At 49.5% G+C, this 60948-nt stretch overlaps 2 protein-coding genes across 2 annotated transcripts; one reads left to right on the top strand and one right to left on the bottom strand.

The window, feature by feature from the left end:
- Positions 1–9468: 9468 nt before the first annotated feature.
- On the bottom strand, positions 9469–15180 carry LETM2 (leucine zipper and EF-hand containing transmembrane protein 2). Its single transcript, XM_074164188.1, has 9 exons — positions 14874–15180; positions 14575–14718; positions 14095–14229; positions 13490–13693; positions 12846–12965; positions 12299–12409; positions 12069–12155; positions 11285–11359; positions 9469–10786 (listed from the first exon to the last, which is right to left on the bottom strand). The coding sequence occupies exons 1-9, from the start codon at positions 14925–14927 to the stop codon at positions 10736–10738; spliced, it is 981 nt and encodes a 326-aa protein (XP_074020289.1). The 5' UTR covers positions 14928–15180; the 3' UTR covers positions 9469–10735.
- Positions 15181–20570: 5390 nt separating this feature from the next.
- On the top strand, positions 20571–58450 carry NSD3 (nuclear receptor binding SET domain protein 3). Its single transcript, XM_074164279.1, has 24 exons — positions 20571–20740; positions 29171–29898; positions 33346–33414; positions 33795–33954; positions 34391–34545; positions 35349–35852; positions 36709–36835; positions 40749–40849; positions 43240–43285; positions 43874–44004; positions 44555–44683; positions 45371–45497; positions 45906–46103; positions 46588–46758; positions 49888–50037; positions 52304–52460; positions 53031–53233; positions 53726–53838; positions 54648–54917; positions 55226–55342; positions 55691–55832; positions 55931–56037; positions 56399–56603; positions 57993–58450. The coding sequence occupies exons 2-24, from the start codon at positions 29215–29217 to the stop codon at positions 58232–58234; spliced, it is 4308 nt and encodes a 1435-aa protein (XP_074020380.1). The 5' UTR covers positions 20571–20740; positions 29171–29214; the 3' UTR covers positions 58235–58450.
- The last annotated feature ends 2498 nt before the right edge of the window (positions 58451–60948 follow it).

The raw sequence follows: 60948 nt of genomic DNA on the forward strand, positions 1-60948 counted from the left end.
GGCACTGCTCTGCCCGTCCCTGCCCGTCCCTGGCTGCCGGTCTCCGTCCCCGAGGCGGTTGCGGTGCCTGGGCTCTGCTCCCCGGAGCTGGTGCCGGGGAGGACGGACAGGGCATTTCCCCGGCCGGGGAAGGGGCCGCGTGTGCCCCCTCCCTCCCCGTCACTGGCCTTGAGACTCCCGAGCCGGGACGCTATTACTTGAAAAGTTTATTTTGCCTTTGTATGGAGAAATATTATTTGTTGTAAACTCTTCTGTAATGAATCTGGAATTCTTGTAATTATTAAAGACTTTAACCGAGACTTTGCCAGCCCTGGCCCCGTCCCTGGGGGGGCGGTGGGAGATGCTCTGGGCTGGCAGGCGATGGGGAAGGGGCTGTAAGGGGTCTGGGTGCTGAAGCTCCTCGTTTGGGGAAGCGACGTTCAGAGAACGGCGGCTGCTTTTGTGGGAACTCTTGTTTTTCATGGATTCAACATTGCCCATGAAAATATTCTCCTGTTCAACCACCAAACACCATTCACCACCTTTTCGCTACCAAAACACCGCGTGGGTGACTGTGACGGTGCCAGAAGGTGTCCCCTGGAGGGTCCCTTCCTGGGGACAACCCACCCGAGGACCCTGCAGAAGGTGCCACCATCCCCGTGGACTGGGGGTGACGCAGCCCTGGACCCCCCGAGCCCCCATTGGGGTGGGATGGTGGGGGTCCGGCCAGGCAGTCCCATCCCCCCCCCCCCGATGTAACCGCTGCGGCCCTGGTTCAATTTCCATTTTTCCTTTTTTTTTTCCCCTCCTCCCAGGACGGAGCCAGTGCCAGCCCCAGCCTGTTTATGTTCAAACCTGACCTGCTGCCTCCAGAAACCCCTGGCCCTGGGTTAAAGATGCTGCCCAGGACCCTCAAGCGGGGCATCACGGGTCTCCTGCGCCCCACAGCCCCCTTGAGCTGCTCGGGCATGGCGGGGGTCTGGGTGGGGGCTCACCCGGGGGGTGACGAGAGGCTGCAGCCCCTTTGCCAAGCACCGAAATGGTTAAGATGAAGCGGCTGCAGCATCATCGGCCTCTCTGGCCCTTTTAAAAGCGTCTGCTTGTTGCTGTTTCCCTGTGTAAATTAAATCGATCAGCTGCGCTCTGCTCCCCCTCCTTCCCCCCCCCCCCCCCCAAATTAAGTAGAGCTTTTAATCAAGTGATTTATGTTGAATTCACAGGCCGAGATTAAACTCGCAGCCCAGGCAGCCGGCAGCGGGGGGAGCGGGGCTGGGGGTCTCCATAAATCACTGCTCTCCCCGGGACGGACTTGGCTGGGCGGCGGGAGAGCTGGAGCTCGTGTTTACATCATCAGAAACTGCTGCTATCACTATCTCCTGCTCATTTCCTGGGGTTACCAGGAGGGCAATTAAATATGATAATAAGCAGAGCAGCTCCAGCAGCACTGCTAAAGCACACTGTGGGGCTGGGGAAGGGGTGGGCACACACAGCCGGGTGCCCTCTGCATCCCCAGGGGGGCCCCGGGGCATAGAGGGTCCCTCCCGCAGGACCCTTCATCCAGCCGAAGCCCCTGGGGGGTCTGCAGGGACGGTGGCCCCGGAGCAGGGAGATCTGGCTCCTCTTCCCGGTGCAGCATCCTCTTCACCTAGGCAACTCCAGGAGATGGAGACACCCAAACGCCGGTGTCAGCACCCGTCACTCGCAGAGCCAGCCACCAAGGTGGCCCCCGCACGAAGCAGGACCCCGGGGGTGGCAGCAAGCCCAGGACACGGCGGCAGCAGCTCATCCTGTGACCCCTCTGTGGGAAAACCTGGCAAGCAGGGACCGGCAGGACCAAAGCCATCTCCAGCGCTACCCAGCACTGGACCTTCCTCCAACAATTGAACTGAGGAGGTGGGTGGGATGGGATCCCTCGGGAAATGACCCCAAAACAATGGAGGATCTGGCATCAGTGCCTGCGAGAGTCCCCCGAGCAGGTGGCCGGGGGCATTGGGCGCTGGTGGCTGCCGAGCCCTGGGCCCACAATGGCATGTTTGGCTCCCACAGCATCCTTTGTCTCCTCCACTCCTCGCCTTCCTCTTCCTCTCCTTTTAAAGCCCTCCGGCTGTGCAGGACCCAGACGATCTCTTGGCGGGGGCCCAGGACCTGGCGGCTCCATGCAGGGCTGAGCTGGGCTTTGTCCGGCTGCCAGCCATGGCAGGAGACCTCTGCAATTCCACCTTGGGGGATCCCACGGCCCCGCTCCTGCAGCACAGCTCAGGAGGCACCCTGGAATCAATCCCCCCACCCGGGGCCGTGACACCCCTCCCACCCTGCGCGTCCCACCCAGCTGTGGGGTCAGCAGGACCAGGGGTCTGGCTCCAGCCCCCCCCGGCCACCCACAGCTGAGGGAAGAGGGAGCCAGATGTGCACAGCTGTGGCAGAGGCAACCTGCGATGGGGCACGGGGTTCCCCCCAAAGCCCTCACTGCGCCCCGGAGCCGTGGTGGCCAGGCAGACCCCGCTCTGCGCCATGCAGGGGGGGACAGGACGGGCAGCCCCTCCAGCAGGGTGGGCAGAGGGGTGCCAGCAGCCCCCGGCACCACACGGTCCCACAGTGATGGTGAGCGGAGCGGGAGGGAGTTGGCAGTGAAGCCAGGGCAGATTTCCAGCCGTAAATTGCCTTTTTGCAAGGAAATAAGCCTGCCCCCCTTCCCCGAGAGGTGGGGGCTGCTGAGTGAACACTGCAGGAAGCTCAGGGGGAGCAGGACCGTGGCTGCAGCCCCCGGGAGGGCTGGCAGCAGCCAACATCTGCCCGGGGCGTGGGGCGGCGCTCCCCAAAACCCTGGGGATGCCCGGGAGAGGGGGCCCCTTCACCCCCCTCTGCCAGCCCCGTCCCTGGGACCGTGGGGTGGGTGCTGGACGTGGGGAGGGCAGGATGGAAGGGCCCATTCGCACATGGGACTCCCATGCCGAGCGCTGTGGTGGCCGTCGGTGACCTGGCACGTGTCCCAGCCCCGGCCGTGCCGGCCATTCCCGAGGCGGGAGCTTGGCACGGCTCTCGGCGAGGCTCCCCCGCCGCACATCACCGCCCCGACAGCTCGCACACCAGACCCTGTCAAACGCCACGGATCGGCTCCATTTCATCCAAACAAAGCATCGGTTATGAACCGGGGCAGCCGCAGGCAGCTCCTGCTCCTCTGCAAGCCCCGAGGCTGCGCTGCAGGCTCAGGAGGGACACGGAACACTCCACACCCCTGGGATGTTCCCAAATCCTGAGCACAGCCTGCACCGGGCCGGTGGCAGCACCGCGGCTCAGCTCCAGCTGTAGGGGGAAGCCCTGCAGCATGAGACCCCCAGAATCCCCCCAGCATCTTCCCAGCATCCCTTCCAGAATCCCCCTCAGCATCCCTCCAGTATAACCCCAGCATCTCTCCAGCATCCCTCTAGCATCCCTCTAGCATCCCTCCAGCATCCCTCCAGCATCTCTCCAGCATCCCTCCAGCATCCCCCCAGCATCCCTCTAGCATCCCTCTAGCATCCCTCCAGCATCCCTCCAGCATCCCCCCAGCATCCCTCCGGCATCCCTCCAGCATCTCTCCAGCATCCCCCCAACATCCCTCCAGCATCCCTCCAGCATCCCCCCAGTATACCCCAAGCATCCTTCCAGTATCCTCCCAGCATCCCTCCAGCATCCCCCCAACATCCCTCCAGCATCTCCCCAGTATCCCCCCGGTATCCCCATGCCGTGGCCGAGGCTCCATCGGGTGCAGCCGGGGCACATGGTGGGGGGGGGGACGGGCAGGGGCGGGATGGGCCCATCCCTGGCGGACACTGTGGGTTCATCGCCAGCTGCGCCCCGTAACGCCTGGCGCAGGGTTCGGCTGTTGAGCCCTGGCTCCCCGGTACTTGACGCTGGTATAAGGCTCCGTCTCCTTTGTTACAAGTTCATAACAGAGACAGAAAGGCTGCGAGGAATGCAACGCCCCGATACAGGAGGCCATAAATCTCAGCCTTTGTTGTGCTTGGGCCTCACTAAATCAGTGCTTTTTCCCTCTGAATATTAATCTACCATAAAAGTGCTGACCGGTGCATCTTTCCCCAGCAGCTTTCTGGGGAAGAGGCTGACGCAAGGACGGGGCTGGCTGTGGCACGGGAGACGTTTCCCACCAGCATCCAGCAGAAATTCCCCCCTGTCTCCCGGGCGAGTCGTGGCCACACGGCACGGCCGGACGCGGTGCCGTAAAGCCCGGCTCGGAGCCGGGAGCGGCGATGGCGCGGGGATGCCCGGGGGAAGGATAACCCGGTGGAGGAGCGGGAGCCGAGGGGAGGGCTGGAAGGTGTTTGGCAGCGGCGTGGCTGGAAAAGCTCTCCCCGCGCCAAAGCACACACGGCCTTGGAGCTCTGACACGTTTAATTTGCCCGATCTTGCAGAACAGAATCCAGTAATTTATGGGGCTCTGCTGGGTCCGTTTCCTCCGCTCACTCGGGGGGGGGGGGACATGTAGGAAAACCGCTGACTCCCCCCTTTTTGTGCCTGGGGGGTGAGGGGGTCCCAGGAAGGTGCCGGGGCTCCCGGGACACCGGGCACAGCTGAGACTCAGGCACAAGCTGCACCCGCAGACACCCACCGAGGGGCACGGGGGGGCAGGGCTCCTCTCCGCAGCTTTGGGCACAAACCCACCCGGGAAGGACTTGCCTCTCCCAGCCCAGGGGGCTGGCTGCCTGATGGGGGGGGGGATAGAGCCAACGACCTGCGAGGGCCGGGGGAAGCGGCTGGGGGGGGTGCACGGATTTTAGGTCTGAAAATGGGTTTGTTCAGAGATGTGTAGGTGGCCCAACACTGCTCTGGGTTCACTCATCTCCTCCTGGTGCCTGTGCCCTGCTCCCCCCGGCAGAAGGGTGGGTTTGCTCACAATTTGTGCTCATTTTCAGGCTAAACACCAAAGCTGGTGACTCTGCTGCAGCTGCGGGGGGGGGGGGGGGGGGGAGTGTCACAGCGGGAAAACCAGGGAAGAACAAGCCCCGGCTTCCAGATCTTTCTAAATGAAAAACAGCAGGAAAGCAGCCATGAAGCGACCCCTTGCACACACGCCAGCGTGGTGTGGTCACGGCAGAGCACAGCCAGGAGGACGGGGCCACGGGGAGCACCTCAGCTCGCCCTTAGCTCGCCCTTAGCTCATCCTGAGCTCGCCCGTGGCCGGGCAGCCAAAGCGCAGGGTCCAGGTGATGCCGCAGGCTCCCCGCCAGCCCCTCTTCCCTCTCCATCTGCAAAACCTCTCAGCAGAAGAATGTGCAGCTCCCAGGGCGGCAGGCACAGGCCGGCTCTGCCTTCCTCCCACCCAGGACACCCCGCCAGCCTCCTCCTCCTCCTCTCCCTCCTCCTCGGGCAGGGGCTGCAGGAGCATCCCGAGGGGTCCGCCGGGAGCCAGCGTGGGGTGGGTGCTCAGGGGGGGAGAAGGCAGGCAATGGGGACAGCTTGATGGGGGCTGAGCAGAGCCCCCCGGGACTGGGTCCCACCATAGCCCTGGGCACCAACCACTGCCCTCTGTGTTAATTACTGCTAATGACCATTAAACCAGCAGAGAATCAGACTCCTTGCCTCGGCCGGATAACTCGCAGCTCCTGATTCCCTGGTGAAGCTGCCGAGGCCACGGAGCTGAGCATTTCGCCTGGATGGTGGGTTACTCAGAGGAAATATGTTGTTAAGCCCCTCATTTAAGGATGGCGGCAGTGGGTGAGTTTCAGATGGCTGCAGGGCTGGGGGGATGCCTGACCCCGGCAGACCCACACGTCCCCGGCCAGAAGGCATCTCCCGAGCCGTGTGGGATGCTCGAGGGATGCTCTGTGGGATGCTAGAGGGCTGCCGGACCCTTTGGAAAAACCTGCTGCTCCTCTCTGGGCTGGCGAAGCAGCCCCCTGGAGGAGCTATTATCTGATCATTTCACCTCAAAGCTCCCCGGGCGGCTGCTAAACGCAAAAAGGGGGAGTTCCGAAGCCGGAGCAGAGGCAGGCCTGGAACACCGGGCTGGAGAAGATGACTTCCCTCATTATCTTGCATTATGTGGTGTAAGATGTTCCCCTCAGATGTATTTAAGGACTATCAGAGTGGCAGTCTTTCAAGGGAACATTACCCATTTGCAGGAAATTAAGGGTGTTATCTCAGTGATTTTCAGCCTGCCTCTTGCACCGAGCCCGGAAAAGCCCCTGACAATTTGAAATTCAACTCCAAGTTCTCCAAACATCCTAAAAAATTTCCAGGCTGCCGGAATAACGGGGTGCTCGTCCCCCATCCAGGCCTGCCGTCGTTTCGTGCGGCACAGAGACCCCCGTGGTGGGGATGTGGAGAGGCTCGGGGACGATGGGGGCTCTGCCAGAAGCCCCTGGGGAGGCAGAGCCACCCCCAGCCCCAGGGAGACCCACACCGGGCGGGGGCGAGTGGGTCCCTTTAAAGCCAGAGCAGGAGGAGGGCTCCTGCCCCATAGCCCCCCCCCCTCAAAGCCCCCAGAGCATCCCAGCACCACTGGTAAGTGCTCCCCAGCTCTGGGGCTGTGTTCTCATTATTATTATTGTTGTTCTTCTCCGGGGAATGGTTTATTTTTTGCATAACCGAAACTGTGAAACGGGCCGAGAGGGGTTTTCTCCCTGCAGCTGCTCACTCCTGCCTCGGCAGGGTTTTCCCTGGGAATGCTGCTGTAACTCCCAGTCCTGGCTGGGGAGGAGCTCGGTGCGTGACCCTTGTCCCTCCGGGGGGCTGGGGGGATGCACCGTTAGTCCAAACCAGAGTCAGGTGTTCGGACACCCCAGATAACTCTGCGTTAGAGACTCTCCTCCCTGATGGTAGGTTAGAAAACAGATCAGTGTTGATTCTACAGCCCCAGAAGAAACCCCCCCCTCCTCCTCCTCTGTGTCCCTGACCCCCCCCAACAGCCTTTATTGGGGTGATGGTGCTGGCACTGCCTGGGCACACACACGGGGAAGCAGCAAATATTCCTCCCTGCCACCCGTGACCAGGTGGGCTCAGGCCTCCTCAGGTTTGCAGCAGAGTGTTCCTGCTGGTTCAAAATCAGCTTTTCCAAGCCTGTCCCTGTTGGATTGTTTACCCTGAGGAGCTGATGGCCTGATCCTGCTCAGCTGTTGGTGCTGCTGGAAACTGGTCCCTGTCGGGGGCAGCATTAAGGCATTAAGGCGGGGGAAGATGAGCCCGTTGGTGCGGGTACCTGCCAGGCTCCCTCGCTGCGCCTGGCGGGCTTGATTCCACGGGCTGCAGGCAGAGCAGGGATGAGCTTGGTGAGCTGTTAGGAGTGGAGGATGTATGTCTGCGTGCCGGTGATGCTTGTGTGGAGGGTCAATTGGGGGGCCTGGGGCTCTGGCTGCAGGAGCAGCAACAAGGTGGTGATGCCCACGTGTGTGCAGGAGCCTTGGGGATCCCCTCGCCGATGCCCTGCCCTTGGGGGGCTGTGGAAGGGGTGGGATGGGAGGGAAAGGCTGGGTCCCAGGCAGCATCTCCCCCCCACCTGCGTGGGGCCAGTGCTTTGCTTCGCCTCTGACGGCTGGAGCGGGTCTGGACGCAAGGCCGGGGTCTGGGCTTTGAAGCTCAGCTGCTGCGGGCGCGGGGAGAGCAGGGACCTTTGAAGTCTGGTTGGTGCTGAAAACACTTCATTACCCTGCGCTAATGAACGGCGGATTCTGGGAATTCGAAATTCCTCAGCCGTGATGGGTGCCTTCAGACGGGCTGTGTCGAGAGGGCATTTCTGGGTGACGCTCCCTCCTGTGCCTCTTAATTGCCCCTGGAAATAAAAACAACCTCTCAGCCCAGCTTTGCCTTCCCTGCCGCAGAGGCTGGCTGGTTACCGTAGGGTTGCGTGCGAGGAGCAGGCTCCCCATGTGCCGCTCTGTTGTTGCGGGGCGGCCGCCAGCTCTTTAAAGCGAGAAGGGGCTCACAGGGCGCCTCCTACGTGTGGCTTTTATCTGCCGCTCGGGGAGCGGGGGCTTTGAGCCCCCCGGGGGCTGTTGGCTGGGGGCGAGCTGGGGCAGAGCTACGTGTGCCACCGTCCCTCTCCGAGCTGGCTGGGGTGGCCCCGGGTGCTGGGGAGCGGCAGGAGGTCCCAGCGCAGTCACCGGTAGGACTGGTCGGCGCAGGATGTGAGCGGTTTTGATACCGGCGGTTGGATGCTGCTTGTACCCGGAGGCAGGATCCCGGCTTAACTCCAGCGGGTTTCCCAGCCCGTCTGAGCAGCCAGCTTTGGCGTCTCGTTTTTTAAAGGTTTTTGCAGGTTTGGGTTGGTCACGCGCTGCCCGCTGGAGAGCCGGGAGGGACGGACGGACAGGGAGGGGGGGCCCGCTCCCAGCACCGCATTTCGGAGCTTTTCGACCCAAGAACTGCCCGGTGCTGCTCTCTGCCGGTGCGCAGCGGCACCGCCGGGCTCCGGGGGGCTCCGGCAGCATCGCCCGATGTGCCGCTGGCCCAGCCCGGCCTCTGCTCGCCCCCGGCCGCGGGTCCCAGGTCGGGGAAAGCACCGGCCGAGGTTTATTTGTGCGCAGACTAATTACGTTGTACGAGAAATACACGTCCCTGGGTAATTGCAATGTAAACTATCGACTGCTGGCAAAGGGCGGGGGCCTGGGGGAAACCCATCGATAGTAATGGAATTGTGTGTGTGTACGTGCCGTGCGGGACAGCGATCGATTTCCTGGGATTGCGTTAGCATCAGCTGAGCCATCCGTCCAGCCCACCCAGGGCTCCAGAGCTCAGGTATCCATCTCCCCTTGCAGACAAATGGGGGGGTCCCCGGCCCCGGGGCGGCGGCAGAGCCCCGTCGGGTGGTGGATCCTGCTCTTCTGCTTCTCTCCAAGCTCCACACGAAGCTCCAGGAAAGCACACGCAAACTCTGCGGCTCCTGAAGGGACACGGCAGCTTCAGTCACTGGAGGGTAACTCCGAGCCCGGAACGCTGGGCTGGGGCTGTCTCACTCCCCACAGCAATGACTTGTCCCAGCCTATTCCGCTCCCGCTCCTTTCCTCCTGCACTTGGGGAAACCCCAGCCCCGGTCACACCGAGCTCTACCTTATCTCGAAGTCTGGCTTTCCTCCTGTCCGTGACATTCCCACTTTGGTCTGCTTTGAGCGATGCTGCCTCTGCCAGCCCAGTTTGTGCTTTAACAGGGAGACTCTTCCCTTGCACAGCGCTTCCCGCTCGCCTTCAATTCGGGAATTCCATCCCACTGTTGACACGCTCGAGCCATAATGTAGAAATTATCTGCATTCTTTTACCTCTGCACGCTCACCTCAGTGCTCAACGCCAGGGAGGTCTTGCACTGAACATTTGTACTCGGCTCTTTGGGGGGACAAAACGCTTTTTGAGATGAAGCTGTTCTGTCACAGTTCTCTTCAAATAACGGCAACTGTCGGTGATACCAAGGAGCCAAGAAACAGTAGCCAAAGGCTGCTCTGTCTCAGCAAAGTAACAGCCACCAGCAACGTCTCCCCCGCGCTACAGAGAGACAGGAGTGACACTTGAGCAACGGGTTATTTTATTGAAATAACACTTGTTCTCATTTACTAACCACAGTGAAATACAAGCGCTGGGCAGGAGGGAGGACGGACACCGGCCGGCGCTGCCACTGAGAGCCCGGAGTCACGTGTTTAAAGTGCTGATAACGCCCGACCTTGAGATGACTGGCTTTATTTTTTTGAGTAGGATTGTTCTAAAGGCTGTCTGACCTCTAGAAAAGACATTTCTTTCTATTTAGCACCAAGTCTAACTTTAATTTTACAGTAAGTATAAATATATTTAAAATCTGTAATATGAGTAATTTCTGAACATTTACATAGGACAAAGTAAAAAAAAACCTAACAAATGCTAAAACCAGCTTTCCAGTATCCTCCTGTAGAGTCTACCAAAAACCAGTCAACGCTGGAGTGTGCGAAGAATCCCTTTGTAAAGTACAGTAAGTCCCAGAGCACTTGCTGCTGTGCAGTTCTGAGCCCGAAGAGGTTTAGCCAAGCTGGCAATGCGTGAGGGTCCCCAGGTTGGTACCTTTTGTGAAACAAGGGGTCCTGAAAACACAGGTCTCTGCCTTCTCTAGCTGTGCCCGGCAGCGGCTGCAGCTCTCCTGAGGGATGCAGGCAGTGGCAGCCGTGCTCTTCCCTGCTCCGCTCTTGTCCAGTGGGTTCTTGCGTCTTTCTGAACCCCGCTGCTGAGGAGAGCGCTGGTGCCCCTCTGCTCTGCTGGTTCTCCTTGGGACAAGTGTGACCGTGAAATGCAATGGCCGCACGGGCCATTCTGTGCACTAGCTACTGGTTAAACCACACTAACTGGGAGCAAGAGCCTGAGCTTGTAAAGCCGCGGCGGCAGCGGGGCAGGCTGCAAGCCCTGGCTCTGTGGGTATGGCCCTGCAGAGGATTTCAGCCTGGGCTTTCCTGGGCTTCCAGCCCAGCTCAGTCTGCACCCAGGCCTTTATGCCAGTGAAAACCTGCCTTTCCTAAGGTTGAAAAGCACAAACACTGTTCAGTAACAGCACGGACAGTCTCATTATTAACATATTTACAACATAAGTTAAAATGGGTGGGGGTAGGGACCCAGTACAAATAAGAAGCTGGTACCATCCAGGTAGCCTGAGCATGGCCTAGTTGCTAATGAGCTTGGAGCAGAGGGAGAGGCTCCCAAGGGTGACTGACACCTTTCTCTGTAACACAGCCTCCTGGAAAGTGGCTCTTCCCAGGGGGTGCAGAGACAACAGCTCTTCTCTCCCGGTGCTGGAGGGTCCTGGCTCAGCCTAGAGCCCATTGGCGCCGGCCTTGCTGTTTGGAGATGCCCCCAGCTTCGTCTGGGGAGAAAGTGGCAGATTTTAGAGATTTTTAGGCAGTACCGATACAAACGCTTCTTGAAATTCAAGACCTTTTTTTTTTAGGAAGGTCTGTTCCCATTTACTATGGGAAGCTGCTCTGGAGAATAACAGCCGACTAAGAACAAAGTTCTTCGGGGTAAAGGGGCGTTCTCCTGCTGGTAAAAGTCAGTCTGGACACCCAAACCTGCCTGAAGTGGGCATCCCAGGTGTAAGCATAAGCAGCCAGACTGAAATCAAACATTCACAGAAAGAAAATGGGCAAAAGAAAAGGCAAGTCTCTGTAGGAATACTCCACCTTCCCCAGTCTGGCTGCGTTTGTATTTAACAGCCCTCAACGCAGTTTTCATCCCCAATTTCTCCAGTTGCTCCTTGAGCCCAACGTTCACAACATCTTGTAGCACAAATTTCCACAGTTTGACTGTCAGTTGAGTGACAAACAATCTCCTTTGGAAAGTCTAAGAGCTTTGAAAAGCTTACCTCTCGTGGGGGAGGCTTAACTGACACTTCTGAGACTGGCGCCTTCTCTGTTGGCTGAGATATGAACTCTTCATTCTTTAAGGCAAAAGCAGCTTTAAGCCAGAGAACCCTCTCAGAAAGCAAAGCCCCGCTCAGCCCCGTCTCTGACCAAGGCTCTTCCCTGTGATGCGCGGTTGTGAAAGCCGTGTGTCGGCATTTCCATTGCTTCCCCTGCCCAACCTCACAGAGCTATTGGGAAATATTTCTAGCAGTTGACACAATATTCTCCTTTAACTTCTGTTGTTGCTTTTAGCAGCTTGGACTAATGTAAGGAATTCACTTTAGCCTTATGCCAAGAACCATATACTCTGCCTTTCTTACTCAAGAGAGTTTGGCTCTTTCTGACCTAGGCAACTCAGCCCAAGCTCACCAGGAGAGCTGAAAACGAGTCACCTTTAACCGGCTTCTCTGGGCTAAATGTACCTGGGCTGAAGTCTCTGGATTTATGTGAACACAGCAACTCAGAAGCTTGTGATGCTCCTCTGCTGGAAGCCACCAACCAGGTGTTTCCAGCAAGAGGACAAGACGCGCCACAGCAGAGCTCTGGACCCTTTCACGTCTCTCAACTCAGAGCAGGCAACTGAGAGGCTCTCAGGCAAACCCGCGTACAAGAATACGCATCGTTCTGTGCAATGGGGTCAAACACTGGGTTTGTCTGGTTTTGGAAAGGTTTGTTCACACGCTCCTCCCAAGGATTACAGCACTAAACACCCATTTTCCTACTTGTAGAGTGCTGATATCTAACCTTTCTTCCCTGTGTAACAGGGGCAGGATCCACCAGGGTCTCTGGACCTTCGGGAACAGATGTCACCACGTTGGCAGTTTCACCTGTCTATGGAAGAACACAAAGTTCAGTACAGTCGTAACTTCAGTCCACTTGGAGCATCAAAGAACGAGATTCATGTCACAGCGCTTCATTTTTATAATGTGCAATGGTTAAACTATTAACCTGGGAGTTTTACTCAAACAACTCACCTTATTTTGTGGAACAGGAACAGGTTGTGGCTTTACATCTATTAAGTACAAGGCACGGGAAAGCAGGAGCAGAGAAGGTGGAACGTTCTCTTTTAAATGCAGATCTAGCCACTGTGAGAAGAAAACGGAAGGAAAAGGTACTTCACATCGGCTCTGTGTCACCACTTATTTATAAAGGACTCTTTGTCCCTAAAGATCTTAAAGCTTTCTCGAGTTTGGTTAATACAGTTCTAAGTTACCACAATGAGAAGAAACAGTTTTGAGGACTAGTGTTGGCTCTACTAGAAGTCTTGGCTACTTTAGAAGTTTAAAACACATTCCTCCCCCGGCTTCATCTTGCTTGTAGCTGGCCCTGATGCTACTTGGTTTTCTCTTCAGTCTAAGACATAATCTGGACACTTCATGCCTTAAAGCTCAGCCACGGAGGTGAGGATCCATCTAGAAACGCTTGTGTAATTCTTAGTAAAGCTGTGTCTGCTCTAACTGAACCCACCACTCTGTCCCAGGAGAAACCTCATCCAACAAGGCCAGAGCAGAGTGTACTCACCTGCCTGAGCTGCTCCTTCAGCTGCTCCTCCGAGAGCCCCAGTGACCGCATTCCTCTGGCTCTGCACGCGCTCTGCAGCTCAGACACGCTCAGGCCATTGACTCCTTCCTTGGCAATCATCTGAAAGGGAAAGGAATGTTCCTGCCTCGGCACAGGGGAAGCCAAAACTCTGATGCACTCGATGAGCTTGAGCCCAAAGGAATGGCTCTTTAGGTAATAAAGTCACACCAACAGAGAGATGGGACAGAACTGACCCATCCACCTTATAAACTAACGGAAATTCCTACTGAATTCAGTTGGTTAAGACCTGCTGTTTCCATACGATATTTATTCCAGAATTGGAACCCTCCTTTTTCACAAGTTGGTACGACTCCAGAATAAAAATATGAGGGTGTTCCAAAGAGTGACAGTATCTGCAGCGCCATGCTCATTAGGGTTCACCGAAGGCAGGAAGGGTGCAGGAAGATGAACTCGCATTCTGGGTTTTTCTGGGATCTCTCCTGGGGAGAATCCAACCTCCATCAATATTAAACTTCAGGTGTGAGGATGGAGTGTGTGCAGTGACCCATCAGAGGACAGACTCTGAGACTGTGAAGAGCGTGCATTCCACCAAAGCAGTTACATCTGTGCGATTTTAAACTTACCTCATCATCTGCCTTGATAGTCCTGAGTCTCAGCAGAAGCTGAAAGCGGAGCAGGTTGTTGGTGCCGATGGGCTGCAGCTCAAGCAATTTGCAAAGAGCTACCAACTGCGGCCGTTCCAGGTGCTCCAGGGTCAGCTCATCCTCAAAGAGCTTGGAGAAGCGTACTATCTCCTGGGTGCTGGGCCGATGGCCGCTGTGACGGATCTGAACAAAGCAGAGGCATCAGGGCCAGAAGCCCGACCTAAACTGAATCACCCTCTTGTTTCTCACACCATTCCTGCCACGCCATGGGAACAGAATGAGACAGTTAAAAGGCCAAAGTGAAACAGTGTTTTTGAGTGGCCACTTAAAGGCTCTCACAGGGTAAAACCTTCACTTGTTCCAGGCTGGAAATGCTCGTCTGCAGAGAGATGGAGTCAAACACTAGTGTCAGGAGGGCGTTACCTGCCAGAGGACATCCAACTAACACAACCACCCGACGGGACAGCTCTGTGCTCTCCAACCTCTCTGCAATCTTTGCAGAAATCCCACATTCTCTGCCCAAACCAGCAGCACCAAAGCAGGTACAAGTACTACTGCTGTCACCCCCAGCACAGCCCCTTTACCTGGTGCACGTAAGAGGAGAATTGCTTTCCTTGTCCTGTATCTGCTTTGTTCCTTTTGGCCATCTCCGCGATGGTCTCCTGCAGGAACTTTGCTAACTCCAGCTTTGCATTTAATTTCTTTTTCTGCTTTTCTTCCTTTATTTAGGAAAAAAAAAATATTAGAAATTCCACGTGAAAAATCAGAAGGGAGGGGATTCTGGGGAAGAGATGAAATAAGACTTTCAGTAGTCTTTTTTTGCTTTTACTGAAAGCAAATGGGCTTTGGTTACTGTAGGAAATGAAATCGCTGTGCACTCCCCTACAATCCCTGTTTACAGTCCAGTCTCCCTGTTCCGCTGTCCTGCCTGGGAATGAGCTAGGAATGTCTGACCTAGACGTGCGTGTAAAGCTGACACTCATTTACAGCAGCTCATTATGCAGTTGCCCAGATGCTCTAACGAGCTGGAGCACGCAGTCCACACCTTCAGAAAGGACACAAACCTTTTTTGACTCTGTCTCAAACGTTGAGGGCAGCATTTCAGGGAAGAGTTTCAAGAAGACCGGCAAGAGAAATTCCATGAAGGGGACAATGACAAACACCAGGAAGGGAACCAGCCGGAAGAGATCTGCGCAAGTTCTCAGCAGCTGCACAGAGAAGAGCACAGCAGAAACTACTATTCAACCAGACACACAAAAACACCTGTTCCAAAGGAGTGTGGAAACAGAGCGGTTAAACTTCTTTCACACAGGAAGCCTCTTAATGCATCATTTGAGCCAGGTGTTCGTATGCTGGCACTTACCCTTCGTCTCTCCCTCCTAGTGAGGACCTGACCATGCAACAGCCTCCACACCATCCTGGCAGCCACCTTAGTGTCAATCCAAAGCAAGTGGAATCCATTGTAATAGTGCTTCAGCTCCTCCACGATTTTTTGGCGTAAAGACTTTTTCCCTGCGGGAGCCTCTATGACTTGTTTTGCCGGAGTTTTGGCCGGTTTGGTGCCCTGGGTGACAGCATTTCCCTGGGGAGGAGGTCCATCCCGCAGCTCCTGACGCCAGCAGGCGGACGTGTGAAGGGTTCGCACCGCTTCAGCCGGTGAGCGAGGCAGGGCAGCGCCCAACCCTGCGCAGCGCAGCCATGGCGGGTTTTCCGAGTCTCTTAGGCAAGTCCGGGTTAAATGAGAATCCACTACTTGGAGAAAAGCGACTGCTGGGGAGTATGGAGGAGTGGAGTGCGCAAGGAGATGGGAGCCTCTGAAACTGGAGAGGTATTTAAGCAAGTAACAGTGCATCGTGGTGAAGGTACCCAGGCATTACACACTAATTAATGTTCTCGGCGCCAAATTAATCCTGTGAGATTGATCTTGCGGCTGCCTCCGCAAGATCCTGATCCTTCAGCAACAGATAAAATGTTGAGAATTTGTCCCATGCTAACAAATTCTCACTTGGGGGAGAATAACTCCAGACTCCAGTCTGACTCTAGGAAGCCCTGCTACTGATTGCATCGGCTAAAATTTGCCTGTTGCAAACAAAGGAAAACCAAATCCCCTTCTCCTCTCCCCAGGCCTTTAGAACAGAGCTCTCTGTGCTTCCTGCACCCTCCCTCCCCCGGCAACATCAGCCATTAAAGACAGGCTGCACGTGGTTAGACAGCACCATCTCTTTTCGTAAAAGAGTGAAGAGCTCGCAGGACGCTATGTGTTACGAGAACTGCCACAACCCCTCAGTCCTAGGGAAACCACACTTTGTACTTCCCAGGCTGCCCAGAGAAGCTGTGGCTGTCCCATCCCTGGAGGGGTTCAAGGCCAGGTTGGAGGGGGCTTGGAGCAACCTAGTCTGGTGGGAGGTGTCCCTGCCCAGGGCCGGGGGTGGCACTGGGTGGGTCTTAAGGTCCCTTCAACCCAAACTGTTCCATGAGTCTATGTTCAGCCAGGTAACCTTTTGCAGAAGTACTCTAGGTTAAAGCATTGATATTACCCTGAACACGCACACTGGAAAACATCGGAACAGCACCCGTGACAGTAAATAAATCACATGTAATCGTGCCCAGTGCCTCCGTGCTCCCTTCGGTGTTGCTACCCTCAGCCTGTCCCATCCCCGCCCCAGCGGAACCCTGCGCACTGGGCACTGACAACCGTCACCCAGCATCGCCCCACGTCTCACCTGGTCCTGGCTACGGCAAGGAGCACGTTACAGCTGGAGAGGGCCATGGTGCCACGGAGTCAGCGGCTTTGCCTGGAGGCGGGTGGCGGAGGGAGCCTCATCTCCGGGAGCGGCGGCCGGGGAGGTTCGGGGCGCGCTGGGGCCCTCCCTGCCGCGGGGCCGGGCCCTGCAGGACCCGCCGGGGCTCTGGCACATCACCGGCCGGCTGCCGCGGGGGGAAGGGGAGAGGTGAGCGGGGGACGGGGACCCGGCGGGGACAGCACCGGGGGCTCCCCACAGCTCGGCCGGGCCGGGCCGGGCCGGGCCCCCCTCCCCGCGCCGCTCCCGGTCCCCCTCCCAGTCCCCGCCGGCCCCGCTGTCCGTCCCCCGCCCGATCCCGCTCCCGGTCTCCCCCCCGGCCCCGCTCGGCCCCGCTCACCCCCGCTCCCTGCCACCGGCCCGGCGGCGGCCCCGGTCCTGCCGCTCCGTCCCATAGCGCCCTGCCCGCGGCGCTCTAGCCGGGCCAGCCGCTCTCTATGGTTCCCTTTCCGTCACGCCATCGCGTTGCGTCACGGTCCCTTCGGCGACAGCCAATCAGAAGGCAGGACTGCGGCCCTGCCCGGAGGCCGCCCAATGGGAGCAGGGCGGGGCGGGGACTGACCCGAGATGCCCTCGGGAAGGGGCACTCATTGGCTGCGAAGACGGAGGCGGTGGCGAGGGGGCGGGCCTGGAGGGGTGATGTCAGGGGCCGGTGCGTGACGCCATCGCGACGCGGCGGGACAGCGCGTGACGTCAGGGAGGGTGAGGAGGGAGCGCGCGCGGCTGGAGGAGGCGGGGGCCCCGTGAGAGCGAGTGGGGCGGCCGCGGGGCCTGGGGCCTGTGCTGAGGCCTGTGGGGAGGCTTGAGGAGAGAGAGGCCTGTGTCAGGGCCTGTGGGGAGGCCTCCTCCCCGGCCCTCAGGGGAGCTCCGCTGCTGGCGTCTCTTCACCTGCGCCTTTCCCCCATTGTTTGTGCAGCACCCAGACGGCGGGGGAGACGCCGGGAGCCATGCACGGGGACGGGCTGCCAGCTGGAGGGGGCTCGATGGTTCTGCCCCGCGCGCCTGCTGCGTCCAACGAAGCCTTGGGCCTGGCGGAAGGTAGGAGAGCTTGTGAGGCCGGTGACTCACAGGGTAACGTCGTTTCATCGGTGGCCACGGCCACATTTCCTGGTGTATTTATACCGTTTTCAAAAGGGAAAACCACCATCAGTAGTTCAGCAGCCCTCGCTATCCAGCAAAAGGTGGTTAGTAGCCCTTTATTTCTTTTGGATGCAACGAAACGTTGCTTTGACATGAGAGGTTCCCGTTTAACCGATTGCAGTTTGTATCTATATATAGAACAGAGCATATTCTGAGCAGCTGGGTGTAGGACGGGGCGTGTAAGAGTAGGGCCTCCTTTTGTGTGTTAGCACCTGAGAGCAGCTTTGCATGGAAGTAGGTGTCAGGAGGAAGTTTCAAGCCCTGACGTGTTTGAGAGCAGCACTGTGGGTCTGCGGGTCTGATGAAACATGCAGGCAGCTGGAGAAATGCTCTTGGTTCGGAGATTTGGTCTCTCGAGTCGTCCTCTGTGTTTGAGGGACTAGCGGGGAAAAAGCATTTTATTACTCACAACGACAAAGGTTTGTAACCCTTTGGCAACTTCGCTAATGGGTGCCCAAACAGATGAACAATATTAAAAAAAGTAGAAAATAAAATTGGGAGAGATGGTTAAGAAGTGGGACAGAAAGCTCCCGAGGTCTGACACCAGAGCCCTCAGCGCCTTGCTGTGTTTCCCATCGGTTGGGAAGCACGTTTCCCATAAAGGGCTGGTCTCCAAGTCCTTCAAATTCTGAAAGAAAGCCCTGCCCCACCATTAATCCAAATACTTTTTAACTGTCAAAAACATTTCTGCATTGTTAGTGCAGACCGTGTAATGGTACAATTTAGTTCCTGTGTGCTTCATTCTGCCAGAGTTGGTTCCGCTGAACCATGGCCCCCGGCATCGCAGAGGAGGGGTTTGGTTTGGTTTTTTTTTCCCCTGGGGAGAGGCTCTTGCTTGAGGAAGTGACAGGAAAGGAAATTAAAACTAGATGATTAGGCAAACACAGACTGCTGTCCTCTGAACCCTGCTAAGAAGGTGTGGGAGAGTGCCGGAGTGGGAGAGCTGTGTCTCAGGAACTTGGAAATGCGGATTTTTGTCACCTCAAAGGTGTATTTCCATGTGAATTTGTGAGATGGCTTCTACGACAATGCAAACCACAGTCTGTTGGATGTGCTTATTTACCTTCTTGTTTTCAAAACTATGATTTAAACATATTTAGATTATGCCTTTGAGAGTTGCTCCATCATGAATGAGGGCTAGACGCTCCTGTTCCAAAGGAGACTGACAGAGGGCTGCTCCCGCGCTGTGTGAAGTGCTGGGCCTTTAGGGAAGCGACTGCAGCAGTGAGGGGTCAGAGCCCCTCCTCGGCACTGCCCTGAGGAGAGCTGCAGCTCCGGTGAGCCCTTAGCGATGCCACCCCAGCTTTTTGGGAACGGCACCGGGCACAGACAGTTTGGGAGCGGGTGGTGGTTTCGAACTGTTCTGAGCCCCGCAGGCAGCACGATGCGGGGCACAGCTTCTGGAAGCGATTAGCATGCTGCGGTTAATTCTTCGGGGAGAGCGCGGCGCCTCTTTTGAGCGCTCAAGAATATTGTTTTCTCTTGGTTATTGGAAGGCGTCAGAGTGTGCGGTGTCTGAGGAATGCTGGGCTCCGTTAGTGACGGAGCTGCAGTCACTCGCTGGCTCGGACAGTGTGTGAGGATCTCCTGGAGTCTGGTGGTGAGGTCCCAAGAGGTCCCGAGTGCCAGCAGAGCGACAGCCCTGCTCCTCCGAGGGCTGGGCTCAGGTACCCCCCAGGTTCATCAGCGCAGGCTGATTGGCGGCCCTGGTGGGGTTGGCTAATTACCGTGATTGCGTGTTCTTCTGGTAGATGGTTATATCTTGTAGTCCCTCCTCAGGGCAAGCGAGAGGGCGGGTTATGTTTCCTGTATTCCACGTTCTCTGCTGGCCACGGCGCGGGTTGCCCAGCCTTCCTCAGGGACTGGGGATGTTCTGGGCTCCCCGGTTCCAGAAGGACAGGGAACTGCTGGAGAGGGTACAGCAAAGGGCTACAAAGATGATGAGGGGCCTGGAGCATCTCTCTGATGAGGAGAGTCTGAGGGACTTGGGGCTTTTGAGTCTGGAGAAGAGAAGACTGAGGGGGGATCTGATCAACACCTGTAAATACTTAAAGGGTGGGTGTCAGGAGGAGGGGGCCAGTCTTTTTCCAGTGGTGCCCAGGGATAGGACAAGAGGGAACAGGCACAAACTGGAACATAAGAACTTCCACCTTAACATGAGGAGGATCTTCTTTGCTGTGAAGGTGGCAGAGCCCTGGAAGAGGCTGCCCAGAGAGGTGGTGGAGTCTCCTTCTCTGGAGACATTCAAACCCCCCTGGACACGTTCCTGTGGGACCTGCTCTGGGTGGACCTGCTTTGGCAGGGGGTTGGACTGGGTGATCTCCAGAGGTCCCTTCCAACCCCATGTGATTGTGTGATTCCGTGAAGGAGAAGTTGCTGTCACAGCGCTGCCCTCGCCGTTAGTCATTTCCCAACCAACACGTCTTTTCCAGCAAAAAAACGAACAAACCCTCGGGATGAATTGGGGGTGGGGGGAAAGTAACGCGAGAGAAAACTGAGCAAAAGAGAAACGGAGGAAAAAAACCCCAAAAATTCCTGTCAGAAGCTGACGAAAAGGAACGGGGAAATAAAATATATTCTCATGCCCCGACTGCTGCCAAAGCATCAGGGCCCGCCCCTGTGCTGATATTAACATTAATATTAAGCATTTAGGATTTGTAGAAGAGGGAGAAAAAGCCTTTTTCTAGGTCATCTGCATTTTCGGTGCTTTATTGTATCGAAGGAGGAGGAAAATCATCGCTTTTTAAATAAACTAGGATTTTTTTTTTTTCCCCCTCAGGACCTCAGCCGGCGCCCGCCGCAAGGCACGACGGGAGATGTAGTCCCGCGGGCCCAGCCGGGCCCGCGGGACTACATCTCCCGTCGTGCCTTGCGGCGGGCGCCGCCCCCCAGCGGCCAATCAGGTGCCGAGGTGGGCGGGAACGGCGCCTGCGCGGTGCGCGGCGGCGGCGGAGGCGGAGGGCGCGGGAGCGGGGCCGGCAACCGGGCAGAGCGGCACCGAGCGCCGCCTTCCCCCCGCCGCCGCCAGCGGTCGCCCGCGCCCGCCCGCACCGCCGCCGCCGAACGCCCTCCCCACCCTTGGCCGCACCGGCGGTGGGGTGGGCGGGCGGGCCTGCCGGGGCGGAGCGGCGGGGGCGCGGAAATCGAGGCCGGGGCTCCGTCGCGGCCTAGCTGCTGCGGGAGGAGGCGGGGAGGCCTGCCGTTACCGCCGTCGCCCCCGCCGCCGGCCTTTTGTCTCCGCTGGGCTGGGTGGACGCGGCGGGGGCAGTTAGAATGGAACAGACTGAAGGTGAGGGCGGCGGGCGGCCGTGCTGGCGGGGGCGGCCCGCCCGGGCTTAAAGGGCCCGCGGACGCCATGTTTGCTACCGGCGCTGCGGCGGCGGCGCGGCCCCCGCGGAGGGAGGGAAGGGAGGGAGGACGGGAGGGGGCGGTGGGCCCCAGGCCGTCCCGTCCCGAGCCGAGCCGACCCCGCGGGCTGGGCCGGGCAGGGCGGCCCGCCGTCCCCGTGAGGCTCGGAGCCGGGCCGCAGAGGGCCGGGGCGGGCAGAGCTCCGGGACCCGCTCGGCTGCGTCTCGAGCAAGCGGCGGCCCCAACACCCCCTTGTTCCCCGCTCCGGCAGGTAACTGGGGCGAGCGGCCGGGGTTCGGGGAGAGCCGGTCTCAGCGAGACCCAGATCTGGTGGGGAGAACTTGGGGTCGGAGCCTGCACCGCGCTCTTCTGAAAGGGTGCAGAGCCCCGACCCCACCGCGCACTTGTCAGCTGCTTCTCGGGTGAAGAGGGTTTCAGTGCGTGCTCTGAACAACTGCCTATACCTGAGGGATTTGTTGTTTCCTGGATTTTTTTTTTTTTTGTGCGGTACTGTTGCATCGTACTCTGTTCTGTGTCTCACTCGGCTTTCTCTTGGCTGTCAGTAAACTCGGCAATTTTAATACGGGCTTAAGATTTTCAATTTGTTGTTAAAAAAAGAAATCTTAATGATAACATAGTTCTATATATATCAACCAGCACAAAAGACAATGTAAAGTAGGCTGTAATCAGAGTTCAAGAAAAAAATTGTAGCCTGTTTTGATGACTGTTTACGTGGCTTGTTGTAGAGATGCTCAGGGAATGTTTGGGCAGTTAGATTTTTGTTTTTAAAAATGTTTTTGTTGAACTGCTTGGAAAGATTTTGCTCCGAAAAGTGAGCATGTGCTTTATGAAGTTACAGAGTAAGAGCAGAGGGTGATGGATCAAAGACTGTGTGTTTTGTTTTAGCACAACTGTGTTCTGCATTTTTCACTTAGTTTGCCTGAGTTTGAAGTGACTCAGGTGAGAGATGCTGCAGTTATTACACTGGTTTTGGGATTTGAAAGCATGTCATGGCTGTTACGATATTTGGTATTGCCAAAGATCTGACTTCTGGTCTCACCTGAATATCAATCCCTGACTCTCCCTGAAGAACAAATGATTGTCTTCCCTGTTCCCTATTTGAATCCCGAGGCTCTAAAAACAAATGAGTACCCTGAGCTCGCTTTCAAGACAAACCCCTTTTCGCTTTTTTCCCTTTTCACTGCATAACATTTTCTTTGATTTTGTCCGAGTTGTTTCTTTCCATGTCACCGTGGGAAACTTGCTAAAAGTGGCCTTATCAAAACCTTATTACAGACATGACTATTTCTTCTGGCATTTAAAAAAAAAACAAAACCCACACCACCTTTAAAAAGGTACACAGGGAAGTAGTCAGCCTTGCCACAGGCTTTAAAGCTTGTCGGGAGGTCTCTGCTTCACTGTCAGTGTTTGCCAGAAGAGACTGCTCAGGCCAGCTGAAGTCAGGAGAAATCCACAGGCTACAGTTCTTCTGCTAATAAATCTACGTGCTGTTGAAAAGTTGGCATTGTCTTAACATACGTAAATAAAACTTTCTGTGCATGGTTTCTTAAGGACGCCCAGAACAAAAAGGGACAAAGCAGGCTGCAAATACTGAATGCGGGAATCAGTAAGAATAATTAATTTATTTCTGTTTACAGTTCAAATAATTTGAGCACCACGGGATGCTGTTAGAGTTGCTAAAGGCAGCCTCCAGGTGCTTTTTGACCTGACTGTAGGAAGAGCACGGGTATGTTCAGTTCTGGTGAGCAGCTCGGGGGCAGGGGTGGATGCTGAACTTCAGAGAAAACCAGGTTCTGCCTTTCTCCTGGTTCCAGCTGGGCAGTATTTAGGTTTTGAGAGGAGGAATGGAAACATGACAGAAGTCGATTGCATCACTTAAAAACGCTAGCCAACCTAGCCTGTTCCAGCTGCTTGTAAAACACCAATAGCAGTGAATGTCTACTGAGAGTTGGTGCTGGGTTAGACCCGTGAAGTGAGCAGTACCAGTGCGGGTTAGATACAGGCTACACTGGAATGAAGGAGCGCAGAAAAGGGCTGTAAATGTACTTGTGGTGACTCAGGTAATGAGGGGGTGGTAGGATATGAACAGGCCTTTGAATCTCTGTGATTTAGGTCTACATGGACAGGAGCTGGTTTGTTGTTTGTGCATAAGGATGGTCTAGAACTTCTGCTTTCGAGACTGTTGATAGAAAGGCCAGCTCAGGGTGACGAGGCAGTGACACTGTTCACTGAACACTTACCACTGACTCAAGTGACTGCTTTTTACTGGGTCAGTGGGCCGGTAGCACAGTTTCAGTTCTCACAGCAGATACTTTCCATCTGTGTAAAAAAACCTCACCTCTACCAGGCGCTACCCAAGGGCTCTGGGCAGGGCCACCCACATGGAGGTTGTCAACAGAAAAGGGTAAAATGAATTCAAAAAGGGTTTGTGGAAACTCGGTTTAAAATATGTGCGTGCTACACTCTTTGTCAGTAGAAGTTGGGTCAGCTCCTCGCTGTGCTGGCAGCCTCAGATTAACAGGCTGGTTAATTAACAGCGCTGGTCCCGGCTGGTGGCTGTGGGCAGAAGGTGCACAGAACCCCACGGGTTTCGGTCGTTCAGGGAAAGCACCGTTGTTTTGCCCTGGCTGCTTTCTCCGAGTCCTGCATCCAGCGGGCTTTGGAGACAGCCCTTCCTCCTCATGCTGGGGGGTTTTACTTTGGCCGCCTGCTGGGTGCTGGGCACTGGTGGGTGCTTCTGGCACTTAGGAAACTTCCCTTGCACACTGCACAGTTACCGTAGCTGTTCTCACTTCTTTTTGAGCTCTTCCTGATTGAGCAATCGTACAGTGAATAGAAACATGTTTGTGTATTTAATAGGTGAGTCCTCCCCTGCTGCTGTATTTTGTGCAAACCTGCAAAACTCTCTCTTTGGGAGGAAAAAAGCTGTCATCAATGAGAAATGGGATCAGCGCTGTTCAGAATTGTGTGATAATCTGTGAGGTCTGTTGTTACTTAGTCTACTGTGGCAGCAAAGCATAGTCCAGAACTTTGTAAATATCTTGTTTTCTGAGAGTGAAGTTGCAAAACACTCATGCTAAAAATGGCTTTAGATAAGTGTAATTGTTGAAGAAAAACATGAACTCAGAGGATTCCCAGTCTCTGAAACTTTCCCATGATGGAGCATTCACTGGTGAAGGTGTAACTGACTCGAGTTAAGCTCAGTCGAGAAGCTCCGGACGGGAAGTGAAACAAACTTGGTGTTAATGTAAGACAGAGCAGTGTAAGAGCTCTGCCAGGTTGGCCTACCTTGTCCTTGACTGCTTGTATTTTTTATTTAATTTCCTTTTGTGACTCTCCCAGGGGCAACATGAAAATACTTGCTCAAATGGTGTCCGTGTGTAGTGTGTCAGTGTCCGTGACCAGTCCCGGGCTCCTGCCCCACAGCCGTGGGAAGGGAGAGGTACAGGATGCTGGCTGCCCGGTGCTAGGGATCAAACGCTAGGAAACTCAGTTGCAGTTTTGAAGGTATTGTTGATTTCTAGTTGTTTCCCGACTGCTCTGAATTAGCCATTTCCTATAAACCTTGAAATAATAAATTGTTTCTTTATCTGTTGGTTGAGTTCCAATGGCATATCAGTGCAGTCTCTGTGATGGGTCATGCTTGGAAGCTAAATTCTACAGCTTGCAGGAGGCTGATACTGTAATTTAATAGGGTAATTGCTGTTGTGGTGAGAAGAATTTACTCTGGAATAGTTTTCTGCAAGATCAACACGCGTCACTGAAAATGGCATTCCTGTGGTTTTAGGCAGTGCTGCTCTGCTGAGGAAGGGTCGGTGTGACTCAAGCCTGTTGTCGATATTTCAGTGAGAATGGGGTACTCTTTGCATTACAGCTTGGGAGTGACTTTTACAGAGTAATTCCTCCCTGGGTTTAAACATTGACATTCCTGTATGTTCAGGATTCATCCTTGCGTTCTGTTATTTCAGTAGCTCCGAGGGCTGTCACTAATGCAGCCCCGATGCCGCTTCCCTGCCTGGCACCTGGGGAGTGAACAGACTGATGCAGACGTTTGGAAAGGAAGAAGGTTGGGAAAATCTGGGTGTATTAACTGCGGTGACAGCGAAAGGCTTGGAAGGAAGAAGCTCTTGATGATGTCAGCTCTGGGGGAGGAGATCAACTTCTTGTGTTTTCAGACTGTGTAGAGTAGCAATTGAGTGAAGCAATAATGCTGGCTTCTGCAGCCCGGACAGGAAGATGAGGCCCGTGTAGGAATTGTGCCGGCTCTGGAGTGTAAGCTCGTGTCCAGGTCCGTTTTACACAGGTGAGCTCCAGAAAGGAATTAATGAATCAAAACTATTTTCTTTTACTGGTAACTCCTAAATCCAGTGTAAGTATAGTGCTTTGAAGCTCACTAATCCACAACTTCTGTCAAGTAACAAACCAAGGTGCGGTGATGACCCTTCAGGCAGTGCCCGTGGAAGCGAGTGCGTTGCCAGCGTTAGGAGCTGTCAGCGCCGGGGACTGGCTGCTGCGCAGAGAGACAGTGAGGGCAGACTTTGACCTGGAGGGCTGTATGAGGAGGAGATAAGAGGGACCGGACACCGTCATGCAGCTTTTGAATTCTGTTGATATCGTGTCTGGATCTCATTAACACCACTCTGGTGGGATGGTTGTACCGGGGTAGCAGTAGAGAACTTGTGCTGCTCAGCACTAGCAAAACTGCGTGTTGCTGCTATACCTTATTTCAGCCCTTCAGAGGAAGATACGCTGTCCTGGTAAGAGCATTCTCTGTGTGCGGGTGAGGACTTTGCTGGCTGCGTCGATGGAGTATCGCATCTCTCTGTAGACCCAGATGGACGTGACCGTGACGAGAAGCCTGTAGTGTTGTCATGGCTTAGTGCTCCTGCCTTGTGACAGGGAGTTCTTCCTGTTGGGAACAGGGCTGAGGCTCGTAAACAGCCTTTGCTAAATCACTCGGCAGTCTGTAGATCATCAACTTCTGAACCATGTTTATGGATGGAATTAAAATGGGTGAATATGAATAGCCTCCTAATCAGCCAGATACACACATGGAGCATCCCAGAGAATAAATAAACTTTGGGATCCTAGTGAAATGCTGCACAAAATAGTTTGGTTTTTATCCCAGCTTTTCCCAAGTGTGGAAGCTCTTGAAACACTGAAAGTTGCCAGTGTAATAGAAAAAGGTCTGCTCTTATTTCCAAGGTGTGGTGTAGGGTAATGCTTTTTAGGGCAGAAACCTGTTGCTTGGGCTGTTGTACAATTTCAGTGCTTCTCAAACCGAAATGTTTGGCTGTGGGTGGTATGAACAGCTTTCTGGTGCCCTGTGTGCAGCCTCAGCCGGTGGCACGGCTTGATTGTAGAGGAGTCTGTACAGAAGATTTCAGTGAATTCAACATAGGAGCTGGGCAGCAGATCAGAGTTCTGTGACACTGTCTGCAGCGACATGCCATTAAAGTGCTGCCAGGGGAATGAACTGGGTGATCACATCCTCTAACCCACAGGTCACAGCAGTAGGAGAGAGGGTGGATTTTTTTTTTTTTTTTTTTTTTTTTTTTCCTCCCTGATGCAATAGTTGAAGAACAAGTTCTCAGTCTGTACATGGTGAGTTGGGTGACCAGGAGATGGTTACACGGAGGCACAGTTCCAAGGAAGCCTCCTGAATGTGGATAGCTGTGGGTGATACGGAAGCGAGGGTTGGAGGAGGCCCCAGATCCGGTGGTGTTGGCTGGATGAGGATCAGTCATTCTGGTGGTGACAGTGAGGTCTCTTACACCATGAGATACTTGCTCGTTAGATGAGCTGTGCTGTCTAGTGAAATGAGAAGTCTGCCTTGATATTTGACATTGTAAGTAGGGCCAGAGAACCTGCACCTGCATCTTCAAAATTAATTATTGTCTTTTCCCTCTCAAGAAAGAAATGAAAAGCATTAAAATTATTTTATCGCATCAAATGAGCACCTCCAGCAGGACCCAAAACTTACAGAGGTTCCACACTCTTAGACTTATAAGCAGGAAAACTTAAAGCGTAATTATTCAAATGCCATGTGACATTAGCAAAGTGATATTCTTAGTGAAGTACAGAATGTTGTGTAGTTTTTTGTTTTACAGAGTTTCTGAAAGTTGATTTGTTGCTTTTTATAGTTCTGATGTGGGCAGAGCAAAGTTTGGGTCCTGGCGTGATATCCTTTAACAGATCCATTATTTAACATTTGGGTGCTTAGTTCTACTGAACTAAATGGATGGTTGTCTTTCAGAGTATTTGGGTAAAAGAAAGTGATTTAATTACTATTAAAAGAAAATAGCAACAATATAAAACTGGGAAGTTGAGAGTAATTCTGAAATTTCTTAACCTGTTTCTGCTTTGACTCTGTCCATCCAGCACTGGATGTGCCAGCAGGACTGAAGCGCTGCTGCTGCAGCTTCCCAAGATAAGTTGTGTGGGGCTTTGGTTTTTTAAGTATACAGGGAAAAAAAAAAAAAAAAGTTGTATCTGGTTTTAGTAACAAATAGCAGCCCAGGGTGCAAGTTCTTACTAGTGTGAGAAATCTGTTTGCTCTTCAGTTTGGCAGATGTAAAGTAACAATTAATTGGTAAATAGTACAAACAGTCCCACTTCTTCCTAGAATGGGTGGTGGTTAGCGGTTTTGACCTCGATGGGCCGATCCTGCTGGCTCCGGGGGCTGTCCCTCGGATACGCCATCCTCTCGGTGGTCACATTTTGTGGTGGCTTTACGGTGGGTGTGCCGAGAGCTGCTGGAGAGAAGAGGTGGTTTTACAGCCATGAGCTTGAAACGTTACTGTAATCAGTGAATTTTGCTGCGTAGCATTGTGCTGTTGTTTCCCCCAAGTCGCTGAATTAGAGTGAGAAACGTGCCCCTGGTTGGTTGCACGGGCAGTAACGGTGAATACAAACACCAGTATAATCCCAGTATGAAGTCCACAAAACATAGAGCGGATCCTGGTCAAGTTCTTGTTACTGTTGTAATTTCAGTTTCTTTTTGCAGTCTCAGGGGAGGGACGCGTTCTTAGTGTTTTGAAAACTATTAGATACGGTTCTGAGATACATTGCGTCGGGAGGGTGAGAATTCAGTGTGGGCAGGATTACATGTAGATTCTGACTATGAGAGTGTCTGTGGGATGTGTTAATGTCATTTAAACCTTGACCAAAAGGGCACAGTAACCCTCCTTTACGCCTCCACAGAGAGAGAATAAATAATCCCCGGCTCCGTTTACTTTGGAAGGGCTAAATTGACCTTGCTTGGAAGCAAACTTGTATTTCTTACCTGAAGTTTAGGTCACTGTATATTTCTTCCTGTTGAACACAGAGATTATTTAGGTGAGTGCAAAAGCCTTCTCTGAGCCAGGAGCTGAGCTTTGGAAATACAACTTTGGGTTAGTCTGATTTTGGTGTTTTAATATGCAATGGAAAATGGGAAGTGTGTATGACAGCTTTCTCAGCTGTGATCTAATTCTGCAAATAACCTCAGGTTTTGGAGAACTTTTGATGCTGCGGCTGTTTTTCTCTCCCTCGGAACCATGGGGTCATTAAGCCCTAAGTGTTTAATATTAAAATAAGGGGCAGGGAGTGAGGATGATAACCCTTCTTGCTGAGCTACTGAGAGCCAGTGGGCGCAAACTACTCTGCTTTTCAGTGAGAGAAGAGGTTGGGAAACCCCGTCTGAGGCTGTGGAACCATTGGAACTGGTTTTCCCAGCAGCTGAGGTGGAATCACGGATTCCCTTCAAGTGTGAAGAGGCCGTGGCTTAGCTCTGCTGAGGCCTGAGGGCTGCTCATCTGGCTTGAATTTTGACAGGGAGGCGGGGAGGAAGAGAAAAGGTTTCTCTCCTGCTTGAGTGGTCTTTCTGTGGTTTTTCTGGCTTGTTCAGTCTGCAGAGACTGTGGTGTGGGGAAAACTTGGTGTCTCCTCTGTGTGTGAGGGGCAGAGTCTGCCCTCTTACTGCTTGGTGCTAGAGTAATGCTTCTGAGCTCCAGACCGGGAAGCTATAGAGGGTGGTGGGAATTTTAGCCCCATTGTTCTGACTTTGTAACACTTGGGCTCATAGTTTTTAAGCAGTTGAAGCTTCTTATAACATTTCTTTAAGAAAGTGGTCATGTAAAAATTATTCTGCAGAAATGTGTAGAGAGCACTTTTTAAAGATCCAGTAATACCAGTCCTCTCTAAATCCATGCGAGAGTGGCTACTGAATGGAGAGGGGGAAATTGGTCTTTTGAGCTCTTTTTTTTGTTTGTTTGGTTTTGGTTTTTTTTTTATTCCTCATCAATTTAATTTGCTTAATTATTACCTTTTGATTTACACTGACTTCTTATTTCCCTTTCCCCGCCTTTAGGCCCTATGAGAAAAAGGGAAAGCTAAGGATGCTGGAGCAGAACAATGGATTTCTCTTTCTCTTTCATGCAAGGGATCATGGGAAACACAATTCAGCAACCACCTCAGCTCATTGACTCAGCCAACATCCGCCAAGAGGATGCCTTTGATGCCAGCAGTGACATTGCTGAAGATGGGGGACAGACGCCCTACGAAGCTGCCCTGCAGCAAGGCTTTCAGTACCCCACGCCCACCACGGAGGACCTGCCCCCTATCGCTAACGGATACCCCCCCACCATCAACATGTACGAACCTCAAGCCAAATACCAGACGTACTCTCAGTACCCCAATGGCTCGGCCAACGGGTTTGGTACAGGCAGAAACTTTAGCCCCCCGGAGTATTACCAAATGGAAAACTCTAACCCAAGGCCACACGAAGTTCTGGAAAAACCTTCCCCCCCACAGCTGCCGCCTCCACCGCCCCCTTCAGTGTCACAGACGGTGATTCCAAAGAAGACTGGCTCACCAGAGATCAAACTCAAAATAACCAAAACTATCCAGAACGGCAGGGAATTGTTTGAGTCCTCTCTGTGTGGGGACCTTTTAAATGAAGTACAAGCGAGTGAGTATGCTAAGGCGAAACATGAAGGGAGGAAAGAGAAAAGGAAAAAAAGTAGCAAGCATGACTCTTCCCGATCGGAAGAGCGCAAGTCGCACAAAATTCCAAAATTAGAACCAGAGGAACAAAATGTAAGTGGAATACTGGTTTCAGCCGTCTGTATACCTGGTATTGTTGATGGAGTGTGTGTCTTCGGCAGTGTTTTTTCCTTACTTTTAGTTGAATGCATACTTAAAGTCATTTAAGGTTTTATTTTGGTGAAAAGACTGCACATAAAAAAAAGTTAGAAAAGGTTATAATATTTTCTTAATATTATTTGGTGTGTTAAGATATTCAGAGTTTGCTACGCTTTGGACAGCGTTGAAGATGTATGCTCTTGGCCAAAAGCTCCACGTTCCTAAAACTGTCTCTCAGAGTAATGCTGGGATATTCAGTGCAAAGTCGGGTTATTTGGAGTGTTCAGTGCTGCAGCTTTTAATTAACTTTTTTGAAAGATACTCTAAATGTTGTGATGATGTACGAAACCCAAGAGCTATGTAGCTTGTGTAGAAGCCAGTAGGAATTAATATTCTAAACCGGTAGGTAAATTACAAGTACCAGTTGACTCAGCAAACTTTGGGAAAATTCAATATTTATGTCTATTACCATTTCTGTCAAGATTTGTAATATGGTGTGTGTATACAGGGTGTGTGTGTATACAGTTTTTATATATATATATCTGGGGGGGGGGTTAACTTAGGTTCCAGGAAGCAGAGGCGCAAATCACTGGTCTTTGGTACTCTCAGCCATTCTTTTTTCTTCAGTTTTATAAGCCACTTAATTACTTCTGTTTCTTTTTCTCTTGCTTACTCCTGCCAACTCTGTGCTACTTGTTTCTGTACTTCCCAGTTTAGGGGAATGGGTAGCAGAGGGGGGGGCGAGGGGCAGGAACGGGGAAGTTGCCAGGACATAATGGCCCAGCTTGGGCTGGGCTGATCCGTTCTGGGGCTGAGTTTCTGGTTGGTTCCTCTGGAGCCCTTGGCGCTCATTGCTTTGGGAGAAGACCCTGCCCCATAGGGATGGAACTCTGTTCTGGTGTGGGGGTTTGTGTGCCGGATGGAGTGGTGGTGGTGATGTTATTTTTAGTGGAAGACGGGCTGATTTCACACATACACCCCTTACCAGTGATATTGATGAGTTTTTACATCTCCCTTCTGGTAAGTGGACCTATCCCGGGGGTCACGTTGGTGATGCATCAAGATTTTTGAGCTTCTACTATGTTTGATTACCGTAGTTTGATGGAGCTCAGTAAGATCTTAATCAGCATTGTAATCCAAACTTCAAATAGACTGTCCAGTTAAACTACGAGCCATCTGTGACTGCATTTGTAGGTAATTTTGTGATCTGGGAATGCAGGAGCTGCAGTGGGAACCCATTGCCCTGCTGGCATCTCCCTCACACCTGTGTTGTTCCTGCGTGTAGGGGTGGGAAGCGGGGTCTGTTTCCATGGTCAGCGCGCTGCTGGGTGCTCTACTGCTTGTATGCTGTTCATCCTCCTGTCCTTTGTTTGCTGCTGGAATCATATATTTATCCCCCAAGTTTCACTTAAATCAAATCTTGGTGAGTTTGGTTCTTTCAGAGTTCAGATAAAGACGCAGTCTTTTATCCAGGCTTTCTGGCCTCTTCTCCAGATTTCCTTCACCCCCATCAGGCTGTTGGTTTTGCATTTCCAGTTTGCCCTCCATCTTACTGGGGACTCCAGTTGAAGCTCCAGCGGTGCCTGTCCCTCTGTTTGACTGGTGTTACCTGGGTATCGCAAGAGTGTAATCTTCTGTCTTTCCCAGATTGAACTAAAACTTTGCTTCTCAAGTTCCAAGTTCTAAGTCTCATGTATCATCCTGAATTCACCAGAAATCTTGCACTTGCTTTTGTCCTTCTTGTAGCTTCCATTTCCCTTCCAAAAGGGGTTGTTGCAATAAACTCTCGGGTGTTACTCACCCCTGTTTCAGACAGCAGATCACGCTGACACCAGGATTTTGTGCTGGTGGGTTTCGTTCTGAGTTACCCAGTGCAGTCTTGGTCCCATCCTCCCACCGTTTGTGTCTCCGCTACACGATTTCATCTTCATCTGCGTTCATCATGTGCACTTCTGTCATCTTTAGTATTAATGGTGTGAGACTTGTGACTTCGGATCATCTTAATGTGACCAAACAAAACCTGTGGTACAGCTTTGGTTATTTACACTTTGATGCTCAGTGGGGCTGTTTGAGCAGAAGGTGACCTGCGGTTGTTTCCTCCTCCAGACACTACTCTGTGGAAACCCACTGACCGGGGGACGTTCATACATGAAAGGCCGATTTGAAATTAAAATGTTATGAAAACACTGATAAACTTTAAGCTCTGAATACTTGGTTTAAGAGTCAGTTACTCTGCTGGTTAGTTGTGTTCCGCGAGGAGCTGGGATCTGCGCAATCAGCCTGGCTTTCCCAGCAGAGGTGAGGTTGCCACTCGCTCACCATGGCAAGAGCAGGGCAGGAGAGGTTGCCGTGCCCTCTGTTGGGCCGGGGAGGAGCCAGTTCTGCCCAGCAAATAGTTACATGGCCTGGCTCGGGTGGTTGTGTTCTACGGACGGCTGTAGGAGATGCTGCCCTGAGTTGTTCTAGATGATGATTATATCTGTGTTTCCTCCCTTCTCTGAGCTGAAGCACCCAGACTGACGTTTCAAATGGACACGGTGTCATTTGGATTCACAGCGTTGCTAGTTTCTCACTGCGTGTGCCTGACTCCTCTTTTTGCTGCTCTTTGAGTCCTTTGACTGATGACTTCTCTGCTGTAGGGGAAGTGAATGCCTGGTCTCTGTCTCACGAGATAGCTCACGGCCACCTCTTATCTCTCTGCTGCTCTGTCACCGCACACCCTGTCGTGGCCACTCCACTGATGGTGGTGGCTTCTGGTCAGTGGTGATCCCTCCTCTGCCCACACCTTCCCTGCCCTGCTCTGCCAGAACAGGCTGTGGCTCTGCCTCGGCCTGGCCTAGGAGTGCACCATGGCCTTTGTGGTGTCCGCTTTTGATCCTCCAAACATGTTTGTCAACTATATGCAATTTAACATTGACTTTACAATTTTCATATTGTGTATTTAATATGGTTTTTGTAATGTAGCTTTTGCAAACAACTGGTATGCATTGAGGTTCATCACGCTGCTATGGACGTCCTTCTTATGTTCTTCTCTGTTTCTTTGAAGTTGTATGTTAATTTAGTGGAAAGTTATTTGGGTTTACTGTCCCTGAGTGTATGCTCTTCTGTCACCTGTTTCAGGAGAACGTTGTTGTATGTAGGTGTGATGGTAATGTAAATAGTGTAGGAGAAAAGGTATTTTTTGATTGTGATGCTACTATGTTTTGAATTAGGCATAAGGAGTCATCATAGTCATGTTTTTTGGATTCATCATATTAGTGTTTTCTGGATTCATGGTTGCCTTTCTCTCTGTGAATTATTTTTCAGCCTGGTTTCATTATTATGCTTTTTGTTGTTTTACTGCCCCCTTACCTTGTTTGTGTTTGTTTTCCTTTTTTCTCTTCATTGTTCCCCATTTCCTAGAGACCAAACGAGAGGCTCAGTGTGCCGTCAGACAGACCAAGAGACGATACGGCGTTGGAGGAAGCCCCGGTTAGTACATACACTAATTAACACTTTTTGGACTCCTAGCATGTTACTATTTTTGGACTGTTACATGGATTCTTTAATTTGTCAGGTAAATTACTTGCCATTTATTTGAAACTCTTATTAGTAATTACTCCATCTCTTGTACCTTACTGCTTTATTTTATCACCAAAGCAACATTCTTAATCAGCTTATGAAGCAGAAACTTTTTTGGGGTGGAGGTTGCTCTTGTGTCTTGGCTCGTCAGTGCCTGTCATGTGTAAATCCTGCTGTTGTAACTCCTGAGAGTTACAGGAGAAAAACAACACATCCCTATGGGCAGCGTGTGCATCTCTGAGCGCCCTGAATTATCTTCTGTGGCTTCAAGCTTGCGTTTTTCTTTGTAGGTCCAGCAGTTCTTGCCTTCTCTTCCAACGCAAGTCGCCCACGACATCAAGTTTCAGGTTGGCGATCTGGTTTGGTCCAAGGTGGGAACGTACCCGTGGTGGCCTTGCATGGTCTCATGTGATCCACAGCTTGATGTTCATACCAAAATTAATACAAGAGGTAAGGGAGGAAGATCTTTGCCAGCATATACTAAGCGTTTGTACTTGTTCCTTTATTAAAAATATCTTTGAATTCCCTTTGCAGGCTGAGTTCTGCTCATGTGTATGTTAAACAGGACTATTCTTGAAATGTATAAATCTAGTATTTATTAAATTCCATCTAGAGATGAGCGTGTGCAAACCAGGCTTGTGCACAGATGCTCCCGCTTTTCTCCAGTCAATGTATTTATGAGAAGACACTGATAGGTGTGAGAGGCTTCAGTATGCGCCAGGTGTCCTTACCTTCCCGTCTGACACGGTTCTCGATCTGGGCCCCTCGTATTTCTAACTTTTAGCTCAGTACTTCCACCTGCAGGAATTGAGTGACACGGAGGAGGGAAGTGTGAGCTAAACCAGCAAAGTGGATAAAGCTGCTGACTGGAACCTTTCGTTTCCAGGTGCCCGCGAATACCACGTCCAGTTTTTCAGCAACCAGCCGGAGAGGGCGTGGGTGCACGAGAAGCGGGTTCGGGAGTACAAGGGACACAAACAGTACGAGCAGTTACTGGCTGAGGCTGCTAAACAAGCCAGCAACCACTCTGAGAAACAGAAGGTATGACCAACGCTAACTGCCTAGAGGGTTATCTACAGTCCTGTGCGAGTGAAACTCTCGTGGGACAGTTCAGGGTAGTGCTTTACACTGTAAAAGGCAGTCTGTGTTTTGCTGGCAGAAATGTTTTTTGCAAAGATACTGTGTTTCCGTACCCCTGTGACTTTCACATGAAAAGGCTGATAGTGAACCTGCTCTGTCAGTTCCCCACGATGGCAGTCATCCTGGGCACTGGAGATGACTTTACATCTGCATTAGAATATTAAATAAAAACAGTGCTTGTGTGTTCACTATTAACCTGTTCTTTGGAAAATACAGTCTCTAAAGGACACTGTTCCAGCCCCCGATACTAGTGGGTGTGTTCTTTTGCATTGATTTGTTGGAGGGAAGTGTTAGCTACAGGAGTCATTACTGTGTAGATGCACTACTGCAGTCGGTGTTTTTGCTGATCAAAATATTGATGTGGAAGGAAAAGAGATATAGGAAGATACAGAGGATTTAAAAAGATAACTTAGGGTTAATTCTGTGTCTCATAACAGAATTACAGGCTTGAATACTGGCCGTTCTTGTCTTTGGTGAAGTTGTAACTCGGGGCAGACACTTTTAATTGCAATGGTCGTATCATCCAGCCCCAGTGGCTGCTTGTGCTCTGGGCAGGGGATCCACCATCCACCTTTCAAAAATACCCTCTAAACGACAGCTTCAGCCTGCTGTCTGAGAGATATAAAGAACATTGGGATTGCATTTGAAGTGCTAGACATGGCAAAATCTTCAGTGTAATTAGCTGCTTGTCTTTGTTCCTTAAGATTCGCAAACCAAGGCCGCAGCGAGAGCGTGCTCAGTGGGATATCGGTATTGCCCACGCTGAGAAAGCACTGAAAATGACTCGGGAGGAGAGGATAGAACAATACACCTTCATTTATATAGACAAAGAGCCAGAGGAGGTTCTGTCAAAAGCCAAAAAGACTGCTGCTTCCAAATCGGACACCAAGAAGAACCGACGACCGAAGCCAGCTCCGAACACCCAGCCAGACCATGCCCAGGCGGCAGCAGCGTCGCCTTCAAACGCTGAGCTGCGAAGGCAAAGCCAACGGAGACAGTCGAGTGTGGAAGAAGAGGAGCCGCCTCCTGTGAAAATCGCATGGAAAACAGCTGCAGCCAGAAAATCCTTGCCAGCTTCAATAACCATGCACAACTTGGATCTTCAGAAATGTAACATGTCTCCAGTTGTTAAAATTGAACAGGTTTTTGCCCTTCAGAATGCTGCTGGGGATGGAAAACTCATCGATCAGTTTGTTTATTCCACTAAGGTACGTTCTTTGTGGAGTGACTCCTCTTCTATTCATAAATTATCCCAAGTCTGTCTTACTGTGGAGCTTACACTGTGTCCACTGAGCTTTCGCAATACACGTTCCTTTCATTGGAGAGATTAAATCTAACACAAACAGAATCTTTTAGTGCCCTGAGCTCTTCATTTCAGCGCATCCCCCAGTCTCTGCAGTCCCCGTTTTGCCGGGGGGCTGAGGAGCTCCCTGTGGATGGTCGTATTTTTGCTCATGACACATTCAAAATATTAAAGCTGGTTAATTCCAGCTTCCTAGTTGAAATAATGGAGACATTGTCTGTAAATATTAAAATCAGTGGATTTGTGGGAAATAGATGAGATGACAAAACTGTTACTAATGTATTAAAAAGTAATAACTACCTTTTTGTATAACAGCCTTTTACAATGAGTTCTGCCTCCCAGCTTCCTTCAGGTGCACAGCAGCCTCTCGCAGGCAGTGTAAGGAAAAGGTTTAGGACTATTTCTCTGCCTCCTTCTTCTGCCTCTCTACCTGGAGGGTATTTATTTCATCCTAAGCATTATAGAGAAGGTAATGTTTAGAAAAGTCACTGGAAATTTTCTTCTTTTTTTCTTTTTTTTTTCTTTTTTTTTCTTTTTTTTTTTTTTTTTCCTTGTGTGTAAGGGGAGCTTGAGAGGGATGGAAGGCTGTGCAGGGCAGCAGCTCAGCAGCAGAGATCATCATGTGCATGTGCTGCTTTGAGGAGCCTTGAATGTCTCTGGGCTGAGCTTTAGGAGTAGATCAATGTGCCTGTTGGCAACAACACATATTGAATAGGTTAAGACAATCTTTTTCTTTTTCTTTTTTTTTTTTTCTTTTTAAGGGAGTTGGTAATAAAACAGAAGTAAGTGTCAAAGGACAAGAGAAACTCAATTCTTCATCAAATCAGAGAAATGAAAAAGCAGCAGTGCAAAATGCATCCTCTCCTGAAACAACTTCTGGGTCAACAGGTAGGTGAGACTGCAGAATCCTTGTGTGAACCTCAGCAACCCAGCGTTTACATTCACATACCAAACCTGGCATTTCCTCATTAGCTGAAAACCATTATTAACATCTTTCTGTTTACGTAGTAGTAGTAACAGGCACGGCCAATACAGCACGTGGTGAGCCCGGATGCCTGAGAAACACAGGATGTCTTTGTGAGGGGATTCGCTGGTTTGGCCTCTGAACTCGTAGCAGCTGCGACTTGCAGTGTCTGAGTCAACATGGGAAGGATGGATGCCGTGTGGAGAGCAGATGGCAGGTTGATTTAGAAGAGAGCACGGTGGATGTATGTTAGCAGAGAATTGCAAGGCCTTTTGGCACCAAATGGAAAGTGGGATCAAAGGAATGGGATCTGGAAGTGGCAGAGTTCAGTAGGGAACGGCTCTGACTCGGGATGGGGGCTTCCCTAGACTTTGTTGTTGAGTTCCTGTATGACCTTTGTAAAGGATAGGGATTTCTTTTTAAACTGCTTCAGCTAACTCCGTCAGCAGGATGAGATAACGCTCGCATTCTGAAGGCATTTTAGGGGCCCCATCACAAAGCATGCAGTTTTGAAGTGTTATGTCTGAGGGAGAAGAACCACTGAAGCGAATAATGGAGCTCAAGACTGAAGAGGGGAAGCCTGGAACAAGCTGTTTGAAGTTCAATTTGTAGTACAACAGTAGAGAAAAATGAGAAAGATAAACCAGATGAGTGCTTTCTAGACTTGGAACAGAAAAACATTTTTTTCCTGTTTTTGATTTTCGCAAAATAGCCAATGGGAATTCTTCTAAAGGGATTGAGCTTTTCCTCACCAGCAGAAATTTGTCTGCAGTGCGGCCTCTTGTCATCCTCAAAGAGGAGACAGATTCCCTTTGGTGAATGGTGGAGGTTCCTGAAAAGAGACAGTTTTGAGTCATCCAAAACCAAGAGCTTTTCGAGTTCTTCCAGTCCCTGTAGTGACTTCTGTTTTTCAACCACAGATTTTGTACAGGCCGTGGAAAATCCATTAACTATTGCAGGTGTGTTACTGTGCTTGTAGTTCTCTCTTTGGTATGGTCTCAAACAAACTTAGTTTTACATTGGGTATGTAAAAGTAAATTTTAGGTTGCAGCAGAAGACCTTGATCTTTTATCACAGTAGGATGTGCAGATGTCATGGGATGGAAGACTTGGTACAGTCACATGCTAAAAACCCACTTTTCTTCTTGAGAAAAAAAATCTCATAATGTTGCCAAGTGTTGCTCCTGCTTTAACTATCCGTCTGTTTTGTTATTTCTCCCTTTTCAAACATAAAATAAATGAGATTCCAGGTCAAAAACCTCAGTGGACAACACACACGGGATCACTGTCCTCTGTAAACAGGCTTCAGTTCTGTACTCGGGTAGTTTTCAGGTGGAGTTATTGTTATATACAGTGTCTTATGGTCTGTCTCCAGGGACTTTACAATCCAGGCTGAGCACTCAGAATATTCTGGTGCGAGCGGGATTTCCCTGGTGTTGTCAACAGTGGTGGTTCTTTCCAGGTGTAGCTGCTGTAGCTCCTTCCGTGTTTTCAGGGAGTCGCCCCGTTATTGCCTCGCGGCAGGAGAGGTGGTCGCTGCTTTGTTCCTCTCACTGGGAGCTAAAGGCTTCACCTTCACAGTGCTCTCCAGACATAGTGGGGAGAGAATTCTGAGCCTCTCTTTTTTAATTTTCTGAGTTTTTTTGGATACGTAAAACTCCACCTGATAACACCCCACAGAGTGCACGAGCTTTACTTCCGTATGCACTCCAAACAGTCACTTTCAAAGCCATTTCTGAAGTCCAGGCAGTTATTGGTCCCCTCTCGTGGAATATTACTGTGAAGTCCTTTTTTCAAATTTAAGGTCACTGGAACTTCAGAATACCTTTATGCTAAAGTATTTTACAGAATGACTCTGGGAGTCTTTAGTAATACCCTGCAGTTAGATATACAGATATACATAATGCCAGGAAAATAATCCTGTACCTTGAAATCTGATAATAGAGAACAGCTCTGAGAATTCATAGTGCCTCTGGTCTCCACATCCAGCTGGAACAGGACTGACCTGACCTGACCCGACCGGTAGGGAGGGGGATTGTGGGTCTGGAACCTCTCCTGAAACTGCATCAAAACGTGCACATAGACGGGACAGGAGCATTGTGGAGGTGATGCCCTGGATCCTTGGCGAGCGGGAAGAGGAACCAGTGCCCATTGCATCGATCAGTATTGCTGAAATATTGATAGATGTGCCGATTCTGGAGTTCTCTGATACAGGGCTTGCGTCTTATTTCCCGTACTACAGTGGGGCAGCACAGGGAAAAAACATGTTATTGATCAAATGAGTGTCTGGTCACACTTCCTCAGGTTTACTTTAAGCTGTTTCAGAGAGTTTGGGCTGAACGCAAAGGGGACAAGAGGTGGCCCCTGGCGCTAGTGGTGACATCCCTCATGGCTGTGTGTGTCTCCCAAAGGATGCGGCTCATTGGAACCCAAAGTTACCCTGTGCTGACATGAAGGATGTTGAGCTGAGTTATTAACTTCTGAATTATTAATAACTCATTGCTATTATTAATTAGTTAATATGCTGTAAAAGTGTTTTGCCTTGAAGAAAAGCAGTTCATTTGTTTCCCCTCAGAAATACAGTTGTTGTAAAAGTGACAGCTTTTTCAGCGAGAAAGTTTAGTTACTGAGATGTTCCTGAGGCACACAGCCCTGAGAAAAATGCTCATCCCATTAATCAAGATGAATCTTCTTTTTTTTTTTTTTTTTTTTTTTCCCCGAAATCCTTTTGAAAGGCTTTTTTCCGGTGTCTGATGAAACCCTGCCTCTCTCTAGATATTTTATCTCCTAACAAGAAGGCGCAGAATTACAGCTCTAACACTGTGTCTGTCTGGCACAGCGAGCTCATTCCTGCTCACAGACCGTGCGTTTCTGCTTGGAAGAATACGAAGTATTTTAAATTCATGTCTTCTTTAGGTGAAGCACCCCAAACTGAAAACCAGGAGTAATGCTGAACCGCAGATAACTGTCAATCTTCACATTTCCCTCTTCTGTCAGTACGGCTCCGAGTGTGGGCTTTGGGTCAGGAGGTGCCCGTGGTGCTCGGTGTTGTGTTCGTGTCTCGATGTGCCGGTTTGGGCGGTGCTGCAGCTCAGAAACCTCTGCTGATTCTGCCAACCTTAGTCATCAAAAAACCAGTACCTCCTACTTCATCTCCTGAAATATCATCATAACCTTCATTAATCTGAGTTTGTTTTCCGTGGTAATACTTTCAAAAACTAGTTTTTCACTTTCATTAATTTTAACAACCCATTGTGATCGCTGCTGCTGTTCTGCTGAGTTTTCACCTCTCAAAATCTTCAGTTGAGCGCTGAGATTTCGGATGGATGGCCCATGTTACAGCTGTAGGTTGTTGTGTTGGCCGTTTGTGAGAAGGCTGTTCCTGCAGAGCAGGGCACAGACCCGGTGTTTTGAATGAGAACTCGGAAGCTGTGTCCTGTGTCTTGAATCTCTAGCTTGTTTTAGTTCCCCGAGTCGATTGTGTATACCTTCCCATAAACACCAAAGATGGACTGTTTGGTTAAAACTGAACCAAAGCGAAGACTGTGCTCGAGAGGTGTGTTACAAAAGTCTGTTTGCCCTCAGCTGGATTCCAGCTTTTTGTTTCGCTCTGTTCCTGGTGTCTGTTTCTGAAGCCGATCTCTGTGGAATCAGAACGTGTTGTCTGCAACCACAGCACCAGCTGGCAAATAGCGTGGAACTGAATGTAAAAATAAAACATTCAAAAGAGGAAACAAGTCTTGGTTTCGTTACTTTATCTGTTGGTTTGGTGTTGAGCATCTTGCTGTGCCTCAGGAATACAAGGAATTGTATAATGGAAACCTTTCTCCTTCTTCAGGTTCTGTAGAAAAGAAGCAACAGAGAAGATCGATTCGAACCCGCTCAGAGTCTGAGAAATCCACTGAAGTTGTGCCAAAGAAGAAGATCAAAAAGGAGCAGGTTGGCTTCCTCCATGTAGAGAGTTAAAATATATTGTATTCATAAATGTTGTGGCTTATATTGGTGCCTTTTTATTTTTCTCCATTTTTCCCCATCGGGTTTCGTTTTGGACTATCCTTCATGAAATCCCCTTGTCAATACATTGCTGTGACTCTGCTACTGGCACCTTCCCAGTATCAGTCAGGCTTTGGAAGTGGGAACGCAATGATGCAAGACTCCTAACGACCCTGCCTTCTTTGCCTTGAGATTTCTGTTCTGAGCAAAGTGATTTTGTTTCAGCCATTTCTATTTGATGGAATTGCCACCAGGTTCCTTTCCTTTTGCTCTTGATTTAGCTGCTGGTTTGTATTGAGGTTTTGTTTTTCAAATGAAGTTAGACTGATTAATCTGACGGCTTTTGAAAATGGACTTTAAGAATGATTTAACGTAAAGGTGAATAGTCAGACTTTTCTGTTGGCAGCCGTCAGCAAAACAGGTCTTCTGGGATATACGTTTTTTTTTTTTTTTTTTTTTTTTCCTCCTTAAGTAGATCTAACATGTACAGGGCATTCCTTTAATCTGGATGTCAGACAGACAAATGTTGTTGCTTTAAAAAAAATTATAAAAAAATTCTGCGTGGAAATGAGTAGGGAAGTTCAGTGGATGGACGTTAATATTAAAAACTGAATACACTTTTTTAACAAGTTTGTCAAAGTTGTTGGTTCTTTTCCTGCCGTGGTTGATTTCCCCTCTTCAAGGGCCTCTCCACTCGAAACCTGAGAATTTTATATAAAATATTTCATAGTATAGCTTCTACCAGTGAGAATTTTTTAAAAGGGACAGTCAGGCTAAAGATTTATATGGGAAGGGGAAAAATTGTTTTTATCTTGTTTATTTTAATTTATTCTTTGCCCTTTACGCTTTGTTTTGCACTTCATTCACGTCAGAAATTGAAAGTGGACCCGGTTGCTTTGGTTTTTTTTTTCCGTGTTTTTCTTTTGCTGCCGTAGCATTTCCATCTGTCTTCAGCAGAAGAAGGCTCTAATCGAGAAAGTTTCTTGCTGAAACTTTAAAGCAACTTAAACGTTGGGCGTAAGACCCCTGACGCGGTCCCTCAGGCTCCTGTGGGAGGTGTTGCAGCCTCCCTCTTTTCAGATGAGTTCTTTAATGTTTGTAAATGTTTTTTAACTTAACAAAGGTATAAGAACCAACAATATGAACTTCATGGATCCCAGTTAGCTTTGCTTGCCTATATTATTCAGCTAACTAAGACTATGAACATTAAAGTGCTTTTCTCAGGAAAAGTATATGACTAAAAATTAAACCGAGATGCACTGTAATGCGCATATCCTTGAATGTATTAAGTTATATTAAAAAAGAAAAAAATCTTACTAACTTCTTACAATTATGCAACAATATTTGTTACCCAAAGTCAAGTTTTCTTGCAACTGATTCCCAAATTAGTCTGCAACGACTTGGTATAAAATTATAACTGGAACGAGTACAATTAATGGGAAAAACAAAATGTTAATGCTACTGTTACAGTGACTAGTGGAGAAATAAAAGTGATTGTTTAGATTTTATATTTGTATTACGAAATGTATCCTATACAAATCCTTCTATTGTATGTTTTTACCTATTGTACAACAAAATAAAATATTTTTTAAAAAAATTATAGAATAATCCTTAAATATTTACTAAATGTGTTTCTACATGCATATGTAACCGCATTGTAAAGAAATAACTTGTAATTCTTAACCTTAAAACCAGGATTTTAGGCAACAGCTTTCTCCTATAATTATTGTGCAGTCGCCAAATTCTCCCGTGCTCCAAGGACATTGGCAGAGCAGATTCTAGACTTGCCCTTCCCGTAGAGGATCGAGAACTCGAAGTGCTTTTGCAGGACTGTAGACTTTTCTGCTCCAGCGTGTCTTGACACTGAGTTTCCAGCTGGATGGAGCCCTGCGAGGCTGCGCGTCCCCTGGCCCCGCGTCCCCTCGCAGGGCTCCATCCAGAGCCAGGCTCTTCCCGTGGCTCCAGCGCCCGCGAGGGGGAAGCGCCTTCGGTGGCAGCGACGCCTTTGGTGTCACTAAGCCAAGTGTCAGGGGAGGCTGTGCTCACACAGGTGTGGGGTTGTACCGCTGGACACCGAGCGAGCTGTCCCGTCCTGTCGCCTCCGTGCCCCAGGGAGAGGGGGGGAAGGACCCCGGTAGTGACTGTGGGGCTGCCTTTCTCCTGGCGCCCAGCGTAGGCAGTGGGACTGACCCTGGGACCAGAGGCTCACGCTGGGACGGGGAGCACAGACCCCACCCGAGCTCTGAGATGCTAATGGCTAAACTGACCTGTTTGCTTTTTGGGACTAGGGAGAAAAATTCCTCCAGTTTTAACTTTGGATTTTCCTATTCAAACAGGTTGAAATGGTTCCACTGACAGCAGTGAAGACAGGATTGCAGAAAGGTGAGTTACATACAAAAGTAAACGATTTAAAGTTCCTGGCTCATCACACTGCGGCACTGGGGTTCGTTCTGTGTAATCTCCCGAGGTCGTAATGTGTTCTGGGGATGAACATGAGAGATGCTTGTCTTAATTTCTCTTGGGAGGATTTTTTGGGTTTGTCTGTTGTTGTTGTTTGTCTGTGCATTGGTAGTTGGAAAGAGAGTGTTTGTTCATGTCCTCTAAGCACGTGATAGAAGTCCTTCTTCTGGACATTTCTTAATTAAAAAATAAAAAGTCTTTGCTTAGCCATATTTTAAAGACGAAGGACAACAGAGGTGGTCTCCTAAGGGTTTATCCTTCACTACAGACAGTTTAGTAGCTCCCTCCACTGTGTCAGCACATTCAGAAGTTTCCCAAAAGGTCTTCCTAAAGTAATTTTCAGTTCCATTAGTTTTTCAGACAGAATTAAACCAGTATCAAAGCTGGAAACTTAAGGCTAGCAAATAAAGTACAGTTTCAGGCTGTCTCTCATCTTTCTTTTTCCTTTATTAATTTTAAGCAAAAAGTTGAGAACATACATTAAAACTAATTTTAGTATGTTGTGTTAAGGTGCCAGCGAGATTTCAGATTCTTGTAAACCTTTAAAGAAGAGGAGCCGTGCCTCGACCGATGTCGAGCTGACGAGCTCAGCGTACAGAGACACGTCCGACTCCGATTCCAGGGGACTTAATGATTTACAGGTAAAGGCTTATTGTTTCTCGCAGGGGCTTGTGCATTTATTCTGTGGGTATAAAAGGCTTTTCAGCTGCATATTGCTGAATACGTGAACACTCTGTTTTCTACAAATTTCATGTCTTCTATTGTCTAAAAAATAAAGCCTAGTTTTTTTTTCTCTAATCCCCTCCATTTTATTGATATAAAAACTGATATTTCTTTACAAATTTTCCTCCTTTGTCTGGCAAAACATCAGTTGAGATCACTGGCTCGGTTCAGTTTGGGGAAGGTTGTTAGATTCTTTGGGAATTGGGAGATGCTGCAAAATTGAGAGGTGTCTGGAAAAAGTAAAATCGGTATCTCGACAGCTTTTTGCTCGTACAGGTAACAGGTACGTCGAGAAGGCAGCAGTCCTTGTCTCATTGTCATGAAGGTCAGCAGCTTTCAAGGACCCTCTCGACATTCTGGATGAGCTTTAATCCGTGATGACTAGTGATCTGACCTGACTCTGGTTTTCAGAGTGTGGTTGCCTTTTGCATGTGTTGTGTTTGATGCCTTGGATTTCTCTCTTTGTAGGGTAGTTTTGGGAAACGCTCGGACAGCCCAACAGCTGCGGCCGATGCCGATGCCTCTGACGTGCAGTCGGTAGATTCCAGTTTATCCAGGAGAGGAACTGGGACGAATAAAAAAGACACCGTTTGTCAGGTAACTGATAGTGCTGTAAAGAGGTGACTGCTGAGGATGTAGTGTCTGTTTCTGTTAGTTTGAGCTGCCAGACTTTTCAAATTGCACTACTTTGGTTTAACCATGTCTCGTAATTCAACATCTCAGATAAAATACCAAGGCTTTTGGGAGTTTTTATGTTCTTGAAATGATTCCTAAGCCCTCCTGCATGCTAGAAAGCCCAAAAGTTAGTGAGTGGAATCTAATCCATACCTGCCGGCATGAGTAGGAAAAGTAGATGCTATTTTCTGCTCCAATTGAAGATTTCAGGTGGTCTGTCAAAGTAGGGCAGAGTGAGAATTTTCCTGTATTTTGGAGAGAAAATCCTGGAGTGTTGTGGGCAGTTTCCTGGTCCGTAGTAAGGGAACGAGCTGCTCTTGCTCTTCAGGCGTGTGAGAGAAGGAGGAGTCCAGGTGGATCCTGTAGTCCCTCTCCCAGTTCTGTTCGGGCTCGTGCTCTAAGAGAGTGAGATGCAGGAGGTGCTGGGATTGTTTTCAGCTCACAGACTTGCCAGCTCTGCCGTGGGGTGTAGGCCAGTTCCCCTGCCTTGTCTTAGCTCTGAAGAGATTTCAGCCAGTTCCTAGTCTTAGTTAACATTGTGGTAGTTACCTGCCTTTGAGTACGTGGGATGCCCTTTGCTCTCTGATGAGCTGTCTCTCTCTGTTGAAGATCTGCGAGAGCTCTGGCGAGTCGCTGGTGTCCTGCGAGGGCGAGTGTTGCAGTGTCTTTCACCTGGAGTGTCTCGGCCTGAAGGCGATGCCTGAGGAGAAGTTCATCTGCACCGAGTGTAAAAACGGTGAGTGTGTTCCCGGGTCTGAAAAGCGGGGAGGGATTTCCCTCTTCTCTGAGGAGCCGTGTTCTGGTCAGAACCAGCCGAGAGGGTGAGTTCCCAGGCTTTGGGAGTGCATTTGGGTTATTCTCTTACTTTTTTAACCTCTGAGGCCACATTCTCATTTTCCACTTAGCAAGTACCTGGTAAGGAAAAAAAGTAATGAACTGTTTAGGGTTTTACATAGAATAAGGGATTTTAATGTAATTGCTGTTAACATAATGATTATGGTGATCAAGTTACGTGGTAGAAGGGACAGAGCCTGCGTTGCTCGAACTGGCGTAACTCTGTTGGCTTCAGAACTTTCTCTAACAACTTCTGTGTCTCAAAGAATCGGCCGTTACAGTTGGGCTTCCTTATTCCTTCTTTTACAAGGAGAACATACGTGCTTTTCGTGCAAGCTTCCCGGCAAGGACGTGAAGCGCTGCTCCGTCAGCACGTGCGGAAAATTCTACCACGAGGCCTGTGTTCGCAAGTTTGCCACCGCGCTCTTCGAGTCGCGCGGGTTCCGCTGCCCGCAGCACTGCTGCACCGCCTGCTCCATGGACAAGGACATTCACAAGGCGAGCAAAGGTGAGGGCAGAGCTGGAGGAACCAGGGTTTCCTTCTTAACGAGGTCATTAACTTGCAGCCTGAGACCTGTCTGAGGATACCTGGATCTGCAGTGCTTGAGTCGTCTTTTGTGCTGGGTTTAGTGGGAGCCAGAGGTTAGGAGCGCAAGGGCAAGGAATGGGGTTTTAAAAGACAGTTGGGAGTGGCCTTTAGAACAATTATTTTTCAAGGAAAAAAGAATCTTTTTAGAAATTAACTGCATTATTTAAACAAACCAGGCAGACTCTAGAATGATTAAAATCATGTATTTTTTCTTAACAGAGTTTTAAAGTGAAAGTTAAGAGATAACGTTTGTGAATTACTTTTTTTTAAAGTTATAAATGTTTCTTTTAAATCCAGTACTCTGATTGGGATAAAAATCAGCCTTGCCTCTGTCTGTGGTGTCTTCTGCCGTACCCCGGCCGCAGGGTGACCCGCTGCCTGTTTGTGCGTTTCTGTTGAACAGGTCGCATGGTGCGGTGTTTCCGGTGCCCCGTTGCCTATCACTCAGGAGACGGCTGTATCGCCGCGGGGAGCTTGTTTGTGTCATCCCACATTCTCATCTGTAGTAACCATTCCAAAAGGAATCACTCCTCATCAGCTGTAAATGTAGGCTTTTGTTTCGTTTGTGCAAGAGGTGAGCACACTTGGTTTTTTTTCCCCTGTTCTTCTGTGGTCACTTGTGCAGTTTAGTGATAAAAATAATGTATTTCCTTAAGAAAAACTCCCTTAGGGCTCTCTGGGGTTTAAAAGCTGCCTGTGATTATTTTACTACTTTGTGGTCAACGGCTCTCATGAGAATTCCACTTGCTGTGTTGGTCTGTAGTATTTGATACTTGGAAGCAGCCGTAGGTACCCAGAAGACCTGCTTGTGTTGCCAGTAGGAAAAAGCGGATGCCGAGTCCCCAGTTCTAGCCATTCCAAGCTGGGAACAGATGCTCTGTTATTATTCACTCTCTATTAAGCAGAAGGGGATTCTTTCCCACTCACGAACTTGAAACTGTTTAAATTTCTAAGGCTAAAAGGTAGGATTTACTCATGAACTAGAAAAATTCATTTTATTTTATAACTCCCATCACATTTGAGAAGTTTGAAAGTTCTGTTTCAAATCTACAGTTCTGTATAAACGAGGTTCATGCTGAGATTGTCCAGTTGCCGCAGGTCTCTTTTGCAGCAGGCAGAGCAGTGCCAGGAGATTTCCAGCCCCTTGGTTGTTTGTTCTCAGGTGACCGGAGTCGGGCAGGGTCAGATACAGGTTTATGATGGGAAGAGTTTCTGTGATCTCCCCTGGTTTCAGTGTCAGGTTAGAAATGTCTCTGGGCAAGGCCCAAGGGTGGCGTTAGCCTGTCCCTGGGAGTGCTGATGTGACAAGTTCTGTGTGGCAGGACGTGTCTTGAGCTGCTCTGCTCCCACATGGGGTAGGTCACAGGAGCTGCGCTGATGGGCTCGGCGCTGATTGCAGTTATAAAGCTGTGTTTGTGCTAAGATGTGAAGGAGAGCAACAGCAGGCTTCTGCCATTGGGTTTACCCTAAATATTTTGGTTTCTGCCAGTTTCAAAACACTATTAAGCTTTAGTATCAAAATACCTTGCATGATACAAACCAGCTACGTGAATTTCTTCGAAGCTGTACTTTATTAACCCTCTGGCCAGTTACTGCAGGTGCTTGAAGCTGCCAAATACCATAGAAGAGCCTGCTCTAGATGATAAATCTGCCATAGTTTGGTACAGATGCACACGAAGGTGACCCTCCTTGGGAATTTTTTCTCCAAGTTTTGGCTACTTACTCTGTGATGCAAAGGTGTAAAGTACAGGCCTCCTACGTCTCTGGGGTAGAACCTATTTAAAACCTTTATGAAAAGGAATGTCTGCTATTTGGCATCCGTCTTATCTGTATGGCACAGAAATCCAAGTTCAGGAGTAGGATTCCGGAGGTGAATTACAGTCGGGGAGCCTTAGCTTGCTGGAGATGCAGAGCTGCATTGATTTGTAAAAGATAAATGACGTACAGAAGAAAATTATCATGCTTCCCACCCCCCCCCCCCCCCATTTGACATTGTTTTAGTAATTCTGTTTATACCTGAATCTGGCTTCCTCAGGGATGAAATTCCAGAAGTCTGTGGTTTCTCCTGGCAATATAAGTGGCCCCTGACGCCCAGTGGCCAGGGCGTCCTGTCCTCTGCATTCGCTGGCTCTTAGATCTGACAACTTGAAAATTCGTTACAAACCGCTGCCACTGACTGAATCCTCTGTATTTCACAGCAGCCGTGTCCTTGTACAGGGAATTCCCGTGCGTTTGTTTCTGGTGGGTGTAGCGGAATCGGGAGCTGGTGTGCCGCACCCCAGAGGTGTGCGTTTAGCAAACGGCCCTGGCTGGGTTGAACTGAGCCCTCTCTGGGACATGTGGCAGCAGGAGGGACGTGGGGTGAGGACAGTGGATGTGGCAGGAGCACTGAGTGCTGCCTGGAGAGAACCAGGAACTGAAGTCTGTAAAATCCCTGGGATCTGTAGGTGAGAGCAGTTACTGCCTCAGGTTTTGCTGGTATCAGGAGAAACTTTGTATTTAGGTGCAAAACAGGACTGAAGTGACAAAATGTAGCTCTGGGACAATCTGTAAAATACACAAACTTATTTATCCTGAGGTGCTGAAACACAGTATATTTTAAGACTTCCTATTAACCTTCCGGAAACCCCCTTCATCCAGCACCTTATAGTTAATATGATTTTGCACAGGTAGGTCATGCTTGTGTTGTGACTCCTCCCATGGACCTGCTTCCTGGGGAGGCTGATGCCGTTCTCATCACAGCAGGGTTTTAGGCACCCCAAGTTCCACAGCTTCTCCCCAGCACTCAGCTCTGTGTGTGTCCCCCCCCCCAGGGCCAGAGCTGGTGTCTCTCTTGGCTCTGCTGCTCTGGCTCACAGTTGCTCTACTCTTCCTGTGACTCACTGGCCAAATGCTTCTGATCTGTAGCCACGGGGCTCTCTCCGGGGCTGGCAGCCTCTGGAGCAATGGGGAAAAAAACTCTTCTTGGTGGAGAAAGCCCCAGACGTGCAAAGGCCTGGTTTGAAGTCATGCTGTAGGAGGGGAGAGCGTGTGCCTGCTCCGAGGCGTTAATTGGGTAGCCGGGGGAGGCTGGGCTGGGGGAGCTTCTCTGAAAACAAACTGCTTAGGGCAGAGCTTCCATCATTCTTTCCCCTCTGGTCCCGTGCAGAATCGCTGACCCCTCCTCGTTGGTTTTTCCAATGCAGTTATAAAGGCAAAGCGCTTTCACAGCTAGGATCTCAGAGACAGGTTTGCAGTTAAGTGGGATGGGGAGATCTTGTGTCCAACATCTGCTTTGTCAGTTGGTAGCCCCAACCAAGAGCCTGTGATTCGATGCAGTGACCGTCACCCCCAGCTCTTCAATTCGCTTGCCTTTTGCTTTTGGGAGGGAGGGTGGTTCACGCAGATATAAAATCGGTTACTTTTCTTGTGCTTTTCCATAAATGCACAAATTAAGGGTAAAAGCACAACTGAAATTCCACTTAGAAGCAGCTTATTCATCATAGGTTTTCCAGTGCCATTTTAATTTAGTCTCTCAAACACATAACCTCTTTCTTAGCGAAGAAACTTTCTGTCAGACTTTTTCTTTTCCTTCATTTTATCTTTTTTTTCCATCGGCACAGAAATGCATTAGAGGTGTTCGTTTTGGTTTATTTTATTTTCTCCTTTTCGGAATCATGGGTAGTTTCATTGCAACTCATCTCTTTCTGTTTGTTTCGTATAGGGCTGGTAGTGCAGGACCATTCAGACCCCCTGTTCAGTTCATATGCCTATAAGTCCCACTACCTTCTGAATGAATCAAATCGTGCTGAGTTGATGAAATTACCTATGATTCCTCCTCCTTCGTCAGCTTCCAAAAAGAAATGTGAGAAAGGTAACCAAAATAGTTTCTTTCTCTTTAATTTACTTTCGCTTTTTCTATTATTTCTCTCTCTTTGAATCACACCAGAAATGTCTGCTTGTCCAGCGCCACTTACTGCTTTTCAGTGAACTTCACTCATTGGTTATTGTGAGCGTGTGTTCATGTTGTTGGCAATTTTTTTTTTTTTATTATTACAAAAGGGCTTAAAATAATTACTGTCACTAAATTCTCCTTGAAAGAGGTTAAGTCACTTTGGCCAAGGCTAGGCCAGCTCCAGGGTGGCTGTTTACACAGTGGAGAGGAGGCGAGTAGAGCTCGATATTGTGCAGTCCAGTAGCTGCTTAAATTGATTTTTTTTATTTTTTTTTTTTATCTGGAAGCGCAAGGGGGGATGTTGTGTCTCACACCTTCGGGGTGGCTTATGCCGAGCCTGGGAGAAGCAAGGATTTTTCAGGTTGGCTGCAGGGGGGTCCCGTGGGCAGCGAGGTTTTGCCCGCGTTTGTGTCCCTTTGTCCTCGGGGCCATGTCCCCTCCCTGCCAGCCTGGGCCACAGGACCTGCATTCTGTCCCCTCAGAGACCCCCCTGGCTCCGGGGACAGCGAGGGAGGGCTTTATTCTGGTGTGGGTGGTGCTGCAGCATCTCACAGACCTCCTGGGGAGATCACTCTTGTCTGCATCACATACTCAGATGGAACGTTTTATTCCCCACAGAAATTTGATTTCCCGAGTGTTCAGAACCGGTGCCCCATTAACCGCTCTAAAGTCAGGTTATTTTGAACGTTGCTAGACTGATGGCTTTCAGTAGTTCCTGGAATTCCTGAAAACAAGAATTATTTTGAGCCCTCCGCTTAGCTTGAGCAATATCTTACTAATGCATCCTGAGAGCAGAGTGTTGGTTTGTTTTCTCGCTTAGCACTGAAAGTTTTGTGTTTGATTTTGTTTGATTTTTTGCATCCCTTGGCATTTTCCCATGTTGGATGATGTTTCAGTAATTTACACTGGGGCTGTATTTCCTCTGAAGTAACACTTTCGAAAAAAATTAAAAGTTAAAATCTTATTATGGGTTTGGGGAGCTCTGGAAAATCCATATGGTTGTATTTTACGTTTTTTAGCAGAGGAAATACAGTATTGGTCATGCAATGATTTGTTTAAGGAATGCTTATTGTGACATGCAACAGTCAATGAATGCAGTGACGTTTTTGAAGGTCTATAGGTGGACGAGATTTTCTGATAAATGTTGGAAAGTTACTATTCACACTTTTGATATTGTGTGCTTGAAAATTGCTTTAAATACTCTCAAATCTCTCCTGGATTTTCCACCTGGGACACAAAAACTTGTTTGTTTTTTTTTTTAAATATATACATATAAAAATGTGTATTTATATTTCATATACTTACACATATTGTGATATTTTATATATGTAATGCATCAAGTCTTACTGTATGAGCTGCTTTGTTCACTGAGGGTGGCTTGGAGCTGAGCCGTGGCTCTCACAGCTCATGCATCTGCCAAACACAGACCCGCTTTGGTCCAAATCAGTGTAAACTTCAGAAATCACCGTTAACCGCTGCGCTGAGATTTCCTCTGTGCTCAAAAGGGACTTTTGGGATGGGGTGTCTCGTTCTGCATTATGGATTGTGCTCATAGCGGTGAACTCCTTTATGTGGAATAAAGAGACTTATTACGATTCTTTTATAACGTCCTTGGCACAGAAAAGTGTTGATCAACCTATAGGCTGCGGGGGGTCATGCCCACTAACGGATTGCTGAGGGGTCCAGTCATAGCAATGTGGGTTGAAAAGGTGTTTCTTAAAAAATTTGGTGATTTGTCGTTGATTTGGCCATCCCCAAAGAAATAAACCCAAGGGTTTGGGCCATCCCCAAAGAAATAAACCCAAGGGTTTGGGCCATCCCCAAAGAAATAAACCCAAGGGTTTGGGCCATCCCCAAAGAAATAAACCCAAGGGTTTGGGCCATCCCCAAAGAAATCATGGCTCACAGCACTGCTCCCAGATGCAGCGCTTCCTCTGGGAATGTCACTTCTCCTGCCAGCTTACCCTGTGTTTCAAACCACTCTGCTGCCTGTTTGTGAGTCTCTGGTGCAGTACAGAGATGTCTTTTTTACCCGACATTGTTAAGTTTGACTCGATCCCTCTCCTTTGCCATGTTCTCTGTGAGGCCAGTGAGAATGGACATGGCTGCTGCGAAGGGCAGTTGCGATGCGCAGGGGAAGCCGGTCCCTACTCCTATAAACCAAGCAGGGTTTCTTTGTTTAAAGGTGGCAAACTGTTGTGCTGTGAGTCCTGCCCAGCTTCCTTCCACCCCGAGTGTCTCAACATAGAAATGCCCGAGGGCTGCTGGAATTGCAATGACTGTAAAGCTGGCAAGAAGCTGCGGTACAAGCAGATCGTTTGGGTCAAGCTTGGAAATTACAGGCAAGTTGGCTATTTTTGGTTTTTAATGCTTTGGGTATCTTTAATGTGCTATAGAATTACAGGGAGATAACTCAAAGCAGCTCAGTCTTCGTAAACAAGAACTAGAAATACAATAGTACATCTACTTTGTGTCAGATCTCGATGTTGCCCTTTAAATTCAATTCTCCTGCTTCTTCCAGGCGATGGTGGACACTTGATTGCACTTACGTTTGCTGTGATAGGGACATGGCAAACCAGGGGCTGTCCTATAGACCCAGGATATCCTCAGCTTGTGTTTGCTCTTAGTCCCCTGCAGGAATACAGGCATTTATAGGTGATCTTACAAGTCTGCTCTTGTGCCACGTATGTTCCTACAAGGCTTTTTCGAAATCTGGACTAAGAACTTCTCCTGTGTTTGCCTGGTGCTTCCCAGGTGTTGCCAAAGGGAGCCTTGATTGCATGAGGAAGGGGTTAATTTCTTTAGGAAAAGAAAAACTGGCTTTTATCTCTCGATCCAGTCAGGCAGACTCAGAAGCTGAGGCCATAATTCAAGGAACTTAATCCTTCTTTTATTGTTTTCCTACTTTCCAGGTGGTGGCCAGCAGAGATCTGCAATCCCAGGTCTGTGCCTCTCAACATACAGGGCCTCAAACATGATATCGGGGACTTCCCAGTATTTTTCTTTGGTTCACATGACTACTATTGGGTACACCAGGGCAGAGTTTTCCCTTATGTTGAAGGAGATAAAAGCTTTGCTGAGGGGCAAACTAGTATTAACAAGACCTTCAAGAAAGGTAAAATCAAACAAAGTTTATAGTGGTTTATGAAAAACTTCCACGTGTTTGTGTCTCCATCACCACTTAACCTGCATGGGAATATTATGTGACTAGTGTTCTGTGTTCATGTAAAACTGCAAACATTATGTAGATTCCTTGACTGCGGATAAAAATATGTTTCTTTAAGTGCCTACTCATTGTGTATCGTTGTGGGCAAGCTCAGTTCTTCCACAAACCGGGGGATGTTAAGCTGGAGCCTGGGCTCTGCTGCATGGAATCATTGCTCGGTGTCTCCCTACCTACGGCAAAGTCCTGACGATGGATTCATGATGTACTGCAATAATTCATTTCCAGCTTGTGTTTTTGTTTATAGAGTTCTATTCCTAGCCTGTAAAAAAAAAAAAAAAAAAAAAAAAAAAAAAAAAAATTAAAAAATGAAATACATACATGTATGTATTTGATTAACAGCAGCTGGTGTAATTGCTTTCTATTCTGAACTCCCTCACACAGCACTTGAAGAAGCGGCAAAGCGCTTCCAGGAGCTGAAAGCACAAAGAGAAAGCAAAGAGGCATTAGAAATTGAAAGGAATTCAAGGAAACCTCCACCGTATAAACACATTAAAGTGAGTTGGCTTCTTTATTTTCCTGTTTTCATTCTGTAAGCTATGTATTTAAACCAATATTTGCAACAATTTAAGCTTAAGGAAATTGAAATAAATGATATTGTTGTTCTTTTCAAGAATCTTTTGTTCTGTTACAGTACCATAAAACGTTCTTTTAGCAGAGTACTTGTGAAAGAACTAACGGTTGAAGAGCAGTTTTACCTAAGGTGGAACATTGCCAGCTGCAAGCTCCTGTGGTGTGTCAGACCCACGCTGGCTGTTACACCTGACTGGACTCTGCTAATGCTGAACTGGGTGTTGGTGGGAATTCCACCTGCTCGTCCTCCTGGTCGAGCTCTTGACAGCAGTTTTGGACACGTGGGGCTGGTGGTGTTTCTTCCATGTTTTTAGGTTTAGTTGGAAGAACCCAGTGATGTACTGATAAGCTCCTGAACCAGTAACTTTTCTGGGGAGAGGCTCATGCTGTACTGTCTGGAGTCATGAGTTTTACTGTTCTTCCCTCAAATTGCTTATTACTGGCTTCTCTGAGGAGTGCATGTCCCCAGTCTGCAGCTGAGTGGCACCAGGTGCCCTCTGTAAAAGCGTGTGTGTCTGCCTCTGGTTTGCAGGAACTGCATTTGTTGGGACACGCTATCCTTCAGAAGGGTCTAGAAGACAAATAATGACGTATATAGGACATTATTTTCTTGTGTTCCGGTGCCAGTTGATGCTTGGCCTCCCATAAAGCTGTTGAGTCCGTGTACTTTGTGCATTGTCATCTTCATTTATTCTTTTTTTTTTTTTTTTTTTTTCCCCCCCACGTCCCACAGTCCAACAAGGTGATCGGGAAGGTTCAGATCCAGGTGGCCGACCTGTCGGAGATCCCCCGCTGTAACTGCAAGCCGTCGGACGAGAACCCCTGCGGGCTGGAGTCAGAGTGTCTCAACAGGATGCTGCAGTACGAGTGTCACCCCCAGGTCTGCCCCGCGGGGGAGCGCTGCCAGAACCAGTGCTTCACCAAAAGGCTCTACCCCGACGCCGAGATCATAAAAACCGATCGACGCGGGTGGGGTCTCAGGACGAAAAGGAGCATTAAAAAGGTAGAATTGCAAAGGACGAAGGTCGTGGTGGCCATCAGGGTGGTTTTATGGGAAAACAAACCCAACCTGTGTAGGGAATACAGAAAAAAATCTGCTGCCTTTGTATTTGGAGTGGGCTTTTTGCTTAAACAACACATCCCTGGTGCATACAGGCACGACTTGCCTCCTCCATGGTTAACGTGAAATGCTTGTTGTGAGGCTTACAGCGTATTTGTCTAGGAAATGGCTTTTTTCTGTGCTGCCTCCCTTTATCCTTGTAAGAAGCAGTAAACGTGGATTTCTTCTTTTTGTTCTCCTTCGCTTCTCAGGGTGAATTTGTGAATGAGTATGTTGGGGAGCTGATTGACGAGGAGGAGTGCAGGCTGCGGATCAAACGTGCACACGAGAACAGCGTAACCAATTTCTATATGTTGACTGTAACCAAGGTAAATATTGCTTCTTGTTCAATACAAACTGTTCGTGGTTGAAACTGGGGGCAAAATGCTGGCAGAGGCATCGTTCCGGGTTTGAGGGTAACCCCTGGGTCTCTCCTCAATGGGACAGTGAAGAGCTGACACCCGAAGCCTGTACCTTGGGTTGTGCACTCTCTGCCTGTTTCAATTCTGTAAGCACAAATATTCAGACACTTCTTTCGTAAAACTAACTCTGTGGGGAAAACTTACCACTTAACTGCCTTAAAATAAATATATTTTTTGCTGCTTTAGCCATTAGTCAACAGAAAACCTTATTTTTGTTTGTAAGTACTAAATATGTCTTTGTGTTTTTATTTGAAGGACCGGATAATAGACGCTGGCCCAAAGGGGAACTATTCTCGTTTTATGAACCATAGTTGTAATCCAAACTGTGAAACCCAGAAATGGACAGTGAACGGTGACATTAGAGTCGGACTGTTTGCTCTTTGTGACATTCCTGCAGGTAGGAAGGTGGCACCGTTTTGTGTGCGTGCTTTTGTCCTGAAACGGCTGAGTTCCCAACTTGGCTGTGTGGGTCAACTGGTTTTCTTTACGTTTTAGGAATGGAGTTAACGTTTAATTACAACCTGGATTGCTTGGGCAATGGCAGGACCGAGTGTCATTGTGGAGCTGAGAATTGCAGCGGTTTCCTGGGAGTGCGGCCAAAGGTACGTGGATGAAAATTGAAGCTTCTTGTCCCAAATCCAGAGACCAGGGAGAGAAGGGCAAAGAGAGGTGTTGGGTTTATTTAACCCTTTACGTTCATCTCAATACTTTCCACCTGCAACAGTCTCTAAAGATTTGACAGTTGTGCACTGTGGTGCTGTCGTGTCTAGGGTGAAGTTAATTTACCAAATTGTGTTAATACAGATACGTGCAAGTGGGTATTTCTGGCTTTTACAGCTTAAAAACTTGAGTGAATTTAATTTAAGCATAGTTCATGGAAATAATAACCCAAAGTTGATTAGATTAATTTCAATGCAAGGGGTTTATGGAGTGACTGTCTGCTGTGATCTGTGTAATTGCTAGACAGCATTTGCAACGGCAAATGAAGAGAAGGTGAAGAATGCCAAATTAAAGCAAAAGAAACGGAAAATAAAAACAGAACAGAAGCAGATGCACGAGGACAACTGTTTCCAGTGCGGAGACGGGGGAGAACTGGTCATGTGTGACAAAAAGGACTGTCCCAAAGCGTACCACCTCCTATGCCTTAACCTGACCCAACCACCCTTTGGTAAGAGCAGTGGCGTGGTGCCTGTTCACCCTCTCCTTCCTGCAGCGGGGCAGCGTTTGAGCTGAGAAGCGGTGTGTTCGGTTACATTAAATGCAGCGTGTTTCCTTCGCAACACCCCTCACTCTCAGCAGGACGTCGGGTGTCAGTGTTCCTAAACGAGGACCCATGGACAGGGAGGCGTTGGGATACTTCCTGTGTTCTTTTTCTTGCATCTCATTCTTGGATCAAATTTCCTCCTCTCATTTTGATTGAAATATAAGCATCATCTTGATGTCCCGCAGTCACCAAGCGCAAATCAAACAACAGTTCAGACACCACTGCTGTAGCAAGCATGATGTGCAGGGTGTGATTAATCAGTAAATGTGTTTAAATTATCTACTGAGTCCTGATGGCATGGATCTTCCGTTTGACTGGGTCCATGTTAAGCTTTTTGTAGCCAGGGTTCAAATTATTCATCAATACGACATCTTAATCCGATTGCAGGATTTTGTAAAAGTCCTTATCTCTTTAATCTTCCTGATTCCAAAGACTTCGGTGAAAATAATTGGAATTCCAGATTAGTCTATGATTAAATTAATCAAAAGGCTGTTGAATGCAGCTGGGTCTGTCATGTGCCTTTAGAAACATTGAAGTTATCCTCAAAATAGCGTATTTGCTGGCACCAGCAGCAGCGTGGGGTAGGTCACTACCGTGGTCAGAACCCAGCCAGGTTCACTGCAGCGCGGCTCGGGCACAGCAGCCAGAACGTTTGATTTTCCCTGTTTGTGGTGCTTGGTCTGGCTCTGCAGTGCAGGGCTCGGCACACGCTCACACGGGTACGTGTCTGAAGGGTTTGGGGGATCTGAGGGGGGTTTAGGCTCAAACATTTTGTTTCAAACAACTTGTGCTTTTCTGAGCCATTTCTCACTTATTTTTCAAAACTAACGCATTCCGTCTTCTACATCAAAGTATGCTGCTGTTGAGCTAAAGCTTATTTTGGAGATCCCCATCCGAGCGAGCTGTGTCCAGATCAATGAGAGCTGCTCACAAATCAGAAAAACATACAGAACAAACTCTGTGTCTTGCAAGGACACTTGGTGCCTCGACGCCAGAGGAGGTTGACCGTTGCTCGGACCATTTTAAGCTCTGGTTCCGCATGCAGCAATGTTTGGGCCAAGTGGGGCCTAAAAAACGCAAAATGACTAAGAACTGTTTCCAGTCAGAGTCCTGTAAATGAGAAGAAGTAGCAGCTGATTTTTCTCAACTCCGTAAGAGTTGATTTTTCTCAACTTCCTTCGCATTTATCTGAACGCTCGCAATGTGGAGTTAGGGTTAAAGGCCAGTGCTGTCCCCAAAACACACTAATCTCAGCTTCCTGTCTCTCTCTCTCCCTTCCCTTCCCATCCTCAGGAAAGTGGGAATGTCCGTGGCACCAGTGCGACGTGTGTAGCAACCCCGCAGTCTCCTTCTGCGAGTTCTGCCCTCGTTCCTTCTGTAGGGATCACGAGAAGGGAGCGCTGGTGGCATCGGCGCTGGACGGCCATCTCTGCTGCTCCGCACACGACCCCAAAGCTCCCGTGGCACCCGAGTACTGGAGCAAGATAAAGTGCAAATTGGAACCACAGAATCCTGCAGAAGAAGCCAAGGAGTGAATTTGGTTAAAAACAAGCAGGGGAGGGGAGCAGAGGGACGAACGGGCGAGGGACCTGAAGAGACTGCTCTGACACATTCAGTCTTTGTCATCGGAGCCATCGTGTGGGAGCTGGGACCGGGACCATTTGATCGTAGCGAGCAGGAGCAGGCAGTGGTGGTTGGGCTTTCTTGGTTGGTCTTTCTTTTACCCTTGAATGTGCTACAGCAGCTCTTACCATCGGAAACCAGAAACGTCTTGGCCTTCAAAGCAAAACGTAGACCTTTTGACAGTGAAAAGAATATTCTGTTTAAAATACGTTCTTTGAGTGTAGAAAGCAAAGCATAGCAACATATTTATTTATTTAATTTTTAAAGGATGTTGAAGATCTGGTTTTGATCAGTCAACGTGTCTTTAAAGGCAAAATAGCAAAGCCAACATAACTTTATGTCTAGTTTGTGAAAAGAATAAAGCCTCCCCGCTCTGTGTGACGTTGAGGTGCCATACGGACAGACGAGGGTTTCAGACCAGGTGACCCTGAAATGCCTCCATTCCAGTACTTGTTTTTAAAGGCATTTTGAGAAGGTAGGTTCTGTATCATGTTAACTTATCGATACTATTGTAAAGCGTTTCCTGTGAGAAATCAGGTGTGTGATTGCTTGGAAGTGCTTGTAACACAAGATCTCGCGCTGTTTAAGGAGGGGAGAAGTTGTGGTTCCTTGCTCGAGAGCTGTAATTGGTGTTTGCAGACACTGGGGATTCAGAAGGAGCTTTAATTGCACCGTGGTCGTTCCTTTATCCCACCTCGTTTGGAAAACCTTAGTTAGCAGAGTCTCCCGGTGCCGTACGGCAGCTCGCTCGGAACTGAGGGCTTCATCCTGGCAGTGGGAGCTCTGCCCCAACTTCGTTAGGAGGAGGGTTGTTCTGTGCGTGTGTGTTTGTCACCCGGCAGTGTGTTACTGTGATTCCGTATTGCCGCCCTCTCACACTCCCATTAGCTTCAAAAGAAATGTGAGCGCGGAAGGAGTCCGACCCACGGGCACGTTTTGTTTTGATTGAATGTTTAGATTTATGGTTTTTGTGTGCTGAGAGGGATGTTCTCACTTCAATCTCCATGTTAATGGAGCTGAGAGAAAAATCTCAGCACTTCTTCAACGAACAGGGTATTTCTGTGTCTGGGTGATGGGGCCACCTTCAGCCTCAGGAGATGGTTCTCTCTCGATTTCCTCCTTCAGTGAGGCTTTAGGAGCGGCCGAGGCAGGCTCCTGCTTCAGACTTTCTTTCCAAAACCTGTCCTCCTCCATTCCTTGGGCAAGGAGCCGGCGGGGGTGGGGAATCCGGTGTCCCCAGGCTGAAGTTATTCTGTGGGGAACCTCCTGCCCCGGCCCCAGGTCTCACAGAGCGCTCTGTGTCCCCCTCCCCTGCCCCGGGACAGCGAGAGGGTCCTTTGGGCGCTGACACTCGCTGACTTCGTGCTGGCTTTTTGCTAATGGGTATTGCAAACAATCGGGAATGAAAAGAATTAATCTCAAGTGTCACTGGCATCTGGCTAAATTAAGCCTTTGAATTAAGAATTGAGAACCTTGTCTCTGGAAAACTGGGTACCTGAACCTACGGGAACGTGGTGACTTCTCAGTCCAAGGAAACACTGGGCTGGAAAAGCACGGGTGGGATCTCGGAGCACGGCTCGCCTCTGGCTGGGCTCCTTCTCTCGGCCTCACATTTATGTACGGGGGGGGGAGGTTTTTTTTGCGTGCAATTGTAAAATGACAGAATACACTACAATCTCTTGGAGCGGCCGCTGTGCCGTGGAACTGACCCGGCAGCTCATCCCGGAACCTCCGCAGCCGCCTTTCCCGCACCCCTGGGGTGTCTGGGGTGTGATGAGCTGTACAGCTCTCGTGGGTCAGTTCATGGCACGGGGGCGCCTCTGAAGCACTTCACCTTGTGGTCCGTACTACAGTGAATGTCTGAAACACTACTCGTGCTTGAAAGCAGTGCTATATTTTGGTATTTTTTACAAAAAAAAAAAAATTACAAAAAGGATTTTATTTTTCTTAACATTTTGTGTGATAAATGTCTCTTTCTAAGCTCTTACTGGGGGTGCTGAGCCTTCTCAGAAATTCCAAACGTAGCTCTTGCTGCCACGTCTGCAAGGCCCGACGTGTTTACTTCATGTTATTTATTGGGTTTGGTGATGTTTGAATGATTTTTTTCTCTCGGAGCATTCTGAGTCTCGCAGAGCTGCTGTGTTTTCCGTGCGGTGACGTGGTGACCAGAGGGGACGGTGTGGCAGCACCGGGCCATGGCAGGGAGGGGACGAGAGCCACCACCCTCGGTCACCACCCGGGACCTGCTGCTGGGACGTGCGGGGGCACCGAGTGTCACTGAGGGTTCACAAAAGGCTTAAAACCTCGTAAAACGCTGTGAATTGGGAGGTGCTGCTCCCCCTGTGCCGCTGGGTGTCCCCTGCTTCACTGGGTTTTCAAACTTCTTACAGGTGCTCCTTTTTTCCACCAAAAAAAGAAAAAAAAATTAATACTAGCCAACAGCTGGGCTTGGGCTGGAAAGGGAAAATTGGAGTTTGGTTTATAATTTGTACGATTTACGAGCAAACAGTCTGAGCTGGGTTTCACGCTGTTGGAGAGAAGGTGAATCTTTCAAAAAACTTTAACGTTCTTAGATAAGCAAATAGCCAATTCAGTGTATCGTGGTAACTGGGGGGGCTTGTTCTTT

The sequence above is a fragment of the Numenius arquata genome, chromosome 26 (genome assembly GCF_964106895.1).
Source record: "Numenius arquata chromosome 26, bNumArq3.hap1.1, whole genome shotgun sequence".
NCBI classification, from domain to species: Eukaryota; Metazoa; Chordata; class Aves; order Charadriiformes; family Scolopacidae; genus Numenius; species Numenius arquata.

What these genes read in the sequence shown, in the direction of transcription:
- LETM2 (XM_074164188.1), bottom strand. Translation starts at nt 14,927, where the DNA reads ATGGTGTGGAGGCTGTTGCATGGTCAGGTCCTCACTAGGAGGGAGAGA. An exon ending in CTAGGAGGGAGAGACGAAGG is followed by an intron (nt 14,719 to 14,873) that starts GTAAGTGCCAGC and finishes TTCTCTGTGCAG; the next exon opens with CTGCTGAGAACTTGCGCAGA. An exon ending in TTAAGCCTCCCCCACGAGAG is followed by an intron (nt 10,787 to 11,284) that starts GTAAGCTTTTCA and finishes CTTTCTCCCCAG; the next exon opens with ACGAAGCTGGGGGCATCTCC.
- NSD3 (XM_074164279.1), top strand. Translation starts at nt 29,215, where the DNA reads ATGGATTTCTCTTTCTCTTTCATGCAAGGGATCATGGGAAACACAATT. An exon ending in ACCACTCTGAGAAACAGAAG is followed by an intron (nt 34,546 to 35,348) that starts GTATGACCAACG and finishes TTGTTCCTTAAG; the next exon opens with ATTCGCAAACCAAGGCCGCA. An exon ending in ATATGTTGACTGTAACCAAG is followed by an intron (nt 55,343 to 55,690) that starts GTAAATATTGCT and finishes TTTTATTTGAAG; the next exon opens with GACCGGATAATAGACGCTGG.